The 61,264-nt window shown below is 33.7% G+C and overlaps 3 protein-coding genes, 1 non-coding gene and 1 pseudogene across 4 annotated transcripts; 2 read left to right on the top strand and 3 right to left on the bottom strand.

The window, feature by feature from the left end:
* Positions 1 to 1,980: 1,980 nt before the first annotated feature.
* Positions 1,981 to 2,089, bottom strand: LOC148581602 (small nucleolar RNA R71). The gene has a single exon (XR_015899152.1). It is a non-coding gene; the product is annotated as a small nucleolar RNA R71 (small nucleolar RNA).
* A 21,323-nt stretch (positions 2,090 to 23,412) lies between these two features.
* LOC148581601 (uncharacterized) lies at positions 23,413 to 25,243 on the bottom strand. The gene is made up of 4 exons (XM_088492757.1): positions 24,957 to 25,243; positions 24,430 to 24,716; positions 24,135 to 24,340; positions 23,413 to 23,607 (listed from the first exon to the last, which is right to left on the bottom strand). The coding sequence occupies exons 1-4, from the start codon at positions 25,241 to 25,243 to the stop codon at positions 23,413 to 23,415; spliced, it is 975 nt and encodes a 324-aa protein (XP_088348883.1).
* Positions 25,244 to 35,926: 10,683 nt separating this feature from the next.
* On the top strand, positions 35,927 to 38,306 carry LOC110268241 (aspartic proteinase Asp1-like; annotated as a pseudogene).
* A 211-nt stretch (positions 38,307 to 38,517) lies between these two features.
* LOC107620900 (protein FAR1-RELATED SEQUENCE 5-like) lies at positions 38,518 to 40,372 on the top strand. The gene is made up of 2 exons (XM_016322992.3): positions 38,518 to 38,589; positions 38,969 to 40,372. The coding sequence occupies exons 1-2, from the start codon at positions 38,518 to 38,520 to the stop codon at positions 40,370 to 40,372; spliced, it is 1,476 nt and encodes a 491-aa protein (XP_016178478.3).
* Positions 40,373 to 58,682: 18,310 nt separating this feature from the next.
* LOC148581600 (uncharacterized) lies at positions 58,683 to 60,350 on the bottom strand. The gene has a single exon (XM_088492274.1). It carries the CDS (start codon positions 60,348 to 60,350, stop codon positions 58,839 to 58,841), a length of 1,512 nt encoding a protein of 503 aa, XP_088348400.1. The 3' UTR covers positions 58,683 to 58,838.
* Between the last annotated feature and the right edge of the window lie 914 nt (positions 60,351 to 61,264).

The raw sequence follows: 61,264 nt of genomic DNA, 5'->3' as shown, positions 1-61,264 counted from the left end.
TATCTTTATTTTACTTTTATGCGTTTAAACAACTACACAACTTTTCTATCCACCTGACTAAGATTTACAAGATAACCACTGTTTGATCCAAGCTGACAATCCTCGTGGGATCGACCCTGACTCACCTCAGGTATTACTTGGACGACACAGTCCACTTATTGCTAGTTCAGTTGTGCGAAGTTAAATTTCGCGCACCAATTTTTTGGTACCGTTGCTGGGGATTGTTTGAGTTTAAACAAACTAACAGATTTTTTTATTTCTTAGATTAGGTATTTTTTTATTTTATTTGAGTCTTTTACTTTCTTTTTCGAAAAATATATCAAAAAGTCAAAAATTTTTCAAAAATCTTTTTTTTTCTTTAATAATCTTTATCTTTTGTTTGAGTCTTTTGTTCTTGTTCTTGTTAGAGTTCGAACTTTCTTGAGTCTTTTTCCAAAAATTTTCAAACATAATGTCTTTTGTTTGAGTCTAGGGTCAAATCTTAAGTTTGGTGTCCATTGTGTGTTCTTTAATTGCTTTGAATTTTTCGAATTTTGTTCTTGGTGTTCTTCTTAGTCTTCAAGTTGTTCTTGTTTTTCTTCTTGTTTTGATCTTTAAAATTTTTAAGTTTTGTGTCTTTAGGTGTTTTTCTTTAAGATTGTTGAAACTTAGTGTCTTTAGATATAAAAATTTTAAGTTTGGTGTCATTTAGTTATTTTTCTCTTTCTTCATTAATCCAAAATAATCAAAAATATATTTTTTCTATCTTTTTACTTTAATTTTCGAAAATTACAACAAAATTTTCAAATTTTAATTTCAAAATCATTATCTTATCTTATCTTAATTTCAAATTTTTTCAAAAATCATATCTTTTTTCAAATTACTATTTTATCTTTTTATCTTTCTTTAAAAATTCAAAAAAATCTTATCTTATTCAAATTTCAAATCTTATCTCTTTCAAATCTTTTCAAATTCTTATTTTATCTTTTCTAATTTCAAATTTTAAAATCAAATCTTTTTCAAATCTTTTCAATTTCTATCTTATCTTTTCTAATTTTAAATTTTAAATTCAAATCTTTTCTAATGCTCTATCTTATCTTAATTTCAAATATTTCTTAATTAGTTGCTTGTTTTCTCTTTCTTCTTTTTCAAAACTTCCTAACTAATTCTTCTCTCTCCTCTTTTTTGAAATTCATCATTCAATTTTCAAATCTTTTTAATTAATTAAGCTTCTATTTTTGAATTTAATTAATAAATAAAAATAAAAACAGAAATATTTTAACCCTAGCTTCTTCTTTTTAATTTTCGAAATTCTATCCCTCTCTTTTGGAATTCTTTTTCTCTCTTCTTCTATTTTCATTTTTCTTTTCTTTTCTTCTTCAAATCTCATAGGGAGTCCTCTGTTTTTGAACATAGAGCTCCCATTCTTCTTTCTTTTTTTGCTTTCTTTTATTGTTTATGAGCAGGAACCGGGATAAATAACCTCTCTTAAATCCTGATCCTGAACCTGAGAGGACTCTAAGGAGGCGTTTACAACAAGTTAAAGCACAACACTCCGGAAGATACCTCACAGAGATTTTCGAACAAGAAGTTGAAAACATGGCAGCCGAGCCTAATAATGAAGGAGATGCAAGAAAGATTCTTGGTGACTACACCATACCAACTTCTAATTTTTATGGAAGAAGTATCTCCATACCTGCAATTAGAGCAAACAACTTTGAGTTTAAGCCTCAATTAGTCTCTCTAATGCAACAGAATTGCAAATTTCATGGACTTCCACTGGAAGATCCACATTAGTTTCTATCTAAATTCTTGCAAATCTGTGACATTGTTAAGACCAATGGAGTGAATCTTGAGGTCTACAGACTTATGCTCTTTTCCTTTGCGGTCAGAGACAAAGCTAGGATATGGTTGGACTCTCAACCTAAGGAAAGCCTAGACTCTTGAAAAAATTTGGTCAATGCTTTCTTGGCCAAGTTCTTTCCACCTCAGAAGATGAGTAAAATCAAAGTGGAAGTTCAAATCTTCAGACAAAAAGAAGGTGAATCCCTCTATGAAGCTTGAGAAAGATACAAGAAACTGATCAGGAGATGTCCTTCTGACATGCTCTCAGAATGGTTTATCTTAGGCATCTTCTATGATAGTCTCTCTGAGATGTCCAAAATATCATTGGACAACTCTGTAGGCGGATCACTCCACTTGAAGAAAATGCTTACAGAAAAAAGAGAACTCATTGAGATGGTTGCAAACAACTAATTCATGTACACTTTTGAGAGAATCCTATGAACAATGGGGCAGCTCAGAAGAAACAATGGTTGCAAACAACTAATTCATGTAGACACTCTGAATGCCATATTGGCTTAGAATAAGATCTTGACCCAGCAGGTTAATATGATCTCTCAGTATTTGACTGGAATGCAAGCTGCAGCTGGCAGCACCCAAGAAGCTTCCCCTGAAGTAGAAGCTTATGATCCTGAACAACCCATGATGGAGGAGGTGAATTACATGGGAGAATCCTATGGAAATACCTGCAACCCCTCATGGAAGAATCATCCTAACCTTTCATGGAAGGATCAACAGAAGCCTCAGCAAGGCTTCAATATCCAAGAGAAGAGTAAAAGGCCATCACTACTGAAGCTGAGGCCGAATCTGAAGGGAGTAATCTGGCGTTGAACGCCAATAAGGAGGACCTTATTGGGCGTTCAATGCCCAAACTAGCACGAGATCTGGCATTGAACGCCAGTAAGAAGGACCTTACTGGGCATTCAACGCCCAAATTGGCAGAAAAGCTGGCGTTGAATGCTAGTGAAGATGTTCCCATTAAGCGTTCAACGCCCAAAAAGCCACAAGAGATGGATTTGAACGCCAATAAAGGTATTCCTACTGAGTATTCAACATCAACTAATGAAGTCCCTATCCAAGAATTAAAGGAAGTCAAGGCTCATGTAGAGACTGTAAAGGTTCCCTTGCATGCACTCTTGCAATGCATGAGTTCTGATGAATACTCATCCTCTGATGAGGATGATGACACTAGGGAAGAGTAAGTTGCTCGGTACCTAGGAGCTCTCATAAAGCTAAATGCCAAGCTATTTGGAACAGCGACATTGGAGGAAGAACCTCCAGTGCTTACCAAAGAACTCAATGCTTTAGTTCAGCAGAAGTTGCCTCAAAAGCTTCCGGATCCCAGACGCTTCCTAAATCCTTACACCATAGGCACCATGACCTTTGAGAAGGCTTTGTGTGACCTAGGGTTAAGTATAAACCTCATGCCACTCTCTGTAATGGAGAAGTTAGGAATCTTTGAGGTACAAACTGCAAATATCTCACTGGAGATGGCAGACAAGTCAATGAAAAAAGTATATGGCTTAGTAGAGAATGTCTTGGTGAAGGTTGAAGACCTTTACATCCCTGCAAACTTCATAATCTTAGATACTGGGGAAGATGAGGATGAATCCATTATCCTTGGAAGACCTTTTCTAGCCACTGCCAATGCTATCATTAATGTAGCAAAGGGAGAATTGATTTTACAACTAAGGGAGGAGCACATCTTGTTCAAGATGTCTCACCCCAACTCTCCCTTTGAGAAAAAAGAGATAACTGTGCAACACTAGTGTTTCAACTATCTCTCTCGGTGCAGAGCTTTACTAAGCCCCCAGACACCAATTCTAAGTTTGGTGTTGGGCAGCTATCAACAAGCACTGAGACCAAAGGTACTAAGAAGAAAGTACTTAAAGGATGGAGGGACAAAAAGATCCCCACTGAAGGCCTCTCACCTAGCATGAGAGTTGTCTTCACCAAGAAACCAGTCATAACACATACAGTGAGTCGCATCCTGTCTCTAGAGCGTGTAGAGCTCGTCCATGAGAAGACAAGAAGAAAGTTCACTATAAGGGGCGAAATTATGGGCCCATATCCATCTCCGTAAGGAGCTAATCGTCAAGCTAGTGACATTAAAGAAGCGCTTGTTGGGAGGCAACCCAACCATAGTTATTATTTATGTTTTTCTTTGAATTTGTTTTTCTTAGTTATTTTCTTTAGGTTCATGATCATGTGCATTAGTCAGAACAGAGACAGAAACGTTCAGAAGTGGAAACAGAATACCCTGGAGTACATGTCTTGCTGGCATTGAACACCAGACAAGGCAGGCAGAGTGGGCGTTCAAATGCCCAAGAAGACCAGAGAGTTTGCGTTGAATGCCAGCCAGGGAGTAAAGGCTGGGCGTTCAATACCCAACAGAGACAGAAGACCTGGCGTTGAACGCCAGGAAGGAGGTCCCTCCTGGGCGTTCAATGCCCTGAGTGGAGCAGCAAGCTAGCGTTGAACGCCAACTATGGAACATGAGTTGGGTGTTCATCGCCTATAAGGGGGTAGGGAATTTGAATTCCCTAGTCTCTCAGGACCAATGGGTCCCACAGCATCTTCACCTACCCCCATCTTCTTCTCTCTTTTTTTCACACTTCCCCATACACACTTCCCTATAAACCCTCAACCAATCACATCCATACCTCTTCCCCAAACCATCATAACTCCCACCAACCCCCACCCACTAAAATTCAAATTTTTTGGCCCATATTTTCCACCCATTAATTCGAAACCCTAACCATACCCTCCCTATAAATACCTGGTATGGGAAATCATGATTCACACTTTTCACATCTCTGCACAACTAACCAGCAAGTACACTGGGTCGTCCAAGTAATAAACCTTACGTGAGTAAGGGTCGATCCCACGGAGATTGTCGGCTTGAAGCAAGCTATGGTCATCCTTGTAAATCTCAGTCAAGCAGATTCAAATGGTTATGAGGTTTGATAATTAAAAGATAAATAAAACATAAAATAAAATAAAGTTACTTATGTAATTCATTGGTGGAAATTTCAGATAAGGGTTTGGAGATGCTTTGTTGCTTCTGAACATCTGCTTTCCTATTGCCTTCTTCCAATCGTGCGTTACCTCCTTCCATGGCAAGCTGTAGGATCCTCTCAGTGAAAATGGTCCTCTACGGTTTCTGCACGGCTAAACAACTGTCAGATTTCTCGTCTCGGATGAAAAATACCAGATACAGCTACCGCATGGCTAATCATCTGTCAGTTCCCGCTAGCGTCAGAATAGGATCCATTGATCCTTTTGCACACTGTCACTTGCGCCCAACATTCATAGGTTTGAAGCTCGTCACAGTCATCCCTTCCCAGATCCTACTCGGAATACCACAGACAAGGTTTAGACTTTCCGGATCCCAAGAATGCTGCCAATGATTCTAGCCTATACCACGAAGATACTAATTTCACGGACTCGGTCCGTGTATTAGATATCCAAGAGAATATACTCCGGCTGTCGTCCAATGACTACATTGAACATCATGTAGACCGCTTGTGGTTGTCAGGCACGCGGATCTTGGCTAAGCGAGTAACGAAGATTGAGTGATTGTCACGGGTCACCCCTTCATTCTGACTTAACTGAATTAAGAACAAGAGTATATCTTGGAGAAGAAGTAGGCACGAATTGAATAGAAAAATAATAGTACTTGCATTAATTCATAAAGAACAGCAGAGCTCCACACCTTAATCTATGGGGTGTAGAAACTCCACCGTAGAAAATACATAAGTGAAAAAGGTCTAGGCATGGCCGTGAGGCCAGCCTCTAAACGTGAACAATGATAAGATAGATCAAAGGATAGTGTAAAGATGTAAAATAAATCTCTAAAAATAGTTTTTATACTAAACTAGTAACCTAGGTTTACAGAAAATGAGTAACTAAGTGCAGATAGTACAGAAATCTACTTCTGGGACCCACTTGGTGTGTGTTTGGGCTGAGCATTGAAGTTTTTTCGTGCATAGGCTGTTTCTGGAGTTAAACGCCAGCTTTGGTGCCAGTTTGGGCATTTAACTCCAATTCTGGTGCCAGTTTGGGCGTTTTACGCCAGAAAGTTTTAGGCTGATTTTGGACGCCAGTTTAGACCATCAAATCTCGGGCAAAGTATGGACTATTATATATTTCTGGAAAGCCCATGATGTCTAATTTCCAACGCAATAGATATCGTGCCAATTGGGCTTCTGTGGCTCCAGAAAATCCACTTAGAATGCAAAAGGGTCAGAATCCAATAGCATCTGCAGTCCTTTTTCAGTCTCTGAATCAGATTTTTGCTCAGGTCCCTCAATTTCAGCCAGAAAATGCCTGAAATCACAAAAAAAACACACAAAGTCATAGTAAAGTCCAGAAATATGATTTTTGAATAAAAACTAATAAAAATATAATAAAAAGTAGCTAAATCATACTAAAAACTATGTAAAAACAATGCAAAAAAGGGTATAAATTATCCGCTCATTAATACCCCCTCATTCCACTTATCCCACACACTACTTATACACCTTTAGCCCTCACTTGGCCGAATTGCTCTTCTCCCTCCATCTCCATCTATTTTCTTCTTCTTCTACTCCATTCTTCTCTTTTGTTTATTTTTGCTCAAGGACGAGCAAAGTTTTAAGTTTGGTGTTGGAAAAGCCTTACTTTTTGCTTTCCATTCCTACTTATGGCACCCAAAGTCGGAGAGCCTTCTAGAAAGAGGAAAGAAAAGGTCGTAGCCGCTACCTCTGAATCTTGGGAGATGGAGAGATTCATCACCAAAGCCCACCAAGACCACTTCTATGAAGTAGTGGCAAAGAAAAAGGTGATCCCTGAGGTCCTTTTTAGGCTTAAGAAGAATGAGTATCCAGAAATCCGACATGAAATCCGGAGAAAAGGTTGGGAAGTCCTAACAAATTCCATCCAAGAGATTGGGATCTTAATGGTGCAAGAGTTCTATGCTAATGCATGGGTCACGAAAAACCATGACATTAGTGGGAACCCTCATCCTAAAAATTGGAGCACCATGGTCCGAGGGAGAATCTTAGACTTTAGTCTGAAAAGTGTGAGGTTGGCGTTCAACTTGCCTTTGATGCAAGGAGACCCACATCCTTAGACTAGAAGAGTCAATTTTGATCAAAGGCTAGATCAAGTGCTCTCAGACATCTATGTGGAAGGAGCACAGTGAAAAAGGGATCCAACTAAAAAGGATTGACCTCAAGCCCATAGCTAGAGGATGGTTGGAATTTATCCAACGTTCTATCATCCCTACTAGCAACCAGTCCGAGGTGACCATAGACTGAGCCATCATGATCCATTGCATCATGCTCGGAGAGGAGGTAGAAGTACATGAGGTGATACCTCAAGAGTTGTACAAAGTGGCAGACAAGCCCTCCACCCAAGCAAGGTTAGCTTTCTCTCATCTTATCTATCACCTATGCAATTCAGCTGGGATTGTCATAGAAGGTGACATTCTAATTGAGGAGGACAAGCCCATGACTAAAAGAAGGATGGAGCATACTAGAGAGCCGGCACATGAACCACAACATGAGCATGTGGAGCCACCTCAACATGAGATTCCTGAGATGCCTAAAGGGATGTATTTTCCTCCTTAAAGCTATTGGGATCAATCGCATACTTATGTGAAAAAATTAAGCTCTAACATGAATCAGCTAAGGATGGAGCATCAATAGCATTCCACCATCCTCAATGAAATTAGAGAAAATCAAAGAGCTATGAGAGAAGAACAATAGAGACAAGGGCGTGACATTGAAGACATCAAGCGCTCTATTGGATTCTCTAGAGGGAGTGGTAGCCACCGTCACTAAGGTGGTCCCATTCCATCACCCCTTGCTTTTTATGTCATTTTTCTGTTTTCCATTATGTTTTGTTGTCTGTTCTCGTGTTCTCATTGCATGATCATTTCTATCTATGTCTTAAAGTTATAAAATGTTCCATATATCTCTCACCTTACTTAAAAGAAAATTTTATTTGAAAAAGAAAATTAAGATGCATGAATTTCAAGTTTTACCTTAAAAATAGTTCAATTATCTTGATGTGGTGGCATTGCTTTTATTTTCTGAATGTATGAATGAACAGTACATATTTGAAATTGGAATTGAGAATGTTGGCTCTTGAAAGAATGATGAAAAAGGAGAATTATTATTGGTAATCTAAAAAATCCAAAAATTGATTCTTCGAGCAAGAAAAAGCAACAAAAGCAAAAAAAAAAAAGAAATATGCGAAAAAATTTTATATAGTAGAAAAAAAAAAGAAAAAAAGAATTTTTAAGAAAAAGCCAATAAGCTCTTTAAACCAAAAGGTAAGAGCAAAAAGCCAATAACCCTTTAAACCAAAAGTCAAGGGCAAAAGGATCCAAGGCTTTGAATATTAATGGTTAGGAGGGCCTAGAAGAAACAAAATCTTGGCCTAAGCACTCCAAAGGAACAGTGTCCCTAACTATATGCTTGTGGTGTGAAGGTGTCAAGTAAAAAGCTTGAGACTGAGCAGTTAAAATCGCGATCCAAAGAAAAAAATAGTGTACTTAAGAACTCTGGACACCTCTATCTGGGGATTCTAGCAAAGCTGAATCACAATCCGAAAGGGTTCACCCAGTTAAGTGTCTGTGGCATTTATGTATTCGGTGGTAATACTGGAAAATAAAGTGCTTAGGGCCACAGCCAATACTCTAAAAGCTGTGTTCAAGAATAAAAAAGAACTAAACTAGGAGAGTCAATAATATCACATGGATTCTAAGTTCCTAAGGATGCCAACACTTCTGAGTTTCAATGAATAGTGAGATGCCAAAACTATTCAGAAGCAAAAAGCTACTAAGTCCTACTCATCTAATTAAAACTGAGCTTCATTGAAAAACTCTGAGATTTATTGTATCTTACTCTTCTTTTATCCTACTTTGTTTTTAGTTGCTTGGGGACAAGCAACAGTTTAAGTTTGGTGTTGTGATGAACGGATATTTTATACGCTTTTCGACATCGTTTTCATATAGTTTTTAGCATGTTTTGTTTAAGTTTATTATGTTTTCAAAGGTTTTGGTATAAAATTCACATTTTTAGATTCTACTATGAGTTTTTGTATTTTATGGTGATTTCAGGTATTTTCTGGCTGAAATATGAGAGTTTTGAACAAGTTGATTCAGAGGCAAGGAAAGCGTAGCAGATGCTGTCAGGATCTTACCTCCGTGCATTCAAGCAAGCATTTCTGGAGCTACAAATATCCAAATGGAGAGTTCTCAATGGCTATGGAAAGCTAACATCCAAGACTTTCCAGAAATATATAATAGTCCATACTTGTCTTTAGAGATGAAGGCTCAAAACTGGCGCTCAACACCAGCCATCTACCCCCTTCCTGGCGTTGGACGCCCAAAAGGGAGCAGCTGGCGTCCAACGCCCAAAGGGGAGTCTAAAGAGGGCGTTCAATGCCTAAGAGCCCTACTAGCACGTGGAGACACCCTTAGCTCATCCCAAACACTCACCAAGTGGGCTCCGAAAGTGGAATTTCGCACTACAAGTCTAAGCCTATCATATTTTTGTAATCCTTAGTTATTAGATTAGTATATATAAGAGATCACTCTTGTTTTAGGATCTTCGACCACCACAGAACATTATTTCATATTTCGAGTTTCATTGTATAGTTTGAGCCACTAAACCTCCTAGGTTAAGGTTAGGAGCTCTGCTGAGTTTTATGGATTAATAAAAGCACTGCTGTTCTATTTCAATTCGTGTTTGATTCTCTCCTAAGATGTATCTTCGTTCTTCAACCTTATGAATGAGTTGAACCGTCAAAAGTCATCTCTATTTTACATGGGTTCAGCGAGCATCTTTCATCGGATATCAATGAACCAGTAGCTTGAGGATACGTCTCTTAGACGGCTAATCCAAGACTTTGTAGGGGACGACTTCTCGAGACATCAATTCAGCTGAGGTATGAGGAGATTAATGTCTTTGTGATAAAGGCTAGAATCAAGGCGCAACATTCTCTGATCCAGAGGATTCGACCTTGTCTGTGGAGTTTTGAGTAGGATCACCAAGGGGATTGACTGCAGGAGCTTCACCCTCATTCAGACTGGATACGCACTAAACCTGGTGTTCAGCTTAGAGGAAGATTGGCGGCCTCTCAACCGGCGTTGATCACATACAGCCTGCTATAGAAGAAATCATTCACGGTTGGAGTAGACAGTAAGAAAGTATTGATCCAGAAGAACAAAGCATCTCCGAAGCCTTAACCATCTTCTTATCATTGAATTCACAACCACTGAGTAACGTTATCTTTATTTTACTTTTAAGCGTTTAAACAACTACATAACTTTTCTATCCGCCTGACTAAGATTTACAAGATAACCACTGTTTGATCCACACTGACAATCCTGGTGAGATCGACCCTGACTCACCTCAGGTATTACTTGAACGACCCAGTGCACTTGTTGGTTCAGTTGTGCGAAGTTAAATTCCGCGCACTAGTAACACCATACATAGGCATATCCAAAGCAGGGTAGCGAAGGAGATACTTAAGCACTCTTCTAAACATTCATTATTAACCAAACATTGCGATTTGAAATTCAACAATTAAAGGGTGAGAGGAAAACCTAAAAGTTAAGGGAGAAAGACACAACCCAAACTAGAGAACCAATCAAACTAGAAGCATAAAATACTTGAATAAATACTTGAAGAAAAAAAATCTAAATATACATTGTAAAATCCATACAAAGCAATATTACAAGCGAAAAAATACTTGAAGAAGTAGCACCAAATCATTAGGCATGGGAACAAAAAGCTTTAAACACTTATATTTTTAAACTACAGCTAATTTTGACTATTTCACAAGAAGTATATATACCCCATAAACATACTAATAGTGGGTAACATTCTTAGTAAGCTCATGAGACACTAAACAACATAAGAAGCATAAAATTAAACCAGCACTCAAGTAAAGCAAATTCAAGCTATGATGCCTCCCTGAATAACACCATACAAAGGCATACCAAGTAGAGTTGCAAAGGAGATATTCAAGGCAACTAGCTCCAACAACAACAAGAGAAAAATAGAAAAGGGAGATCAACCAAAGGCTCATATTTCACTATAATTGAAAGAGGCAGAGAACGACAAAATCACCTCTAGATAGGGTGCAGAACTTTTGACTGCTAAGGTGAGTCGTTCTATGCTTGGTGCTTTCTTTTCTTCGAAGCCAGTTGTGCCTAAAGGAAACGATCTTCTCTATGCCATTGAAAGAGGCGCAAATGGAGAAACTTAGGGTTCCCTTTCGGTCTTCATTGTGACACTGGATTTGCCTAGACAATCGTGATTAAAAGATTTTGAGAGTTTCTTTGGCGATTCCACGCGAATGGTGCTGATCCCACTTGAACAACAAAATCACAATGGACAGAGATTATCAAGACCTTGCTCTTCCGAAACAAATTTGCAATCAAACCCAAAATAGTGAAAAAGGAAAGGATTTAGAGAACAAAATTGTTCAAAATAATAGACGAAAGAGGGCTGAGTTCACAAAGCTAAAAAAAGGATTTGTATGTAGAAACTGAATAAGAGTGGCAGGGAATCACGTTGATTTTGTGCGCGAGTGGGTTTTGGTGGCTCAACAAAAGTTCTTTACTTATTTTAAGCCTGCTGCCAAAATTTCACTTCTTTTGTATAAATCTTAATTTAAATTTTTTTATTTTAAATAATTGAAACTTCTAATTCAATCCTAAATTTAACAAGAAAATAAAATTATTAAAAATGCTTGTTGACAGACAATTTTTTAATTAGAATATGAGAATTATTACTTTTTAAATTTTAAATTTTTTTTAATTAAACTAATCAATCTTGTAATTCTAAACATTAAGTTAATTTTAAATCATTACAGAAGTATATATAAAAGATATATACCTTCCTTAATAAAAATATATAAACAATATCTAACTTAACTTTTGAATACAATAGAAGTTACGAAACTCTTTTATGAGGAAACAATAAAAAAAATTACTATTAAAAATAAGCACACCATTCACCCTTAAATCCAAAGATCAACATCAATTTCATGATCACCATCATATACATTATTATCGATCAACATGCATTTTATCTTGTTCTAGTTCATTAACCTCGTCCCTTGCTAATTGAAACTCTATAAAGTTTTCTACTTGTACTCACAAAATGGTATATCCATATTCAAAGATTTACCTAAATCCTTGTCATTCAAAATTTCATATCATATAAATCTCTAAACTTCATGTGACTAATAGAACACCAACCTTTGCAATTGGATCATCAACATAGCATACCATTTTCATATCCATTACAAGAATAAATGACTCATCTGTATCATTATCACCACTGTGAATTAAGTTAAAAAAATTTACATTTGTGATCCCAAATTGATCCATTTTAATTTCCTTGTTAAGTGTAATATCAACCCAGATGCATTTGAATAACAAAACTCTTAACTTGCTAAAGTAGTCTAACTCTGTCATATCTACCACTTTACCGTAGTATATGTTGTCGCTTGCCAGTATAACAGAATTTCTATCATTTGAAACATTATTAGTAATAGCAGACATGTAATAACCAGAAAAAATAAATAAATAAACAAATAAATTAGACGGTGGGACTCATTCTTTGATATTTTTCTTTCTTCTCTAACCTTAGACATACCTCAGTCGTACATACACTCACTCTTGTTTTCACTCACACCCTGAAAGAATATAAAAAAGAAAAGAGAAGCAGAGAGTAAACGAGAAGAGGAAAAGGGGATAACAACACCGACGGAGAGAGGACTGATGAATCCATATTGGATGATAATTTTTGACTTAAAATGAGTAGAATTTATCAATTTATCTTACATTTATTCATTGAAATTGCATGTTGTTGTGAATTCCCTTATACTTGTGCTTAATTGTTAAAAATATATTTTTTATGTTTTAAATTGTCAAATTAATTCTACTCTTATTCCATTCGATGTCTTAATGTGTTTGTTTTAGTGATTTCAAGATTAGAAGGCAATGATGGGTTAAAGAAATGGAAGAAAAGCATGCAAAAGTGGACGAGGCATGAAGAAACAAAGGAAAAGAGAATTTTGGAGTCATGCGTAAGCACACGCTTGTACGTACACACACGTCTGGAGAGCCATATTAGACACCACTCTTGGGGGAGGGGGGGAACACACTCTTTCATAATCACATTTTTACATTTTGGTTTAGGTTTTGTTCATAGTTTTTCTAGAGAGAGAAACTGTAATTTCTCTCTAGGTTTTCTTAGGTTTTACTCAATTGATGCCTTAATTTTAAATCTTAACTTATTTTAATTGTAAGTTGCTCTTAATTTTCTTGTTCTTTACATTATACTTTACTTAGATTTTTTTTGTGGTTAAAGTTATTTTGTTAGTTTATGAACTTATGAATTCTTGAATTTTCATTAATAATTTGATGTTTTGAGTTTTTTATATGGTGTTTGAGTTATTAATATTTATTACTTGCATTGTTTAGTTATAGTTTTCATTAATTTTTGTAATTTACCATGCTTTATTTCCATGTCCACCAAGTGTTTGATGAAATGTTTACCTTGATTATGGAGTAGATTTTCATATCTTGGCTTGGAGATTAAGAAATTAGGCAACCTTAAATCATTAATGTCCAACATAGATTGATAGTTTTGGGTTGTTAGTTGATTTGGTTTCCACTACCACTAATCTTTTACCAAAGTAAATTGGTAAGTTAATTAGGATTTTTAGATTGAGATCAATTATGCCTATTTGACTTTCTCCAATGTTAGGAATTGACTAAGAAAGATTAAATCGTTTTATTTACCACGGTTATGGTTCATGATAAGGATAGGAAACCTTTGAATTTGCAGAAAGAAAGAAGAGGACTTCGCTGCTGGCAAGGGAGAAAACGCGAGCCAGAGAATGAGGAGAAGTTGCCGTCACCATCACCATATTGTACACCGTCGTTGGAGATCACCGCCCTCCTTGCCATTCATCGCAGTAGGAGAGAGAGAGAGAGAGAGAGAGAGAGAGAGAGAGAGAGAGAGAAGAAGAAGAAGAAGAAGAAGAAGAAGAGGAAGAAGAAGAAGAAGAAGAAGAAGAAGAAGAAAAAGAAGAAGTTGATGGTGGTGATGGAGACCATCACTGCTAACGTCACTATTGTCGTTTGGAGGTTGTCGTCGCCACTGGTTATGCATGACCATCTTAGGCACTTTTTATTAGCATTTATTATAGAAAATTTATGACTTTTACTTGATAATTATATGATTTTCAAAGCTATTCTATTAGTAGTTTGATTTTCTTGGTTTCATGATTCTTGTAGGGAAATGTTAGGAAAAGAGAAGCAAAAGCACAAGGAGGAACTAAGAATTGAAGATAAATGCACTTTGAATTCGTGGATGCTGTCAACCCTGACCTCTTTACACTCCAACGTACATAACTTGAGCTACAGAGGTTCAAATGATGCGATTTTACTGGAATTAGAAAGCCATCTTTCTGAATACAATAGTCTATGATTACTCTCTAGACTCATGGTGCTAAATGCCGTAAAAGTGGCGCTAAATGCCAAACCGCGTCCTACTCACCATTCCATACGGGAGTCCCAACGCTAAATGCCAGATGGATAGCAAGGAGATATGAATTTCATCAAAACTGGTGCCAAACGCCACTACCCAAGTGGTGCTAAACGCCAGCAATATGGCTCAGAGCCCAATTTCACGCTAATATAAAAGAAGCAGCGCCGTTTTTTATGAAAGGAACCCCTCTCTCTTCCATTTTTCATTCTTTCATTAGTTTTAGGTTTTACATTAGATTATGATTTGAATTTTCTGCACTATGGGTAACTAAACATTCATTGTTAAAGTTGGGAGCTCTATTTATTTTGATGGATTAATATTGTTTGTTCTTCTACTCTTTGATTAATGCATTAATTTATATTCAAGAATTAGTTTCGTTCTTCATCCTATGGATTAAGGTATATTGGAAAATAACTCTAATCTAAATTGAATCCCTTTGAATCTTAAAAAAGTTACATCATTGGAATTAAAGCTTGAAACCCTTTTCTCATAATTCTTCAATTATCTGGATTTAATTTGATATGTGACATATATCAGATTATTTCTCGGTTCTTTAAAATTGTGTGTCTTAGACCATCTCTAGTAGGGAACTCATTTCAGTCCTTATTTATGGCCCACCTGTCATAAAAAGTAAATCCACATCAACTTTTGCATCATAAACAGTAAATAGGAACTCAAAGTATCTCTCTCTTCTCCATTAGTAGGAACTAACTTTAGTCTCTGTTGTGGTCTTACTTAATTAATTAATTAAAATAATTAAGTTTATTATTTTATGTAAATAAATTTAATTAATTATAATTTAATATAACAACATAAATAATATTTAATATTAATTTAATATAATTATTTATATTAATTATTATTTAAATAATTAATATGCATTCTTAATATAAATTATTACTTAAATAGAAGAATAATTATTTAATATAATTAATTATTATAATTATCAAATAACTTAAATTTAATTTAATTATTTAAATTATTATTTTTACAAATTTTATTAGCTACATGTCAAACATTTGTTGAAAGATCCAAGTCCCTCTTCTTTAGAGGGACTCATTCTTCTCGATCCAAGAGAAGGAACTCCTTCTCATTTCACTTCAACGGCTAGTTCCTTTCTTTTTCTGACACACACAATAATAGGGGATCCAAAATGTAACCGTTGGAGTTTCTCTTATAAATCAGAATTTGGACTTAACCTTTTGACATGATTAATTGATCAAGGAATTGGCGGTTGATTAGGTTAGAAGAGATTGAATTACCAAGGAATTTGGAATTCAATCACCTAGGATTTGCTATGAATTAAATATTTGCATGATCAAAGTAGATGACAATAATTATTAATTCGGAAATATAAACATCTCTAAAGCCTTAACTCTCTTCTTATATTATTTTCTCACATATTTACTATCTGCATTCTTTAATATTTGATATTCAAAACTCTCAATTTCACTTGTCTAACTATAATAATAAGTGAATCATTGCTTGCTTAATTCATTAATCCTCGTAAAAATGATAACCCACTCACTGGTGGTATTACTTGATACAATCTGGTGCACTTGCTTGTAGTTTGTGATTTGTAAAATCTGCATCAAGTTTTTAGCACCGTTGCCAGAGATTAATTATGATTAATGAAGAAAATCTCATGCCCTAAGCTGTTCAAGCTGTGATGTTGATGGTTTGATGAACCAGAAGGGATTAAGAGAGGGAGAGAAATAAGTTCTTCTCATTGTTGGAGAGAATGAAAAATTCCCTTAGAAAAATATTTGTTGAGTTATTACACCTTATATACTATGTACTTTTTATGTACTCTCACTAAAAAATAATTACAATGGTAAACCTATTATTGATAAAGAAATAATCTAGGTAACACCCTCCCGCAAGCTAGAATTGTGTAAATCTAACAATCCTAGCTTGGAAACATTAGCAAGAAAAGGACCCGATGGCAGAGCTTTGGTAAGAAAATCAGTAAGTTGATCCTTGGAACGAACTGGCATAAGATGAATGAGACCAGACAAATGCTTTTCACGAACAATATGGCAGTCCACTTCAATGTGTTTAGTTCTTTCATGAGAGATGGGATTATTGGCAATGTGAATGGCTGACTGGTTGTCACAGAATAGAGTGATAGACTTTTGAAGCGGCAAGCCAATGAAATCCATTAAGAAAGATAACCAACTAGCTTCACAAGTGGTAACAGCAAGAGACCTATATTCAGCTTATGCAGAGGACTTGGCAACTGTGGTTTGCTTCTTACTCTTCCAACTAATGAGCGAGTTCCCAAGCATGAAGCAATAACCAGAAACGGAGCGATGAGTATCGGCACAGGTAGCCCAGTCAGCGTCGGCAAATCCAGTGAGATGCAAATTAGAAGTAGAGGAGAAGAAGAGACCAGTTGCAGGTCGGTCTTTTAAATATCGGAGTACACGAAAAGCAGCCTGTAGGTGAGAAGTGGTTGCACAGTCCAAAAATTGGCTCAAACGTCCCACAGCATAAGAGATATCGGATCTAGTGTTTGTGAGGTAAAGGAGTCGGCCGATGAGCTGTCTGTAAATAGTGTTGTCTGTTAAAATGGTACCTGATTCCTTTGAGAGTTTCTGACTATAATCAAATGGAGTAGAGAGAGGCTTGCAATCTAGATAACCAAAATCTCTGAGAAGGTCCATAGTGTACTTCCGCTGATAAATGTGAATTCCAGAGTTAGAGCGTGCTACTTCCATTCTCAAGAAGTATTTGAGATCACCAAGATCCTTTATTTTGAATTTGTCATCCAAATCTTGCTTGATGGAATTAATTTCACCAATGTCATTCCCGGTTAAAACCAAGTCATCAACATATACTAGAATGGCAGTGAAGCTTTCAGATTGTTTCTTGATGAAGAGTGAATGATCATCAAAAAACTGCTTATAACCAGCATCCACAAGAGTCTGAGTGAGCTTAATGTTCCATTGCCTGCTTGCTTGCTTAAGCCCATATAGAGATTTTTGCAATTTACAAACCAAACCTAGTTGTGACACAGCCAAACCGGGTGGTATCTTCATATAAACTTCCTTATCCAAATCTCCATGAAGGAAGGCAGTGTTGACGTCTAGCTATTTCAAATGCCATTTCTTTGCCGCTGCTAATGCTAACATTACTCGTAGGGTAGTCATTTTGACAACTGGACTAAAAGTATCACCATAATTGACTCCTTGCACTTGAGTGAATCCTTTTGCAACTAGCATCGCTTTGTGCCTCTCTATGGTGCCATCAGGATTGAATTTTACCCGAAAAACCCATTTGTAACCCACAGCCTTCTTGTCTTTTGGGAGTTCAGTGAGACACCAAGTTCTGTTCTGATCTAGAGCTGTCAATTCAACTTGTATTGCCTTTCTCCAACATTCATGTGCAGCCGCTTCCTTATAAGTGCTAGGTTCTTGATTTGAGGTGATGGCTAGAGAAAGTGACTTATATTTTGGGGTTAGTTTATCATATGACAAGTGTTGTGAGATAGGATATAAAGAGTTAGAGTTGGCAACGTTGCTAGAGTGAGCTGTGTGGGTTGTCATACAATGATAGTCCTTCAAATAAGCAGGCGGTTTCTTGACTCTTTCATACTTTCTAGTAATGCAGTCATGTGTGATGTCAGAGTATTGTGATGCAGGTGCATTGTTAGTGTGTGGTGTGGTAATGGGTGCAATGGTGTGTGAGAAAATTGGTGAGTGCATTAAACTTGAGAAATGTTCATTTGAATCTATGAGTGTAGTATGTGTGGGTGATTGCAAATGATGTGTGGATGGTGTATCATATTGAAAAAGATCAATGCATTGTGGAGTACGAATGGGTACCACAGAAATGTCAGTGCTAGTGGAATGTAAAAATGGAAAATGAGTTTCATAAAAAAATTACATTTCTGGATATGAAAATTTCCTTTGATTTTAAATCAATAAGTCAAAAACCCTTTATTCCTAATTTAAAACCAAGAAAGCTGTTTTTCTGGCTCTTGGGTCTAATTTTGTTCTTGAATTTGTTAATGTGGAGGCATATGCAAGAGAACCAAATACTCTTAAATATGAAAGGTCAGGTAAGTTACCATACAAAAGCTTATAAGGACTAGCATTATCCAGGTTAGTGCTGGGCAGCATATTAATTAGATGAATGGCGTGAGCAACTGCGTATTGTCAAAAACAATGTGGAATTCCTGATTGAAATAGCAGTGCTCTAGCAACACCTAAAATATGCTAGTATTTTCTCTCTACAATTCCGTTTTGCTCTGGTGTTTCTACACAAGAAGTTTGGTGTAAAATTTCAGTTGATGCAAAAAAGGATTTGAGTGAACTCTGGCCCATTGTCAGTCCTTATACACTTAACTTATTTTTCAAATTGTACTCTGACAAAATTCACAAAATTAATAACCAATTGTAATGCTTCAGATTTAGTTTTCATAAAAAAAATCCAAGTGAATTTGCTCTTGCCATCCACCATAGTCAAAAAATACCTATGTCCTTCATTGGAAGGGACAGAAATAGGACCCCAGATATCCATATGAACTAAGTCAAAATAATCTTTTATTTTAGTTGTACTAAGATTAAAAGATAATTTCTTTTGTTTTGCAAAATGACATGAATCACAAGGAAATTTTGAAGCAATACAATCTATAAAAGGATAATACTTCTTCAGAAAAATCAATTTATACATAGGTATGTGTCCTAATTTAAGATGCCAAATGTTGTTGTGCTCACTGTGTGAAGGTGTAGTGGAATGAGTAGTAGTTGTAGTTTCCGCCAATGAAGCTTGCTTTGTTGGAAGAGGGGGAAAGTGAGAGAATTCTGGTTCTCTACTCATTGTATATAACCCTTCTATACACTCAGCAATGCCAATCATTTTTTATGTGGATCTATCTTGTATCTCACAACACTTATCATTGATTAACAGTTGACAATGTAAGTTTGAGGTTAACTTTGACACAGATATCAGTTTGAAATCAAAAGAAGGAATGTATAAAATATTTTTGAAAAAAAAATTTAGAGAATGTGATTGTGCCAATGATGGTGCTAACAGTTTTGGTCCCATTTGGCAATATCACATTGATTGGATCAATATTTTGAAAACTTACAAAATCTTTTAAGTCAAAAGTCACATGATCTGTTGCACCGGAATCAATGACCCATAGTGCAGATTTTGGAGTGATAATGCTCATAATTCTTGCATTAAAATGTAATGCAATGGTTTTACCTGGAGTGGAAGTTTGAATGGAATTAGTCAAAATTTGATTTGCATTATGAGGTTGTTGCTGCACACTTTTGTCTTTGATCAACTCTAACAAGGCAAATCTTTGCTCTGGAGTGAATCCAGATCTTGATATTCCAGTGTTCTCTTGGAGACAATTGAGCTGGAATTGTTTATCACTGAGTATATCATCATGCCCCTCAGTGATCACGTGATTGATGGTAGTGTTATGTTGCTGCCATTGATAGAAATGGGAGGAGTACCCATGCTTCTTATAGCATACATCTTCTGTGTGGCCTTGCTTGTTGTAATGAGAGCAAGCACCTCCACGACCTCTGCAATGGGAGGATGTGTTTGCCATGTTTGCCATTTTGAGAAATCAATGAATCACAGAGTAATAGGGATTCAGATCTTTTTCCTTCCAACTCGTTGATCGGAACAACTATGTTCACCAAGAAAGAATCTTGCAAAATAGCCTCTCATCAAACTCTATTGGATGAGTTTGAAGGAAGAGGTAAGAATGGGAGTAAGAAAATGTCGAAAGAAAAATTAGGGATAAAAAGAAAATGGCAAAATTGGATTGATCTCAATTCACAACCTCTTTTTTTTTTAATAATTTGATTCACAGCTTGGTTGCTCTCCATGCTCACCACACCATGAAGAAAATCTCATGCCCTAAGCTGTTCAAGCCGTGATGTTGATGGTTTGATGAACCAGAAGGGATTAAGAGAGGGAGATAAATAAGTTCTTCTCATTGTTAGAGAAAATAAAAAATCTCCTTAAAAAAATATTTGTTGAGTTATTACACCTTATATACTATGTACTTTTTATGTACTCTCACTAAAAAATAATTACAATGGTAAACCTATTATTGATAAAGAAATAATCTAGGTAACAATTAACAAACTATCAGTTAATTAATTACCTATACTAGACATTTTTTTTCTTTTTTTTGTTTCTCTTCTATTTCAAAAAATTAAGAAAAAAATAAAGTTAAAAAAATATTTCTTTCTTCTTTTCCTCTCTTTTTACTACATAGTGCGTTTGATTAGTTATGTTTATATATCTATTTAAAAATGAAATGCATGTACCATAACAATGTGAAAAAATAATATTTGCAGTATGATTTGCATCAATTAAAAAAATAAAATTGATATAACTTTTTATTATTTAAATTATATCAGTCTAATTTTATTTTTCAATCTAGGTCAATTTATTTTAGATGATTGTTATATATCGATTTGAATATATTTTTTAATTTAATTCAATTTAAATTATTATGAGATAGATTGGACTGGTTTATTTAGTTTTGTTAAGAAAATTAACAATTTAAATTTTTAAATTATAAAATTTTAATTTAAAATTTAGCTATATATAATTATAAAATGTTAAAAATTTAAAACTTAAGTACTAGAATAAAAAAAAGTTGAACATGGAAAATATGGTGCAATGTGCAATGTGAAAAGCTGAATATGAAAAATTGAAGGAGATAGAAATTACTTGTGAGTGGGTGCACAATAGTAGAAAAAGTAGTTATTAATGATTATGACGTTAGTTTTTTGTGTTTAAATTTGAAGTTGGAGTAATAATTTATAAAAAAATAAAATATTTTTTAAAAGAAATTTTTAAATATTTTCTCAATTAATAGATAATATAATTTAAACAAACAAATACACCTTAAATAAAAGAACGAAAATAATTAAGAAGGGTTACAGTTATTTTTTTAGGGAGAAAAATCCAAAATAATTTTTGATAATTACTTCAAAAGACTATGAGGTTTTTAACAAAAAAAAAAAAATTCAATTCGACCCTGACAATTACCTCGAAATGACAATGAGATTCCTGTGCCAAAAAAAAGTCAATGTTATTTTTTTTGGCACAGGACTAATCAGTTCCAAAAAAAATTAAGAATTGGATTGGGTTTTTTTTTTGGAGGTCTTGTTGTCCTTTCGAAATAATTATCAGAATCGGGTGGAGTATTCACTCTTTTTTATGAACTAGATTATTTTTTTTCGTTTATTACAATAGCATTAACTTCTCACTAAATTTTAAATTATTTTTTAATTTAAATTATATTATATCTAAATTTTAATAGTAAATCAATCTAATTCGATTGAGATAGTAATAAATTATATCAAATTTTACTTTGTGAATTAATTCAAATCATATCTTAAATACTTTTTTTTATTTTGAGGGATTAAATTGTTTATACCTCCGAATACTCATAATTGATTTACAGTGTAATATACAAATATTTTGTTTACTATATAAATAAAATATGATCAATTAAAATTTTTACATATATATCATTTGCATCCAAAATATAACTTAAAAAAGAATTAATTTATTTCATTTATAATATAAATAAAATATTTGTATATTTATCTTATTTATAATATAAATAAAATAAATAATATAATACAATTAGTAAATATTCTTTAAATTACGTATTTAAATGAATAAAATATTTAATTAATTTATTTAAAAAATATCTATAAAGTCCAAATAATTGCAACATAAAATATACAAACATAATTAAAATAAACTATATATGTAAAAGTGTTATATATATATATATAATGGTAGAGTCCAACCCAGAGGTAGTAGATTAATTTAAATGGTAGATAAAAGAGAAGCGAGAATCAAATAAGATGATGGGATTACTATATTATATTGATTCACGCATGACATGTATTAAAATTGGGGAGAAATTTAATCTCATTGAGCGCATAAACATGGTTATAGATTTACATGCTTGGGAAATTTTTTGAAGGTATATATTCAAAGTTCAATGATGACTCTGAAAGGACAATATAATACAAGATACGTCACCGTACGAATTTTCAAATTTTATAAAACAGGAGAATACATATATATAAAATATAAAATATTAAAAAAATATTTTATTAATATTAAAATATAAATTAAATTTTTTAATTATTTTTAATATTTTATTTTAATTATATAAAGTATTTATTTTTTTATTTTAATAAATAATAATATATTATTTTTAAATTTATTTTAAAAATATATGTTAATAATAAGATTAGATATGCTGATATGTAATAGTATTTAGGTATTGTTAGAAAAATTTTTTTTTTTGAATCAATAAGAACTCAACACACACGTGGAGCGTTTAAGACATAAAACAATAAAAATAAAATGCCTATAAAAACTACCTACATTTCACAAACCGATACATATCCCCATGTCATCTCTGGCATTGCCATCAACAACAAAAGGGATCGTCGCTCCTCCACTCCTTGTAGCTAAGCGTAGTCATGTGGATGATCTCTTCAACACGTTTTTCTGTATTCTGAAATAATCTCCTATTCCTTTCCAGCCAGACGTTCCAAATTACTGCAAAGAAACTTATGAACCACTTCTTACTTTCCTCCTTCCTCGTTGTAACACCTGTCTAACTTTGAAAGTGTTCCTTTAAAGTACCCAGAAGGGACCATTGCTTGCCAAATTCAGATAACCACGCGCACCATACCTGCCATGTAAATTCACAACCAAGAAATAGGTGGCAGACATATTCAACATCCTTATTACATAGAACACACACATTATCACCCTGATTGACAATTCCTAGTTGACACAGTCTTTCTTTGTATTCACTCTACCTATCAAACCAAACCAAATAAATATCTTAACTCTTGGAGGGACTAAGCCTTTCCAAATAGACTTGGTAAAGCTATCGCTAGTTACGTCCTCCGGAAGCGTCTCCCCCTATAATACCTGCACAAAGAAGTTAGTAGAAAATACACCTTGCCTGTCAAACTTTCAGACAACTCTATCCTCTTTGTCCCAGGCTAGTTTAACCGGCCTCAAGGTTTCGTGTAATTGATTCAGAAGTTCCAACTCTCATTGGAGTAGCTGACGCCTTCATTAGAAGTTCCAACTCTCTGTCCCTATGACAAAGCCTTTTTGGGTTGAAACCGAGAATAGTCGTGGAAACCTCTCCTTCAGAGAACCGCAACTTAACCAAACATATTCCCAAAAGTGAGTCCTCCTGCCATCACCAATCTCCATTGCCAAGCCAGTTATCATCTTATCTCTTATAGATTGCTCCTTTATCTGTATCTGATAAATGTCCTTCCATGGCCCCTCTAGTAGGTAACTCCTGGATTGATAAGAGCTGGTTAGGGGAGAGATTATTACAAGAGCAAACTACTTTCTTCCACAACGGACACTCCTCTTTAGAGAACCTCCACCACCACTTAAACAACAAGGCTGTATTGCGGATCATCGCATCACTGACTCCTAGCCCGCCTAGCCTCTTCGGAGCTTGGACCACTTCCCATCTAACCAAAGCCATGCCATTCCCCCCATCCTCCTTTCCCCGAAAAATCTCCTTTGTAATGAAATTAGTTTCTCCGCAACAGCCTTCGACATCTTATATAGGCTTAAATAATACACTGGCAAACTATTTAAAACAGACTTAATGAGTACTAGCTTTCCTGCTTTATTAAGTACCTTAGATTTTCATAGGCTTAGCTTCTCCTCCAGTTTGTCTATTATTAGCTTCCAAGTCTTGACCAGTCTCGGATTCGCATCTAGAGGGATCCCCAGGTATTTAACCGAAAGAGCAGCTTTCTTACACCCCAGCAAACTACACATGCTCTGTACCCAAAGTTGATCACAATTGATAGGTATCAAACTGGATTTCTCAAAATTGATACTTAACCCCGACATCAGTTCGAAGCAGCGAAGAAGCCTTTTGTAGTTCTTAATGGACTCCTCCTCTAGCAGACAGAACAACACAGTGTCATCAGCGAACTGAAGATGTGACAGTTCTATGTTGTCTCTCCCAACGAATAAAGGAGATATGAACCATTTCTGACAGCCTCCCCAATCATCCTATGTAGGATATCAACAACAAGTACAAACAGGAAAGGAGAAAGAGAATCACCTTGTCTCAAACCTCTATCCATCTTGAACGGCTTAGTTGGTGATCCATTTATCAACACTGACATAGTAGATGTGCCAACACACTCCATAACCCACTCCCTCCACCTGCGCCCAAAACCCATCTTCTGTAGGACAATGTCTACAAACTGCCATTTGACCTTATCATATGCCTTTTGAAAATCCAACTTGATTATAGCCGCTTCCTTCTTCCTCGATTTGAGCCAATGCACAGTTTCACAAGCAATAACGCACTCTGAGTCTCGCTAACCAGACCTGGCATAACTAATCTCATCCTCCTAACCAAAATCTTAGAAATCACTTTATACACACAACCAACCATGCTAATTGGTCGCAGGTCCTTGATCTCCTTGGCCCCAACAAACTTTGGCGCCAAAGCTACCCATGTGAGATTAATTCGAGTTTTTCGGTAGTCTAGATGTCTGAAAGAACCCTAACACAACTGTCATGAATTCAGCTCCAATTTCATCCCAACACTTCTTGATGAAGTTCATGTTGTACTCGTCACTACCTGGTGCCCTAGAAGGTTCACAGTCCCACACAACTTCTTTAATCTCCTCAGACGACGGTAATACCTCCAGAGCTGCCACATCTTCTTCAGCTATTAAATTCACCAGTCCATCTCTAAAACTCACGAAAGGAGACTCCTCCTGATGATACAAATTCTTGTAGAACTCTCTGATAGTAATTTTTATTCTTGCTTGATTTCTGACTAACATTCCATTAATTACCAATGTATCAATCCTGTTATTCCTCCTTCTTGTTGAAGCTATATTGTGAAAATACCTGGTATATTAATTTCTTAATTTATTTGTGGGTAATACATATATTAATTATAATCACAAATTACGCTATTTCAAATTAAATGACTTATATAACGGTGATCTCATTTATTGTTATAAATGTTAAATTGAATAAGTCATAATTACTTTTGATTTGGAATTAAATGAGAATAAAATCAGATATTATCTTTTGTTCTTTAGATAATTATCTTTTAGATTTTAGATATATTATCTTTTGAACTTTAGATACTATTTTATTTAGGTTTTAGGGTTTAATGGGTGTCATGCTCAAATATAAATAGTGCATTCAGGGTTTTGGTCCCCAACATACCAAAGTCATCTTTATCGCTTTTTTCCCATCAAAAGAGTTGCAATTCAGCTGCCTAGGGATACCGAAGGCTTTGGTTGAGGAAGATAGAAAGAACCACAAGATTGAGACAATTCTTCCATCAATTTCTGATCTCTAATTCCTAATTTCTATGAGTAAAGTACGCTTTTGCATTATAATATTTTTTGGTGATTCAATATAGATGATCTGAGTTATTGAAATAATTTATTCTAACATGTAGTATCAGAGCCATCATAATTTAATTATAAAAAATATTTGATTTTATTTTATTAGATAAATATATACATATGCATTGTTTACATTACATATAAAATTGCTGCACGCTTCGTGAAATTATATATATATATATAATTTAATTATATATATATATATATATATATATATATATATATATATATATATATATATATATATATATATATGTTTACTGATGTATCATGAATTTTTTATATGTGTGTATAGACATATTAATATGTATGTATGTTGATAAACATTATCATTGTTTGATTATACATTAAAGTATATTTATATCGATTTGGCATTTAATTTATATAATGATTAATTTTAATTTTAATGAATCAAAAAAATTTTTTGGCACATGAATTCAGTTATAATTATATTTTTTTTAAGGTCTGAAAAGACATCATTAAAATTTAAATTTTTTTTACAATTTAAATATTTTTTTAAATTGTTACCTAAAAAAATTAGTAACAATTTGGATTATTATACCCACTTATTTTATAAAGATTTGGTTTTGAAATAAATTGATTGAACATTATGCTACCAAAGTAGCCTCTTTTGTGAAAATTGATTTATTTAAAACATTAGGAATATGGTGATATGTAATTCATGTGAATATTAGTCAGTCCAAAGGAAGGTCCATATTTGGCAGAACTATATACACATATTGATGGTAAATACATGTTTGGGTAACTAATTAAGAATAAAGTAATGCTTATTATTTATGAGAACAATAATCGGTTCAAAGGAAATTTATTATTTGGCCAAATAATAAGCATTGCACACTTTTGTTTATTTTTTTATTAATTATGCGATCAATAATCGGCCCAAAGGAAGGTTGTTGTTTGGCCAATTAATAAAAAATATATGTGATAATAAATAGGTTGTGAAGTTTAAGTTTCCATGTGCGCGTTTAGTCGGTCCAAAGAAAGGCTTAATGTGTGACAGGAATTTTTGACAATATTTGATTATTGCAATGAGAGTATCACTTACAGTTAATTTTTCTATCCAAAGATTGAAAATTAATGTTGTTCTAGATATCTCAATATGGATTTTTTTTCATTATTTAACTAATATTTACTGCATGTTCTTTTGTTCTAATCCAGAAACTATGCCTTTAACTACCAATGTTTCTACATAAATTAGCAGTATTCCTATGCTGAATAGTTCAAACTTTAAAGTTTGGAAGGATACCATGGAGATTGTCCTCGGTTGTATGGATCTGGATATAGTTCTTCGAGAGGAGAAATCCACTTCCACACCAGAAAATTTTAATGAGGTTAAAATAGAGAAGTGGGAGAGATCCAATCGAATGAGCATTATGATTATGAAACGCTCAATTCCTGAGGCGTTTCGGGGCTCAATTACTGAGGATAAAGATGCCAAACAGTTCCTAAAAGATGTTAAAAAATTCTTTGCTAAGAATGAAAAGGTGGAGGCAAGTAGCCTTTTGAGCAAACTTGTCTCCATGAGGTATAAAAGTAAAGGGAACATAAGGGAGTACATTATGGAAATGTCTCATCTTGCTTCAAAATTGAAAGCACTAAAGTTAGAATTGTCTGAAGATTTACTCGTGTATTTCATTTTGATCTCCCTTCCTGCACACTTTGGGCAATTCAAAGTGAGTTATAACACTCTGAAGGACACTTGGTCATTAAATGAGCTTATATCTCACTGTGTGCAAGAAGAAGAGAGGCTACAGCAAGATAAGACTGAAAGTGCTTACATGGCTTCATCTTCTCAGTATAAAAGAAAGCGTGATACTACTGCGGATGTGCCTTCTCAGTAGAAAAGGGCTAAGAAACAGGATCAAGTTTCAACCTATTTCTTCTGTAAGAAGGTGGGACATATGAAGAAGGATTGTACCAAATATTTTATTTGGCGTGTAAAAAAGGGTATAATTCTTACTTTCGCTTGTTTTGAGGCTAGCTTAAGTTATGCACCTGTTGATACTTAGTGGGTAGATTCTGCTGCTACTACTCATGTAAGTATTACTATGTAGGATTGCCTGTGGAGCCGGCCGCCAAGTGATGCTGAAAGATACATTTATGTGGCAGATGGCAATATAGTTGCAGTCGAAGCTATAAGAACCTTTAGATTATGTTTCACGAGTGGATTTTACTTAGATTTATTAGAGACATCTTATGTACCGTCATTTAGATGGAATTTGGTTTCTATTTCTCGTTTGGACAAATCAAGTTATTTTTATTCATTCGGAGACAATAAAGTCAGCCTCTTTTATAATTCGAATAATACTTGCTCTGGTCATTTGGTGGATAATCTATATAGGCTTGACTTAAATTCCTATAATAATGAAATACTACAAACGGGTACAAAACAAAAACTAAATGAGAATTCGGCATCATTATGGCACAAATGCCTAGATCACATATCTAAACAGAGAATTCAGAGGCTCATGTCGGATGAAATTCTTGGACCCCTAAAATTGGCGGACTTTGAAGTCTGCATTGAGTGCATAAAGGGAAAAAGGACAAACGAAAGGAAATTAGGTACTGAGAGAGCTAAAGATGTCTTAGAACTGATACATACCAATATATGTGGCTCATTCCCTACTGCCTCTTGGAATGGACAACGGTACTTTATTACGTTCATAGATGATTACTCTCATTAGGGGTATCTATATTTAATTCATGGAAAGTCCCAAGTCTTGCATGTTTTCAAGTCTTTCAAAGCTGAAGTTGAACTTCAACTTTGAAAGAAAATTAAAGCTATCAAATCTGATCGTGATGGTGAATACTACGGAAGATATGACGGTTTAGGTGAGCAACGTCCCGGGCCTTTTACTCTTTTCCTAGAGGAGTGTGGTATTGTTCTGTAATACACCATGCCAGGCAAACCTAGCATGAATGGTGTTGCAGAGCGAAGGAACCGAACTCTTAAGGACATGGTGAGAAGTATGATTAGTCATTCTTCCTTGTCTGAATCACTCTGGGGAGAAGCTTTAAAGACCGCAGTGTACATCCTTAATAGGGTGCCAAGCAAAGCAGTTAACAAAACCCCATATGAAATTTAGACTGGAAAAAGTCCCAGTATAAGGCATTTGCATATTTGGAGATGCCTAGTTGAGGTGCGACCTTATAGACTGCATGAAAAAAAAATGGATTTAAGGACAATTAGTTGCTAATTTGTTGGTTACGCTGAGCATTCACGGGAGTACAAGTTTTACAATCCTGCATCAAGGTCTATTTTGAAACGGAAAATGCGAGATTTCTTGAGGATGTTGAGTTTGGGGGGAAGAAAATATTAGGAATATTGCTTTTAATGAGGATTCTATAACTGATAATGATAAGGTCTTTGTGCCTATTATTGTTTAAGATACAGTTATAGTATAAGAGTAAAATGAGAATCCTACTATAAATTCAGTTACAGTACAAGTACAAGAGAACAATGAAAATATTGTTGTTACTCAAGATATTGCTACAGCACAGGAAAATAATGAGAATCCTCCTCAACCCCAATCCATATAGCAAGCTCAACAATCTCAAGAAGTACCATTAAGGAGATCCAACAGAAAAAAAGAGAGAATCAATCTATGATCTCAAACAAGCTTCCCGTCAATGGTATCACAAGTTTAAGGCATTACCTCATATGGTTTTGAGGTAAATATTATAGATAAATGTGTATACCACAAGTTCAGTGGGAGTAAATACATATTTTTTGTCTTATATGTTGATGATATTCTACTTGCCAGTAATGATATAGGCTTGTCGCATGAAACTAAGAAATTTCTATCGAACAAATTCGAAATGAAAGATCTTGGTGATGCCTCTTTTGTATTAGGAATCTAGATACTAAGAGATCACTCTCAAGGTATTCTTGGATTATCACAAAAGAACTATATCAAAAAAGATTTTAAGTAGATATGTCATAAAAAGTTGTAGACCAATGGACACACCCGTACCTAAAGGAGACAAGTTTAGTCTCAAGCAATGCCCCAAAATGATATTGAGAAGACAACAATGCATGATAAACTTTATGCATCAGTACTAGGAATTTAATGTATGTTCAAGTCTGCATACATCCCGATATATCATTTATAGTGAAAATGTTGGGTAGATACTTGAGCAATCCGGGCAGGATCATTGGATAGTTGTTAAACGCGTAATGCGTTATCTGAAGAGAACAAAGGATTACATGCTTATTTATCGGAGATTAGAAATTTTGGAGATCATTGAGTACTCTGTTTTCAATTTCATGGCATATGGTTGCGAAACTTTGTCACTAAGTTTTATATAGTAGATGACATTGAAAGACCATTAAAGATATTTTATGACAATAAGTCAGCAGTACTATACTCCAATAACAATAAGAGCTTGACAAAATCGAAGCATATAGACATCAAGCTCTTAGTTGTCAAGGAGAAAGGTTAAGAAAAACATATTTTCATAGAACATATAAGAACAGAGTATATGCTAGCAGACTCACTAACCAATGGATTGATCCCTAAAGTCTTTCATGAGCACACTGCTCGGGTGGGGGTCAATATTTATGATGCCTTGGTTTAGTGGGAGTTTATTTTATGCTATATGTCCTATGACAGATAATTTAATTATTTTTCTGCAGAATTAAGTTGATGGTTTATTTCATGTTATGTGAAATGTTCATTTTGCAACATTTGTTTTGTGTTTGATCTCAATAAAATTTTAAAGTTGGACCAGCTGGAAATAGACATACATGAGATCACTTGGCATGTAATTTCCATATTACTCATCCAAATTTGATCTATGTCATTAAGTATATTAAGATGGTGATTGTCATGGTTTAGTCACGACATTAATGTGATAAAAGTTGCGTTGATTCCATATCTAATATATGAGACGGATCAGATTGTTAAAGTAATTAGGGAAATAGTATTAAGATGCGCACATAAGTTTATAAGATGTCATTATGTTAAGAAAAAAAATATATGTATAGCCCAAGTGGGAGATTGTTAGGAAATTATTTAATTTTCTAATTTATTCGTGGGCAATACATATATTAATTATAATCACAAATTACACTATTTCAAATTAAATGACTTATATAATGGTGATCTCATTTATTGTTATAAATGTTAAATTGCATAAGTCATAATTACTTTTGATTTGAAATTAAACGAGAATAAAATCAGATATTATCTTTTGTTCTTTAGATAATTATCTTTTGAATTATATATATATATATATATTATCTTTTGGACTTTAGATACTATTTTATTTAGGTTTTAGGGTTAATTAGGTGCCATGTCAAATATAAATAGTGCCTTCAGGGTTTCGGTCCCCAACATACCAAAACTGCCTTTGTCGCTCTTTTTCCATCAAAAGAGTTGCAATTCAGCCGCCTAGAAATATAGAAGGCTTTGGTTGAAAAAGATCGAAAGAACCACAAAATTGAAACAATTCTTCCTTCAATCTCTGATCTCTAATTCCTGATTTCTATGAGTAAAAGTACGCTTCTGTATTATAATATTTTTGGTGATTCAATATAGATGATCTGAGTTATTGAAATAATTTATTCCAACAGGTGTGTCCAACCTATAAGAAAAAATTGTAGGAATAGCCGGAGCGTAGCTCTATCGGAACTTACCTCAGCGACTTTAACTTCCTATCGGCTTCGGACCCAACCTCCAATTTGAGGTTGAGCACAAGAAAAAGCAAAAAAGAAGTAACTCCTTGAGCGCTAGGAGAGGGCCTGTCGAGCCTCTTCGACGACACTAGCCTAGGCCTTCTTCCCACTAGACATGACTCCAACCGTATGAAAAAAATTTATTTTTATTAAAATAGAATTAAATATGACAGACACATGTATCAGATGAATATTTATGAGTGTGATATTTAAAATGTATATGACAGGTAGACATATCAATTTAGTAAAATTTCCATCATTTAAGAAAGGAAAGTTACATCGAGATATCTACATATTATAAAAAAGTACAATAAGTGAAACTGTTGTTGTTCTATTCTTTAAGAGGAATGAAAATATTACTTATTTTAGGGTAAAGTTTAATTTGAAAATATTACTTATTTTATTGGAACAAGATATGAAATATATACTATTATTTTAGGGTAAGCACATCAACATCCGATCCTTATTACTATTCAATGCATGAAATAATTAACAATATATAATGACGTGTTGCGAGTTAGAAATAATTGACAAAATAATAATTTGTAGTACTAATACTTTAAGAAATATATATAATGAGATATACTAGTAACATAATAATAAAAAAAAAAAAGTATGAGTGAAAAGAAAATTGTAGGAGCCAACGAGTTATAGTTCAAATAGCATAGTCTCTTTATACTCATTTAAAAATTACGGATTTAAATTTTTCTATTTTTGATAAAAATAAATAAAAAAAGAAATTGTAGGTGTAAGTTAATTATCAAAAACAGAGCAGTTACTAATTATATACGACTAATAATTTTTTTTTGTCAATATTTGATCAATTTTAAATAAGATAAAATACTCAAACAAACCGACTTCATATTAAAATTACATAAATCACTTAAAATAAAAAAAATGTTACATAAATATTTTAAAATATTTAATTATATAAGTCGAATTAAATAAATTCTATTCTTACATTATAGTAGTAAATCAAATTGGGTAGTTTCTAATATGTAAAAATAGTGTTAATTATATAAATTGAATCGGATATAATCGATTTATATGAAGCAACAATAAAATGAGACTAATTCGATTTATTATTAGACTAGTAAATCGATAGAAGCAACTTCGATTTATATAGTAACTCTTGCAGTAGCCCCAATAGTCCCACCAATAATGCAAAACATTGTGGATGTGTAACTTGCATTCTTGATGGAACATAGCGTGCAGGAAGAACATTATTATTATTATTATTATTATTATTATTATTATTATTATTATTATTATTATTATTATTATTGTCCAAGAAAAAAAACTAAACATGAGAGAAAGAATAGTTACTTTTTAAAATTATCTTGATAATATTTAAATTTAAAATTAATAAATAAATATAAACTGCAGTTAAATAAATTAAAATGTGTAATTAATTATTATTTCATTATCCCAATTAAATTTTTAATGTACAATTATATTTATATATTTTTTTATAAATTTAATTTTAATGTTCTGTTAATATAAAATAATTTACATGAACATTCAATTATATATTGTTGCGTCAGTAAAACTAATTATTTTTTTATTAATCGTGTAAATGATCATCTAAAAAAGATATAATTAAATAATTATATAAAATTTTTTATATTATCAATATAATAAAATTAAATTCAATTTTTATTAATAAGTCTTTCTTGTAATATATATTTCACAAACATAAAATATTAAAAAAAAATATTTCATCATCATGTCTTTCTTTTATTTTTATATTAATTATTAACTAATGATTAGTCAATTTTCTTGATAATATTCGTAACTTTAATTTTTTATTTTTATTCAATTTATTAAGTTACGTTATTATTAGTTTAAATATTTTTGTTATTTTTGTAAAAATTTAAATTCAACGTATTATTAGAAATTTTCTCATGGTTTCTAAATTAAATTTTAATTCAATTTGTTAAGTTAAATTATTATATAAATCACCACAATTTTTTATCAGCGCGTGTAAAATTTAAATTCAAAATTTTATTAGAAATCTTATCATGGTTTTTAAATCAAAATTTAAATTCACTTTATTAAATTAAATTATTAGTTAAATCATCGTAAATTTATTATTAGCGTTCCTTAATTCTTGGACAATAATAATAATAATAATAATAATAATAATAATAATAATAATAATAATAATAATAATAATAATAATAATAATAATAATTTATTATTATTATTATTATTATTATTATTATTATTATTATTATTATTATTATTATGTTTTTCCAGGATGCTATGTTTCATAAAAAATGAAAAGAATTATTTTTCACGTACATGCATTTTTTTATATAAGTCTTTACAAGTTATTTATATTCACGGGCTTTGTACTGTTACTGTACGTTCTTCTTCTTCGTTATCGTCGTCATCAACACCACCTCTTCCTCTTCCTCCTTTTTTCGTTGGAATTTTTTCTCCTTTTTTTTTTCTCTTTCTCCACCATCATCAATTATCTCATTGTTGAAGATAATGAATAATTTAGGTCTAGATTGTCAATTGAACCAGAATGAAATTGATTATTGTTTTGAATCCAATCAAGTGGATGAAGTGTGATTGAATTCAGAAGAAAAAAATTGTAGCATTAGAGGAAATATTTTTCTGTATTTGCAACAAATTTGAGTGTAATACGAAGATATTTGGGTGTATTTTTATTCTGATAAGTTCTACATAATTCAAAACTCATCCTCTTCCTCCTCCTCACCTTCTCCTGCTTCTTCTTATTTTTTTCATCATCATCATCATCACCATATTCTTCTTCTTCTTCTTCTTTTTTTATTTATCTTTTCCTTTTTGTTTTACCTTCTCAAGTTTCTTCTTGTTTTACTCTCTTAACAAGAATAAAAAAATCAAACAAAGAAGAAGAAGAAACATATAATACTGTAAAAATTACTTAGAAGAAGATAAATTTACATTCATTTAACTAAAAGAAAGAAAGAAATAAGGAAAAAAAGAAAAAATGCAGCATTAGAGGAAATATTTTTCTGTATTTGTAGCAAATTTGGGTATAACACGAAGATATTTGGGTGTATTTTTAAGAATTTTGGGTGTATTTTTATTCTAATAAATTCTACATAATTCAAAACTCTTTCTCTTTCTCCTCCTCATCTTCTACTACTTCTTTTGTTTTTTCATCATCATCATCATCTTTTTTTTTCTTATTCATCTTTTTCTTTTTGTTTTACCTTCTCAAGTTTCTTCTTGTTTTACTCTTTTAACAAGAATAAAAACAAAAAAATCAAACAAAGAAGAAGAAGAAGAAACACATAATGGTACAAAATTACTTGAAAGAGGATGAACTTACATTCATTTAACTAAAAGAAAGAAAGAAATAAGAAAAAAAGAAGAAAAAAATGCAGCATTAGAGGAAACATTTTTATGTATTTGCAGCAAATTTGAGTGTAACACGAATATTTTTTCGTGTAACACGAATATATTTGAGTGTATTTTTAAGAATTTTAGGTGTATTTTTATTCTGATAGGTTCTGCATAATTCAAAACTCTTCATCTTCCTCCTCTTCGTCTTCTACTGCTTCTTTTTCCTCATCTTCTTATTTCATTTTCTTATAATTCTTCTTGGGAAAAAAAATCAAATAAACACTACAAGAAACAGTGTAATTATCGACGCCAAAAATCAACGGTCAAATTTTCCGTTGATATTTTTCGACGGCTTGTCGTCAATAAAATGAAAAAGAGATAATTAGAAATAAAATATTAAAATCGTCTATTTTTCTAGCAACCTTCTATCATTTTGATATTCTTGTCACAATATGGATGAAGCAGTGGTTGAAAATTTTTTTTCTCTAAAATCGACGAACTGGGTATTTTAATAATTAAAATATCGATAGCTTTTGTCGTCGATAAATTTAGACAATGAAGATTTCTTTTTTGAATTAAGTGAACGGTATAGATTTATTATATAAAATAGACAGCTAAAAGTGTTGATTTTTATTTTAACTAAAATCAACAAAAAGGCCGTCAATATTTAACAACAAAAAATCACTCCCGCTTCTCTCGTTTCACTCATTTCCCAAAAAATTAACCCCAAACCTTCGGAAAATCAGAGTTTAGAGTGAGTCTTCTTCTTCTCTTCCAACACCTGAGAGTAGAGACCAGAGTTTAGAGTAAGTCACGATTATGGAGAGAGGCAGATAGCAGAGCTTCTTCTTCTTCTTCTTCTTCTCCTCTGCCGAGCTCGCCGTCGCGCCATCCTCTTCATGTAAGTTCACCTCTCTCTCTCTCTCTCTCTCTCTCTCTCTCTCTCTCTCTCTCTCTCTATCACATTGTGATTTGTGAATCTGCATGTAAGTTCTTCTTCTTCCACAGATTCGTCGTTGCAACGTCTTTGCCGGGAGCTGTCGCTGTGAGCCTGTCGCCAGAGCATGTCGCCGTCGCAGCTTCTTGTAAGTTCCTTTCTGTCTCTCTCTTATTATTATATTTATTTTTGTAATTCTTGTATCTACTATTTTCATCATGAAATTCTGAATTTGCATTGTTAAACCTAATTAGCAATAGCATAATCAATTCATCACATTACTTCAGTTCAACTAGTTTGACACATTAATTTTACAATGTGATTAGATAAAACAAAATTTTAAAGAAGAAAAGAAAAACACTTGCTTGCTTAGTATTAGGAAAAGGTAGAATACTAACTTCAGATTCAGTTACAGATTTCAAGTAAGTAAAGAAAGTATTGTGTATTATATAATTAATCTTTATGAATATTGCTCATAATATTAATTGCTCTGTTTATTTTGATTTACTTATTGAATTTTCATCTTTTCTGCTAGTTTTACCATGAAGTTGAGTATGCAAATCATTACTCTTCCCTTGGTGTTCTTGTGAATGATGTGTACCTTCTGAACTTCACAAATGGAATCCAACTGAGAGTTAGAATGACACTTGGATGTGGATATGATCATCTATTTCAAGAGCATTCATACCATCCATTGGATGGAATGCTTGGTCTTGGAAGGGGAAGATCAAGCTTGGTTTCACAGCTTAATAGTCAGGGTTTGGTTAGAAATGTAGTTGGACACTGCTTGAGTTCAGAAGGGGGAGGCTATATCTATTTTGGTCATGTTTTTTACTCTTTTAGACTTACTTGGATTATTTAGAAATGTAAGATTATTTACTTATTAACATGGTTCTTTTGTTGAATTTCAATTGTATAGTTAAATAAGGAGTTAGCTTGGAAGCCTTTAAAAGAAGCACATGATGATCACACTCTCCCTCAATGTTGGCATGGTAGAAGACCTTTCAGAAGCATACATAAAGTTAGAAAATACTTCAAGCCTATGGCACTTTCTTTTGCTGGCGGCGGCCGAAGTAAAGCTCAGTTTGAAATCCCTCCTGAGGCACACCTCATAATATCAGTGAGTCACCACAACTAACTAATGAATTCTTTCTGTGTTTAAGTATGTCACTTGTGCTAATGTTCATGAATTGTTGTTAACAGAACATGGGAAATGTTTGCTTGGGAATCTTAAATGGATCTGAAGATCTAAACCTAATTGGAGGTAACGAAGGTTATTACTATTTTCATTCTTTTGTTTTTTATCTCAGTTTTTTTTTTTATTATTTTAAAAGATAAGAATAATGGTCGTGTTCATGCTATTTGATGTTATTTTAGTTTCATTTAAGCCAAATCTTTTAATGAGAGTTCTATTCATGTTAAACTGATTCATGTTTGGGTGCTAAATACTATCCTTACCTTCATATTTATGATCTACCCCTAAATAGGTACTTCTATAGTTCAAATGAGCTCTGTTTGTTAATTTATTACAAGCATTTTCGATTGCCAAAATTGTATTTTGATAAAGACAAAGTGAACCATTCAAAGGTTATCCGCAACCAAAAGATAATTTTAATCTTCAAATCTTATTAGGTATAGGTAGACTTCTCTTACTGTGCAAGTAAACTAGGATCAGCCACGTTAGTTATGACAGTTAAGTTGGTTACAAGATATAGCAAGGTGAAAACCCTGACTTAGTTACAAGAGTGTTAGTAAGTGAAGTTAGTTAGCTAAAGGTACTATATAAGCAACACTTCTCCCTTTTGAAATGTGTGGTTCACCATTGTAAAGCTGATGCTAAATCTCACCTTTCTCTTCTCCCTAAAACTCTCTATTCTCTCAACTCTCTTTATCTCCTCTTCACTTTTTGTTTTCTGGTTTTGAGTCACAAATCCCGAGGTTTAGGGTCCATTTCTTAACCTGGATAGGTTCAGTTGGTTTAAACTGAAAAATATGTATAGACCTAATCTATTATCGCATACAAGGCATAAAATTACATCTGTTCTATTCTTGTGTTAATTACTTAATTTCTAAAGGTTGGTTCATGTTAAACTGATTCATGACACCCCACATCAATTTGTGAAAGTAGTAGAAAAGCTAAAAAATTTATCAATATAGAATGAAAGGAGTATTTGTATTTGCATTGGTTTATTGAGGAATTGGTTACTCATTGTGTTAGTTACTTTTGTTGTCTTAAGGTGAGGTAATTGGTAAGGAGGTTTGATGAGCCACAGAAATACAAGCCATTTGTGAGTAGGTGTGTGGCGAAGGGGAACCTTGAGATTGGGAGTTTAAGAGAAGTTGATGTTAAGTCACGGCTACCTGCCACTACCAGCACTGAGAGATTGGAGATTCTTGATGACAATCAGCATATTCTTAGTGTAAGGATCATTGGTGGTGATCACAGACTCAGGGTATGTAACTATGAACTATATGTTCAAGGTGGCATTTACGTTGGTCCCTCTTAATGTTTGTCTAACACAATTATATTTTTTTTTTTTGCAAAAACACCCTTAGTCAATTATTATAACATCAGAACTATATCTCTTATTTATTACAAGAATAACCCAATATTAATCATTTACCATCATATCCCTATTTCTTTATTGAGCCAATTAAAATTATATTAATGACTAATTTAACAAAACACCAAAAAATCTGAAACCTTTTAGGGTTCATATGGAGCACGCACCTGATAATGGAGGCAGCAATGGCGGTTTCGACAGTGGCACAAGAGAAGTGCGACCACCGGTAAGTCCTCTCTATTGCATGAATATTGTATTTTATCACATAGTTTCTTCTTCCTTCCACATTAATGGTTCCCTGTTCATTTTTTCATAAATTTAAATCCGTTTCTTGTACATATTTGTTGATATTTCCTGCTTGGACACTGATGTTTTTTCTTCCTTTTGTTTGTTTAATCGATATTGAGTTTGATAGCATAAGGGAGATTGTTTTCTACATTTTCAACGCTTTCTTCTATTTTTACTTATTTTAGAATTTAATAAGTTAAAAAAAATATAGAACCAGAACAGTGCTATTATTTTCATGTTAGTGGTCTCTGCACTTTGATTTATTAGAATACTATGTGTTTTATATTTTTCCGGTTGCAAATAAAATTGCTAAGTAGGATCTTGAAGTGGATGATAAAATGGAAGAAAGAGTATTCTTTGATGAGATGATAGAAGAGTCAGATGATACAGAGGAGGAATTTCAAGGAATGTATCAAGATGAAATTGAGCAGGAAGCTGTGAATTCTGAGGATTTAGGGGAGCAAGAATTTCAAGCAATGTTTGATGGGAACGATTTTTCACATGGGGTGGATGAATTATATCGAATAGAAGATATTGAAAATATTGCCATGGTTGATTTTCTGAACATAGGTGCTCATGAGATGGAATGTTTTCATTTTCCTAATCTTCAGATTGCATTTGATTTCTATAACCATTATGCGAAATCTGTTGGTTTTGGTGCTAGAAAAAGTAAGACTTGGAAAAATAGCAAAGGAGAATATGTGAAGCAATTGTTTGTGTGCTCTTGTGAGGGATTTAGACCAGAGAAATATTATAATATGGAAAACAGAAAAAGGGAGCCAAAATCTGAGACTCGTTGTGGTTGCCTGGCTAGGTTTGTAGTTCGTTTTGTGGCTTACACTGGAAGATGGCATGTGGCTTTGTTTGTTGAATCGCACAATCATGATTGCCTTGATCCTAGGTTAGTTGGTTTCCTTCCTACACATAGAAAAATAGCAGAAGCTGATGCTAGTCAAATGAACAACATGAAGGATGCAGGCATTAGCACACCCCATATATATGCTATGTTAGCTAATCAAGCAGGTGGTTATGAAAATGTTAATTATACCTTAAGGGATATGTATAATGAGATTGCTAGGCGAAGGTGTCATGTCCTGGGTGATGCTAGAGCGGCATTGCGATACCTCAAAAACCAGAAAGCTGAAGATACAAACCTCTATTATGAGCACATAGTTGATGCTAAAGGGGTATTGCGAGCTCTATTTTGGTGTGATGGAAGAAGCAAATTAGATTATGAAGTATTTGGAGATGTGCTTGCCTTTGATGCGACATACAAAAAGAACAAGTACTTATGTCTAGTAGTAGTATTTTCCGGTGTGAATCATCACAACCAAACAGTGGTATTTGGAAGTGCTCTAGTTACCGATGAGAGTAAGGAGGTCTACGTGTGGTTATTACAGCAATTATTGGCAACCATGAAGGGAAAATCACCTGTATCTATGATTAAAGATGGTGCTCCATCAATGAGGTTTGCAATTGAGACGGTATTCCCAAATGCCTATCATAGATTATGTGCTTGGCACCTCATTCGGAACGCCACAAGTAATGTTAGAAACCCAAAATTTACATCTATGTTTAAGAAGTGCATGCTAGGAGATTATGAGATTAGTGTGTTTGAGCAGAAGTGGTTTGGAATGGTTGAGGAGTTTGGTGTAGCTGAAAAGAATTGGATTATTGACATGTACGAGAAAAGGCATATATGGGCCACTACACATATTTGAGGCAAGTTTTTTGCAGGATTTAGGACACCTTCTCGATGCGAAGGTTTGCACTCTATTATTGCAAAATATGTTAAATCTTAATACAATTTGGTTGATTTCATAAAGCATTTTAAGCGGTGTCTTACCTTCCTAAGATATAAGGAGGTTGAAGCTGACTATGTTTCCATATCTGGTCTTCCGATACTTAAAACAGCATTAGAACCTCTGGAAAGGTGTACATCAAATTTTTATACACGAGAGATATTTTTTATATTTCGACCAATGCTTGTTAGGGCTGCAAGAATGAAGGTTGTGCAAGATGTGGCATTTGATTCATTTGTACTTTATACAATATCTAAATATGGAAGTCTAAATAGTTCATGGGAGGTGTCTGTAGATAACGAAAGGATGAAATTTAATTGTTCATGCTTAAGGATGGATTCTTTTGGAATTCCGTGTGAGCATATAGTTTGTGTGCTAGTGTTTCTTAACATCCTTGAGCTGCCAAAGTCTCTTGTGTTGACAAGATGGTCGAAGAATGCCAAGACAAGCACTTTCGATTCAAGTGGCGTTACTTGGGAGTCTATAATATTGAGTCAATATGGATGCTTGATGGATTGGTGTCGGCAGTTGTCCTATGTCGCTAGTCGAAGGCAAGAGAGATTCTACCTTGTTCAAGATACTGTTATGAGCCTAATCGAAGATTTTAAGATTGAAGATGAACAAGAAAAGCAAGTTGGTGCTGAAGCTGATGATTCATATGGTATTTTTCCTAAGAATCCACAAAATTGTAGGTCTAAGTGTCGTCCTGGTGAGAAGGTAAAACGAAAACCACAATGATGTAGTATTTGTCGCATGGAAGGGCACAATAAAAAATCTTGTCCATTGGCAAAGGACATTCAGCAGCAGACCAATGCAACTTCTTATGGTATAAATAGGAACCATGTTGAGGAAGGTTTGGATGCAGATGCAGAAATGGTAATACTTGCTATAATGATTTGCGTACCACAACATATTAATTATATAATTTTCATTAATAAGAGTGGAGATTGATCAATATTTTATTTGATATTGCAGGAATTTTGGGCATCTGATCTTGAAGAAGATTATGAAGAACAAGAGTTTTGGGCAGGAGATTTTGATGCAAGTGCCGACATGGAACTTAGTAAAGAGTTCTCGATGTAGTATTATATAAATTATTATTATGTGATATTTGAATAAAACTTGAGTAATTGAACTTTGTGTATGAATTTTCATGATGAACTTGGTGTTATTTGCTTAATTGCTATGAAAAAAGTGAGATTTGAGACAAGATTGGTATATTTACAATAATGAGTACATTTTGAGTTACGGCTTACAAGAGACGGTTTTGTGATCCTGTAATTGTAAGATGCAGAACTCAGCAAGAAGAGTCTTATTATGATTAGTTAAGGCGTGAAAGATTGTAAAAGAAGTGCAGTTGGGTTAATTGTGAAGAAGGTTCAATACGGTTTGAGGACCCTCCAAAAAGGTTGTTGCTTGCGCTTTTGTATACTGACATTACTCTCTGTTCTTCTTAGCTTTTGTATGAATTTTATTGAGGAATATGTGCATGAAAGTAGATAGCTTATATTTAATGTATGGTTGCAGTAACAGTTACTCAAGGTTTGTGTTGTACTCATCATGGTCTTTGCACTTATCTTCATTATGGTACAGCTTAAACAACATCACCTTGAGTGATCTCTCTATGTTGCCAGAAGTCTTGGTTAGTTCTTCCATAGACTTCTTTAGCTCTCCTAGCTCCTTCACATCTCTCCTCAAGTCCTGTAAATAAACAGCACCAAGGTCTACGTTAATGGCTAATCAAGTCGGAAGTGGAGACTTATTTAAATGATTTTATTCCTTTGGATTATTGGATTAATATAATCTAATGGCTAACATACTTCAATTGCACGAAATAACTCATCTATAGAAACATTCTGCAGTTGCGGCGATGTCGGGTCTTGTGTAGGGGTTGCACTCGTTGCAACAAATTCCACACCATTTATATGCATAAAAGGGTCAGCTTCAAACTTGCAACCAAATATTAGAAACATTTACTGTCACGTAAATATTGAAATTGATAAAAAGTAAATTTATTTACTTGGAATTTGAGACCGAATCAGGTGCAACTGCAGTGACATTCTCTGCAGTGGCCATTAAAATTGTAAAACGTACTGCCGACAAGGTTAGGTTAGTTGACAACAAATAAGGTTTACAACTGGCTGGCCGTTATGGATTTTATAAAGGAACAATTACAGGAAACAAATCGAGTGAAATTAATTGAGATATCCCGAGATTTTATTACATTTAATTCAAAAAACATTTAATTCAATATCAAATACAGAAACTTGCTATCACATTAATGAGCATTCAATTTTTTAAAATACCTGGATGTTACTCTAATTGTTAAATTTTATACTTTAAATTTTAAATTTTAATATGTCCAATTTCAAAATTCAAATTTAGAAAACTAAAAAAAGGGTGGTTACAGAAGTTGCAGTATAAATTCAACTCACATATATAAAAAAAATTTACTTTAATCTCAAGTATAAATTCAACGGTTGTGGCAGCGTTTTCCAAGGTAGGAGAAGAGCAACAGAAGGCAGCAGAAGAAGCTCGAGAGAATCTCAAGAGGCTTGAAGTTGGACTTGAGGGAAAACGCTTCTTTGGAGGTGATAACATTGGCTTTGCCGACATTGCTATGGCTGGCTTTCATATTGGATTGGAATAGCTGAGGAAGTTGTGGCCATCAACCTTATTGATGCAGAGTCAATGCCTAAGCTTAACTCATGGTTCCATGCTTTTATTGACATTCCAATTATCAAAGAACTCATGCCTCCTCGGTGTTGGATTTTCGGGCTCCCTTCCTATGTGGAGAAAAAGGCCAAATGCTAGTATCCAAGCCCATAAATAGTTGAAGTGGCTGAGGTGAGTTAGGATTGGATGTGAGAGAGGTCATTTTGCAAGAGAACACCAAACACTAGAGAGAAGAGAAGAGAGAAAGTTATTTTTGCACAAATACAAAGCTGTCTCTATAAATTGGTCGCTGCAGATTCGTTAACCGTTGGATCAAGCTCAAATTTGGACCGTGTGTTCTACACATCTGGTTCTTTGATTTTACCGTTCGGATTTTCAATTCGACATCTGTATCTGGAGATATTAGCCATGCACAGTAGCTCTATTTTTGTGGTATTTTCATCTTCTTGCTCTTGTTTTGTAAGCTTTGAAGCTTGGGTTGTTTGGCTTGTTGTATGTACGTTTTGTATAGTAATTTGTGACTCTCTTGTATCCTATTTTTCATCATAGTAAAACTATTTCTTGGTCTTGGTGACTCGTAGTTTTTACTTCTCTCATTGAGGAGGTTTTCCACGTTAAAAATCTTGGTGTGTTAGCTTGTCTCTAATTTTTGGTTTATGTGATTTTTCTGCTGCTATTGGGTATTATTGTGCTGGTGTTAATACTTGTTGTGAGTGGATATTGTTGCTCCTTTGATTCTTGCAAGTAGGAAATTGTGTGTTTTATTCCTATCAATTGGCATCAGAGCTCAGTTTTGGGTATTTGGTTATAACTTGCTTGAAAAATAGAGGTAAATAATTCTACTAGAATGATAAGTTTGAATGGCACTAATTACCATCTATGGAAGGGAAAAATGAAAGATTTGTTGTTTGTCAAAAATCTACATTTACCCGTATTTTCTACACAAAAACCAGAATCTAAAACAGATGAAGAATGGGAGTTTGAACACCAACAAATTTGTAGTTTTATTAGGCAATGGATGGATGATAATGTTTATAATCACATTGCTAATGAGATTCATGCTAGGACTTTGTGGAATCAAATTGAATCCTTGTATGCTTCCAAGTCTGGCAATAATAAATTGTACTTGTTGAATATGTTGATGAATTTGAGATACAAGGAGGGGTCACAAGTATTAGATCACTTGAATGAATTTCAAGGGGTTCTGGATCAATTGTTAAGCATGAGAATCAAGTTTGAAGATGAGGTTCAAAGATTGTGGTTGCTAAATACTCTACCAGATTCTTGGGAGATATTTCGTATCTCTCTTACTAATTCTGCTCCGAATGGTAAAGTGAGCATGCAACTTGTTAAAGGTGGCATTTTAAATGAAGAGATGAGAAGGAAGACGCAGAATTCTTCGTCACACTCTGAAATGTTAGTCACTGAAACCAGGGAAAGAAATCAGAATAGAGTTCAAAAGGGTAGAGGTAAAAGCAGGAGCAAATCCAAGGGAAGATACAAGAATGTTGAGTGTCACTACTGTCACAAAATGGGTCACGTTAAAAAATATTGCTATCTTTGGAAAAAGGAAAACAAAGGTAAGCAAGAAAAGAAGGATGATAGTGGTAATGATCGTGTATCTTCTATTTCAGATGATCTTCTTTCTGTTGATATTGCTGATTATGAGTACAAGGTCAATCTTGTTTCTGATGATGAGTTCAGCTGGATAATTGATAGTGGCGCCTCAATACATGTTATACCGAAGAAGGAGTTCTTCACTTCTTATACTCCAGGTAATTTTGGAGTACTTAAGATGGGTAATGATGGCTTGGCCAAGGTTATTGGTGTAGGAGATGTTTGTCTTGAGACCAATATGGGAATGAAGCTACTACTCAAAGATGTTAGACACGCTCCAGATGTTCGCTTGAATTTGGTTTCAGTTAAAAGGCTTGATAATGAAGGCTTTGTAAACACTTTCGGCTTTGGACAATAGAAGCTTACTAAAGGCAACTTAGTGGTGGCTCGAGAAAAAGGTACTTCAAGTTTGTATGTGATGCATGCCATGATTGCAAAAGGTAGTGTGAATGCGATTGAAAGTAAAGAAGTTTGTAGCTTGTGGCACAGAAGACTTGGTCATATTAGTGAAAAAGGACTTAGCTATTTGGCTCGAAAGGATGCTCTTTCAGGTTTGAAGAATGCAGAGTTGGAGAAATATTCTCATTGCATGGCTGGCAAACAAAGAAGATTATCCTTCAAGAAGCATCAACCTTCAAGAAAATTAGACTTCTTGGAATTTGTGCACTCCGATATTTGTGGTCCTTTGAAGGTACGATCTTTTAGTGGAGCTATTTACTTTATTACTTTTATTGATGATCATTCAAGAAAGCTTTGGACTTATGCTTTGAAACCAAAGAACCAAGCTTTGGAAAAGTTCAAACAATTCCAAGCTTTAATTGAGAGGCAAACAGGTAAAAAGCTTAAATGTATTCGCACTGATAATGGTGGTAAGTGTTGTGGACCATTTGATGTGTATTGCAAGCAGCAAGGCATTAGGCATGAAAAGATACCTCATAAAACACCTCAGTTGAATGGTTTGGCAGAAAGGATGAATAGAACACTGATTGAAAGAGTTAGGTGTATGCTTACTGAAGCTAAGCTACCTAAAGTCTTTTGGGGTGAAGCGCTACTTACAGCGGCTCATGTGATTAATCTGAGTCCTACAATTGTTTTGGATAATGATGTTCTGGATCATGTTTGGTCGGGCAAAGATGTCTCGTATGGTCACTTGAGAGTCTTTGGATGCAAAGCATTTGTTCATGTTCTAAAGGATGAGAGGTCCAAGTTGGATGTGAAGACAAGGCAGTGCATTTTTATTGGATATGGTCAAGATGAGTTTTGTTACAGGCTTTATGATCCAGTTAAGAAGAAGCTTGTAAGAAGCCGTGATGTAGAGTTTGTTGAAGACCAGACCATTGAAGATATTGATAAGGTAGAGAAGAGTCAATCACAAGAGAGTAGTGACTTGACTGATGTAGATCCAGTTCAGCCGCCTCCTTCGTCAGAACACATAGATAACCAAGATCAGGAGCATATGCAGCAAAATGAGCCTTTGGTTCCTAATGACCAGGAGATGGGAGATCCAATTGATGCTCCAGTTGATGATGATGCTGATAATCAACCTGAGCTACCTGAAGATCCACCATGTTTCCATCCTAGGAGGTCTACTAGAGAGCGACGACCTTCAACGAGGTATCCTTCTAGTGAGTATGTAACATTTACTGATGGATATGTGACCTTGACTGATGGGGGAGAACCTGAATGTTATGCGGAAGCTACGGAAGGTGACGACAATAAAAAATGGTTTGATGCAATGCAAGTTGAAATGAAATCCTTGTATGATAATCAAACATTTGAGCTTGTGAAGTTGCCAAAAGGGAAGAAAGCTTTGCAAAATAGGTGGGTTTATAGGTTGAAGCATGAAGAAAATTCTCAGTGTCCAAGGTACAAGGCTAGATTGGTGGTCAAGGGCTACAAGCAGAAAAAGGGAGTTGACTATAATGAAATTTTTTCACTGGTTGTGAGAAGATCTTCTATTAGGACTGTTTTGAGTTTGGCTACAAGTCTTGATTTAGAGATAGGCAGATGGATGTCAAAAATGCTTTTCTTCATGGCGATCTTAATGATGAAATTTACATGGAACAACCTAAAGGTTTCATGGTAAAAGGCAAAGAAGATCATGTTTACAAACTGAAGAAGAGCTTGTATGGCTTGAATCAAGCTCCAAGACAATGGTACAAGAAGTTCGAGTCTGTTATGGCAGAACAAGGCTACAAGAAGACTACTTCTGATCATTGTGTATTTGTTAAACAGTTTGCTAGTAATGATTTTATTATCCTTTTGATATATGTTGATAGCATGCTTATTGTTGGTCAGAATGCTTCTAGGATTGATATGTTGAAGAAGCAACTTGCAATGTCATTTGCAATGAAGGACCTTGCGCCAGTAAAGGAGATTCTTGGCATAAGAATCGAGCGTGATAGAAAGGAGAAGAAACTTTGGTTGTTACAGGAGAAATACATAGAGACAATGTTGCATATGTTTCAAATGGAGAAAGCAAAGGTTGTTAGTACTCCTCTTGCTACACACTTCAAATTGAGTTGCAAGCAAAGTCCATCAAGTGATGAAGAGAAGAAAGACATGAAAAAAGTTCCATATGCATCAGCCGCGGGTAGTTTAATATATGCTATGGTGTGCACAAGACCGGATATAGCTCATGCTGTTGGTTGTGTTAGCCGTTTTGTTTCAAACCCAGGAAGAGAGCATTGGAATGCTGTAAAATGGATAATGAGATATCTTCGTGGTATTTCTAACATGAAGTTGTGTTATGGAAGTGATAAGCCTATTCTAGTTGGTTACACTGATTCAAACATGGCAGGAGATATTGACTCTAGAAGATCCATTTCAAGCTTCTTGATCAACTTTGCGGGTGGAGCTGTGTCTTGGCAATCAAGATTACAAAAATGTGTTGTTTTGTCTACTACTGAGGCCGAGTTTATTGCCATTACCGAAGTTTGCAAGGAGATACTTTGGATGAATAAATTCTTGAAGGAACTCGGGTCTACTCAAGAGAGGTATGTGTTGTTTTGTGATAGTCAAAGTGCTATATATACATCTTGGTAAAAATTCTACTTTTTATTCTCGATCCAAACATATTGATGTGAGGTATCATTGGATACGTGATGTTTTAGATGCTGAGTTGTTGGAACTTGAAAAGGTTCATACTGATGAGAATGGTTCTGATATGATGACCAAGGCATTACCAAGATGGAAGTTTAAAGTTTGTTGCTTAATCGCCGAATTGGCGGTTACCTCCACATAGTCGTGAGGGGGAGATTTGTTGGGTTTTTGGGCTCCCTTCCTATGTGGAGAAAAAGCCCAAATGCTAGTATCCAAACCCATGAATAGTTGAAGTGGCTAAGGTGAGTTAGGGTTGGATGTGAGGGAGGTCATTTTGCAAGAGAACACCAAACACTCGAGAGAAGAGAAGAGAGAAAGTTATTTTCGCACAAACACAAAGCTGTCTCTGTAAATTGGTCACTGCAGATTCGTTAACCGTTGGATCAAGCTCAAATTTAGACAATATGTTCTACACATCTGGTTCTTTAATTTTACCGTTCGGATCTTCAATTCGATATCTGTAGCTAGAGATATTAGCCACGCACAGTAGCTCTATTTTTGTGATATTTTCATCTTCTTGCTCTTGTTTTGTAAGCTTTGAAGCTTGGGTTGTTTGGCTTGTTGTATGCACGTTTTATGCAGTAATTTGTGACTCTCTTGTACCCTATTTTTCATCATAGTGAAGCTATTTCCTGGTCTTGGTGACTCGTGGTTTTTACTTCTCTCATTGAGGAGGTTTTCCACGTTAAAAATCTTGGTGTGTTAGCTTGTCTCTAATTTATGGTTTATGTGATTTTTTCGCTGCTATTGGGTATTATTGTGCTGGTGTTAATACTTGTTGTGAGTGGATATTGTTGCTCCTTTGATTCTTGCAAGTAGAGAATTGTGTGTTTTATTCTTATCACTTGGCATAAATTGCTCCATCTCACACCAAGGCATCACATATATAAAAAAAATTTTAACTTTAATCTCAAGTATAAATTCAACACAACACACTAAATTTATGAATATTTTAACTTCTTTTTTCTACTTTAATCTCAAGTATAAATTTAACTCACATATGTAAAAAATATTTTACTCTACTATAAAATATAAAACTACTTTAACATATTTATTCTAATAAGTTTAGCTAACTCATAAGTTTAATTTAATGGAACTGCCTCCGTAAGCTCCTTTGATCTAAACTCATTAATAGTTTAAGAAATTGGATCCATATATTAGTAAGTGGAATTTGAATAAATACTTATTTAATCGGTTGGCTCATAACTTAACTTAATGTATATATGCATGTGTATTACTTATTTGAGCTAATATATGTTATCTTCATCATATTTGAACCATTTCTTAAGTTTAAACCAACTCTATATTTTTTATAAGCTAAATTTTAAAACAATCAGGGATATTTCTAGGACTTTTTATGAAGACATGAATTAACTATTAAAATCAACCCAGTTACCATATAAGAAAACACCCTTCACTCATAAATAAGGAGATTTGATTCTTCTCATTAATGAACTCTTTAGAAAGAACTCTAACAGTTTCCTTATTATACAAGCACATGTTATATTTATCACAACTATCTCTAGAGGCATTCAAATTTTTAAAAGAAATTTTCTCACTCAATTCTAGTAAAACCAATTCTAATAAAATCACTTTTTTTTATTGTTGTCCTAACCATAGTACTAACATTATTTTCTATGTGGTATGAACATATTTTGAGCTATAAATAGTCTTCCTAGAATTCTATTTGCTTGATTTTTTTCATTAGTTTCACAATCATTTTCTCCGTAAGCATACAAACAATATCTATGAGTGAATACAAGCTATTCGATGCATAAAATAGGATAATATATGCCATACTTGACATTAAATTGAGTAAAAATTGACATCATACATATTTACCCTGTTAAATAAGTTCAATTATTATCATTAAGTAATTCTTTTTAAAGAGATATGAGTATTTTCATGAATGTATTTTTAACACCAATTAGCTATTAAAAAAATTCATCAACAATCCTTCACTCACTCCCTCCAATTAACAAAGTTCAATTATGTCCTTCTCAACCATAAGTTTCAACAACATTAAGAAAAATGCAAGATTATTTACTGACCTTTTTTGTTCCATGGCTAGATTTATTCTATTAGCTTATAGTTGGTCTCATGCATGTCTTTTCATTGATCTTTTGTGCGGCACACCATCAATTTCAGATTTCTAAGCATCTTATGAACCCAAACAGCCACAGCTATAGATATGTTGATGAATAAGGTTAAAAAATTAAAGAAATTACAATAAAATATTTTTTTATGTTATTCTAAAAAATATAAAAATAAAAACGTTGTAAGAAAAAAAGAAAAAGAAAAAATGAAAACCTTATTTGGGGAAGTAAGGAACGACTCTGATGCTTGACAAATGGTTGGAAGTCGTGGGTCTCCTTCGAGGCCATTCTCTTCGGCAAACATTTTATTCCTTTTTTTTTTCATGCTTCTTCTTTTTTGGGTCTCTGTGTATGTATGTGAGGCAGCTTCGATGAAAAATACCTCCTCCTCGAAAAATACCACACGACGTCGATGACCATACAGACGAGAAGAACATCACAAATTTTAGTGGCGGGGTGAGCAGGGGTGCGGAATAATGTCGATCCAGGATCTGACACTTGCATGCGTTCGTGGGTAGTCTCGATCCAGACCTTGGTAGTTGCTGTTAGTGCCGGGGTTCATTGCAGTGGTGAAGAAGGGTTCATTGCAATGGTGAATAAGAAGAAGAGGAAGAAAATCAGAAGAGAAAGAGACCCCATCTACAAAACAAATAATAAGAGGAAGACAAATCTAGACCCTGGTAGTTGCTGTTAGTGTCGGGGTTCATTGCAGTGGTGAAGAAGGGGTTCATTGCAATGGTGAATAAGAAGAAGAAGAGACCCATCTGTAAAAAAAATAATAAGAGAAAGATGAAAAGGTTTATTTGTAAAAATATTAAATATTAGGGAGTATTTAATAAAATTAAATATATAAATTTATATTTAATCTACACCATTAGATATAATATTAAAATGATCTAACAGTTTAAATTAAAAATTAGACTAAAGGACTAACGTTAGTCTTAAAGATAGTTGGGACCAACAAATCAGCTCCCTATGTTCAATATCAAGCTCCTTGCTTGCAACATATTTACTTTGTTTTGAATATTTTGTATTAGTGGAGTTTAGTTATTTTGTCTTAAATCTTTAAGTTAGAGAATTATTTATTATTATTTTGATAAGTATATAAATTCATTATCTAATGTTTATTATAAATTTTATTTTTGTATTTAAGAGTTTATTTGTCTCATTATTTAATATTTAATTATCTATTATTTTCAAATGATAAAAAAATATACCTATTAAAATTGACGACGATATTGTCTCTTTTTAAATTCAAAATAGACAAAAGAAAACAAAAAATAGACAGAAAACTTGTCAGTATTTTTCATATTATCGACAGTTTCTTTATCCATTTTAATAAATCCAAAATTAACAGTTGATTTGTCAATTTTATTTAATATTATCAACGGCAAGTGTGTCGCTTTTACTAAATATGGAAAAATCTTAACCTCATATTATCGACGAAAAGATTGTCAATTTTATTTAAAATTTATCGACCGTATGACACGCCATCGATTTTATTAGATTTTTGAAAAATCGACAAACTTAAAAGCGACATGTTGCGCTGTCGATTTTCAACTATTTTAACGGTATTTCTTGTAGCAAAAGAAGGAAAAAAAAATACATAATGTTACAAAATCAATAGAAAGAGGAGGAAGAAAAAGATGCAGCAACAATAACAACAATAAAAAACGACAATAAAGATGAAACACATGAAGAAGAAGAATGAGGAGAAAGGCAAAGAAGAAGGAAGAGGAGAAGGAAAAGGAGGAACGCGAAGTGCGCTATGGAAACCGTTGAGTCAGTGACGAATCCAGAAAATTTTATTAGTGGGGGCAAAATATATATATATAATAATTTTTATAATAAAAATATTATGTGTACATAAAAATTAGTTATCAAATTATTTAATAATCATTATGTATTTGTATATAAATATATGTATTATTTAATTTATTTTTAATGTGTATTTTTTATTTCAATATATATACACAGGTAGTTATTTTCGATGTAAATATAACATGATTAGTTTTTATAATATCTAATTTTATAAATTAAAACACTAAAATAATCATTTATAAATAGGGTAAAGTATATTTTTTGTCCTTAAAGTTTAACAAAAGTTTTAAAAATATCCCTAAGTTTTATTTTGTTTCAATTTTGTCCCATAAGTTTTCGATTTGCATCAAATATACCCTTGAACGGCTAATTTTTTAGAAAATTTAAGATCGATTCAACAACAATTTCATAAGAACAACTCATCAACACAAGCAAATCAAGTATAATTTTCATGCATTATTGTTATATTGATCTTAAATTTTTTGAAAATTTAGCCTCCGAGGATATATTTGATGCAAATCGAAAACTTTTGGGACAAAATTGAAACAAAATAAAACTTAGGGGTATTTTTAAAACTTTTGCCAAATTTCAGGGACAAAAAATATATTTTACCCTTATAAATATCTGTCTTTTTATATAGGATAATGCTACATATTCATATTTTTTTGTTAACCAAGTCCAATCAAATTTGTCTAAGACAACAAAAATCAGTTATGACTAATATTATTTTAAGTTTTATTGTTTAACTTGGTTAGATTTAACTCATAACAAGACTTGGATGTGTAGTATTTCTTTTACATATATATAAGTAAATACTTATTTAGAAATTTACTTCTTATACAATTAGAAGTCAATTCATAATTGAAAAAGTTTTTTCAATTAATGTAGTTATAGAAAAAAATTAAAACTAATATAAAAAAAGATAAATAACACTCTTTCAAATTAATTTCTAAGAAAAAGCACAAATTTCATTTAAATTGAGAATTGATCATTCTAATGACATCTAATATGAAACTTTTAAATTGACTATGAAGTACCAAAAGTTGAGTAAAAACTTATTATAGGGTCAAATTTAATAATTTAGTGAGGGCAAATAAATATTATTATTATATACTACTTAAAAAAATTTCAAATCGTAGCCGGGACGATTCCCCCCCCCCCACTCATATACATACATTCGTCCCTGCGTTGAGTAGCACGAGTGTTAACACATTCGTATAGGTGAGCATACTTTTTGTTGGATTTGTCCCAATTTATATAACTTGTATGTGTAACACTCCTTAAATAAAAATTATATATATTCACAATGTTGTATTAGCATTATTGGTGGAGCCATTGGAGCCATTACAAGTTATTATATAAATCAAAATTGCCGCTTTTGATTTACAAATCTAATAGTAAATCGAATTAGTTAGCCTTGTTTTATTGTTACTTCATATAAATTGACTATATCCGATTCGATTTATATAATTAACACAATATTCTTATGCAAATCGAAATTATCCAATTTGATTTATTACTATAGTATGAAACTAGAATTTGCTTAATTTGATTTATATAATTAGATGCTTTGAGACATTTATGTAAGTTTTTTATTTTGAGTGATTTACGTAATTTTAACACGAGGTTGATTTATTTAAGTATTTTATCTTTTTAAATATTAAAAACTAAATTTTAAAACTTATATTCTATATTCTGATAATATAAAAAAATTAACATAATCAATAAAAAGTTAATTAATATTAATAAAATGTATTGAATATAAGATTTAATTAATATATACTTTAAAGACATATAATAAAATTATTATTAATAAAATATTTTAAATATTTTTTTTAATAAATACAAAACTAATATTTTAAAAATTATTTTTTTATAATCTTAATATATATCTTTAATAGATAATATTTGTGGACAACACCAATAATTAAAAAAAAAAAAACAAGCAAGAGTACGGGTAATTAATAATTATTATTTATTAATAAATAAACAAGTAAATATGTTGGTGGGGTTTTTGCAATTTCTCTTTCTTCAGTAACCCCAGTTCTGAGCTGAAGTAGCGACTCCAATTCTAATTACATAATATTATGTGCGTGTTTAGATTGTAGTTTGTCGAATTGGAGTTTGAATAAAAGTAATTTTAATACAAGTAATTTTATAGAATTGATTTTAGGTATAAGTAAATTTGTGTTAATATGATTTATGTTTGGCAATTTTATACTAAAATTGATTTTGATAAAATAAATATTATTCAGATAATATTAGTTAAAATAGATAGATAATTACTAAAAAAATATGACATTAAACTATAATGTTATTTTGTTATACATGTTTATTTTTTATACTTTTTTCTAATATATTTTTTATATAGTATATTTTTAATATTCTTAATACTCTTTTTTAGTAGGCCATAATTTTTTTTATTATTATTATTTATGGTTAATTTTTTTGTTTAATTATTACTACTGAAAAGGATATAAATTTAAATAATTACTTTATATTATCTTATAATTTTATTTTAGATATTTAAATGAATTTTAATACTATTTTGTTTAGTATTCTCAGTACTCTTTAGTACTCTAATAGAATTAATAGAATTATAATACAAAAAAAATATTTCATACAAAAAAATTACAGGTAAAAATTTCATATAAATAAAAAATAATAAAAATTCTATAAAAAAAACAATAATATGTATGAGAGAGCATTAGAAAAAAATATTATAAAAAAAGTAACAAAATTAATCATATGAATAATAAAAAATAAAATTAGTAGATAAAAAATAAAATTTAATCTAATATAAAAAAGTGAACACAAAAATTATAATTTTTAAGTTTAGATAAATTTGTGTTGAATAGTAGAATCATATTTGTTTTTAGAAAAAAAAAATAGCTAAACAAAAAATAGCACTTAAAAAAACTAAACGTAAGTTTTTTTTTTTTGGTGACTGAAATAAATTAAACAAAGAAAAACAAAAAAAAAAACAAAACAAGGAACTGCTTAAATAGAGGGACAGTCTCGTTTAAGACTACTCTTAAACTCCTCCCAAGGTGAAAGAAGCTCCACATGCGAAAGTTGTAACTTCATCGCCATCTTTGCCATAGTATCTGCCACCGTGTTTGCATCTCTCATAATCAAACGAAAGTCAACACGCCAATTCCAATGCATGATATCTCTTATTTTGAGCACCAGTGGATCAATAAACCCAAAACCATCTTGAGTAACAAGATTAAATGCTTCCACACAATCTGTCTCACAAATAACATCTCGTTGACCCACATCCCAAGCTAAGAGATATCCTCTCCAAATAGCAAACAATTCTCCTTGAAGAATACTATTACTCTCAATCATTCCCAAACACCCCCTTTGCCAGCTCCCATTACAATCTCTAATAACACAAGCAAAACCAACACTATCACCCGAACCAAAATAACTAGCATCACAATTAATCTTAAAAGTACCAATGGATGGGGGATTCCAAAAACCATTTAGAGTAGAGGGAAGGGACATACGTTGTAATTCAAAAATATTTCTAAGCTCCTTTTCTGAAGTTAATGCCAAACAAATGACTTTTTCCGGAGGCCAAGTTTCATGGGGATTAAAGATGTCGTTATTCCTTGCTCGCCATATCCACCAAAGTCCCGAAAAGAACTTGAACGGGTGCTCTCTGCTATGATACAAGAACCAGTTCTTCAAATCCAAAGGATGACAAGGAATATCCAACCTTTGCCAGACAAGCTGAGCTTTTGGACAATCCCGAATACAATGTATAACCGATTCCTGGCTAGAAAGACATCTTGGACACCTATCCGATGACGACATCCCTCTTCTAAAGCGAAAAATTGCAGTAGGAAGAGCCTCCTTAAGACACAACCAAGCCAAAAATTTATGCTTTTCCGGAACAAGCTGACGCCAAAGCCAAAGCCAATTCTCCCTCTCCTCCCAACCAAACAGCTGCTTACACAACCACAAGTAACCATTGCGTGAGTCATAGACTTTGGCAGCAGACCCACTCCAATACCAACCCACTTCCGGACCTGCTTGTTCATCTGGATTGTAAGAGAGAATATTATCTTTCAGATTTTGAGATAAAGGAGAATAAAGAGTATCCAAATGCCACCTACCAACCGACCAAATATCCTGTATCCGGAGATTCGAATCAGAAATGTGGACATAATCCATCTCATTAGATAACCGTCCTTCTCTCCTCCAGCTAGAAAACCAAAAATTCTGGTTCAAATCTCCAATACACCAAGCAAACCCATCCTTCAACACTTTCAAAGCCTTGCAAAGACACCTCCAAATGGGAGAGTCCTTGTTCTTAGGATAACTAAAACAGTCATATAGAGATGATCGGTATTTGGCATCCAATAATTGGACCCATAGCTTGTTTGGCTGCTGGAAAAAAGTCCAAACTAGCTTCCCAAGAAGAGCAATATTTACACAATAAGGATCTCTAATCCCCAAACCTCCATATTTTTTTGGAGTAACCAGTACCTTCCAACTAACAAGATTCAATCCTCTTCCATCAACTTGTCCTTTCCAAAGAAAATTCCTCATCATAGACTCCAATTTACTAATGATTCCTTTGGGAAAAATAGAGACCTGCATCTGGTACGTGGGAATAGCAGCGGCAACAGAATTAACCAAGCAGAGTCTACCAGCCCGATTGAGTAAACTCCCTTTCCAGCTTGCTAGCCTACTCCGAATCTTATCCAGGACACCATTGAAAGCTGAACGAGTCACCTTAGAATGGCTAAGGGTAACTCCAAGATACTTGCCCAAATCCTGGACAAATCTGATAGAGGATACCCCAGTGAAAACCTCTTTCCTTGTTGCAGAGACATTCTTGGAGCAAAGCGCTTTAGACTTCTCCACATTAATCTTCATCCCAGATGCTTTGCAAAAACTCTCTAAAACCAACATCACATTTTGCACTTGTCTCTTTGTAGCTTTACAGAATAGAAGCAAGTCATCCGCAAACATTAAATGGGATATTCTTGGTCCCCCTCTAGAAATAGCAACCGGCTCCCACAAGCCCAAATCAACCTGATGACTAATAAAGCATGCCAGTCGCTCCATACACAACACAAAAAGATAGGGTGACATAGGATCTCCTTGTCTAAGACCTCGGCTAGGAGTAAAGCCATTCAGACGACTCCCATTCCAAAGAATAGATAAGGAAGAAGCAGTGACACAATTCATAATCAAATTAAGTGTAGGAATAGGAAAACCAAAGCTCTTAAGGGTATGAGCTAAAAACCTCCAGTCAACTCTGTCATAAGCTTTCTCCAGATCAATCTTAAAGGCCAGTGTGCCTTTCTTTGATTTAGTCTTCTTCATAAAGTGGAGGACTTCTTGAGCAATAATGATGTTGTCAGGAGTTCCTCATCCCGGAATAAATCCTCCTTGAAGCGGGCCAACAATCTCCGCAAGATGAGGACGAAGCCTATTAACAAGGACCTTCGTGATGATCTTGTAAACTACATTGCAGAGACTAATCGGCCTGAAATCTTTCATAGATACCGGTAATTCAACCTTTGGAATGAGAACCAGTAAAGTCTCCAACATTCTCGGATCAAGAGTAACACCGGAGAATGCCTGCTTAACCATCTTCCAAACATCAAAACCAATGATCTCCCAATATTCTTTGAAGAAGAAAGCTTGAAACCCATCCGGACCTGGAGCTTTAAAAGAGTTCATGTGAAAAACAGCTGTTTTAACTTCCTCCATAGTAACTGGTGCTGTAAGATTATTGCAAGCTTCCTCATTCAGAGAAGGAAGAGGCACATCACCAAGGCAACCCAAATCAACATCATCCAAATGACAGAATAAGCTTTTATAGAAAGACTCTGCTTCTTGACTCAGAACCTCTGGATCAGTTTCCCACACTCCATCCTTGAGAAAAAGGCCATGAATCTTATTATGCTTCCTTCGCGCAAGAGTTTGAATATGAAAGAATCTTGTATTCCTATCGCCGAACCTTACCCACTGCTCTCTGGACTTTTGGAACCATAGGAGCTCTTCTTGCACTAGAGTATTATTATAATCATCAAGCAACTGTTGCTCTTTCTGACGCAAATAAATACTATCCACCACTTCCAAACGCTTTTGTAAATAATTAATCTGCTGCTCTAAATCACATTTCTTAACAAAAATGTTACCAAATACCTTCGAGTTAAACTCTAGTGAATTCTTCTGTACTTCTGAAAGCTTGCCATGAATTCCTCTATTATCAGACCACCATGACTGGTTCACAATATCTTTATACCCAGGATGAGTAGCCCAAGCAGCAACAAATCGGAAAGGTCGATTCCCTTTAGGCTGAGGACGACCTTTACAACGCACCAGAATAGGGCAATGATCAGACTGAAGCCTATTTAAAACTTCTGCATAAGCCTCTGGAAAGATAGATAACCAACTACTATTTATACATACTCGATCAAGCTTTTTTGCCACGTCAACATAATTTTTCACCCTCCTGTACCAAGAAAACTGCCTCCCGATAGTCTTCAGATCAAACAAACCACTATCCCCTAATGAAGTAGCAAACATGTCTGCTCTTTGATGAGAAAATTGACAGCCCTTAGATTCATGAGAAAATTTGACTTCATTAAAATCACCAAGAACAATCCAAGGTCCTTGAAAAACCATGGATTGTGCAACAAGATAATCCCAAAGGAGAACCCTTTTATTAAATTGAGAACTGCCATAAATACCACTACACCTCCAAATTAAATTATCAAAGTGAACCTCAACAGTAACACCCTGATCAAAAGCATCAATGAACTTACAACAAACACCCTTCATAGAGGATAGAAACCAAATACCTCCCTTATGCCCCTTTGCCTCTACTATACCAACAGAGTGATACCCCAACCTTTCCCAAAATAATTTTAAATGCTGAAAAGGGGAGTGAGTTTCAACCACAATAAAGAAAACAGGTCTAAATTTCCTAACAAGTTCCTTACAATGCACCCGGGCTAACTTATTAGAAGCACCCCTAATATTCCAAACAATCATATTTAAACTATCCATAAATAATAGGGACAGAATAAATAAGAACATAAACTCTAAACAGAATCACCAACCTCAATAGGTGGTTTGTCCTGCGGTACTGGCACACTCTGATCCTCAATAATTGCCACCTTTGGACCCCCTGACACTGCACTTGCCATGCTTCCATCTACTAAGGTTTCCTCCGTTGTGCCACCATTTTTATCAACTGGCGAGTTCTGCAAGGAGGAAGGCCGAGGACGCTTCCGTAAAGAAATTCCACGACGTGCAGGAGTTCTGCGCGATGGAGATGGCGCAATTTCATGTTTTTCTTGCTTCCCCATCCTAATGCCAGTTGATTTGCCTCCATCACCATGCAAATTGGGCCTTGGAACCCTTCTCGAACCAAACTTGTGCTGCTTTCCATCTTGGTCCTTCAAACCTGATGACTGGCCCATTGTAAATTTTTTCTTATGCAGCACTTGTTGCCAGCCCTCTCCATCATCCATGCATGCCTCATTAACAAGACCATCAGGCACGTGAGGAGCCAATGATTCCGTAACCACATCCTTCCCTTTAACAACTCCTAATTTCTCACCCAAATCACGAGCTTCTGATTCAGCCTCTTTTTGAATCTCATGATTGTTGTGTGGCACTAGTGTTGGGGCTTCATTATTTTTTCCATCACCAAAGGAATTTATGTTTCCTTCCAAGGACTCCTTCTCCATGCACAACGATTTATCATGCCCATACCGTGCACAAGTAGCACAAATCAACTGTAAACTCTCGTACTCCACTTCATAAGTCACACCCTCCACTATAATATGTTTAATTACAGGCAACTCAAGATTAATTTGAACACAAGCTCGGGCATATTTTCCTCTTTCTGCAAGCTTAGTAGCCAAATCTACTTTCACCGGAATCCCAATTGCAGAAGCAATTCGCAGCATTGCTTGTTCCTGGTAGCACCAAATTGGAAGTCCCGAGACTCGAATCCATACCAGCGTTGATCCAAAGGATTTTTCGCATGGCCTAAAATCCACATCCCATGGCTTTACTGCAACATAGTGACCGTCTATCAACCACGGGCCACCAAGAATGACTTTCTCACGATCCCCAGCAATATCAAATTTAACCAAAAAATATCCAAATCCCACATCCAACAAATCAAACCCTCCTTTGATGCGCCATACTATCCGGAGCTTATGCATGAGAGCCGTGTAGCCATAATACTTATCCAGCACCTTGATCACGATGGCTTCTTTATAAGGTTCAGCTAGACAGCTCTTTGCCTCCTTGGTAAAACTGACACTTGGTGGACGAGAATCACCCTGCTTACCTGTCACCGTCGCGATACCATCCCCAGATAAAGACCCTACTAATGCAAAGGCCTTAGACTTTTCTGCACCAATAACTTTATCTCTAAAAGAGACCTTGGTTGGCTTTCCTAACCCCTCTCGAGAAGAACCCTCCTTAACACCGGATGCACACCCACCCACGCTCTCCCCCTTATCTCTTCCGATGGCATGGCCATCTTCCTCACCGTGTTTCACCCTCAACCGCTCGTCCCCGCTTTCTCCTTCTCTCATTCTCTTTGAGTACGGAGTACGTACTCTTTCTCTGCTAAAACTAAACGTAAGTTTGATCCATGAAGTTTGATTACATAAGTAAGAAAGAAATTAAATATTATACTTATTACTTAGTAGGAAAAGAAAAAAAAAAAGGCCTAAAGAGTTGCAAAAAGAAAAGATGATATATTGTGCATGAAATTGCAACAGAAATAGTTTCTTTTTTTTTTTTTATCAAAACAAAAGGCATTATGCCTAATAATGCATTTAGAAGAAGATATTTTATTATTTTGGTTTCAATATCATTATGAACTTGTTATAAGGGTTAAAATTAAATTATTCAAAAAAAATTATTTTAAATTTTCTTTTAAAAGATTTTATTTATAAAATTAGTCCTTTAAAAATTACAAATTATTATTTTTGTTCTTCTATCGCTCTATTAATAATTTCCGTCAATGATTAATTATGTAAAATGTTAACTCAGCCTCAAATTTTTGAAAATTAATTAATAAGTTGTTTATGATTTATTATATTTATTTAAAATTATATTTTAGAGGTTTTTTATATATAAAAACCGGAGAAATTTCTTATTTATAAATTAGAGCTTTAATAATTCAAAAAATAATGAGAATTTTATGTACATTAATTTTAAATATTAAGTTTTTGAACCTTATTTTTTAAATAAAGGAGAATTAATTTAATCATCTCCAATTTTTATTAAATTAGTATTTATTTAAAAATAAATTTATAAATTGATTATTAAATAGTTTTTTTATAAATATTTGTGTGGATTAAAATTAATTTTTTTAATTTACTCTATTACCCTTAATTTTATTAAAATTATATAAACTACTCAAAAATCCCCAAATTAAACCCACTAACCCTTAGCCACCGTTTCACCCACCGCTACACCTCCCCTTTTCTCAAATATACAC

The sequence above is a fragment of the Arachis ipaensis genome, chromosome B10 (assembly GCF_059453495.1).
Source record: "Arachis ipaensis isolate K30076 ecotype BB chromosome B10, ASM5945349v1, whole genome shotgun sequence".
Classification (NCBI taxonomy): domain Eukaryota; kingdom Viridiplantae; phylum Streptophyta; class Magnoliopsida; order Fabales; family Fabaceae; genus Arachis; species Arachis ipaensis.
Note: the sequence above shows the minus strand (reverse complement) of the source record. Positions and strands in the feature narration are given on the sequence as shown.

Excerpts from the sequence above, each read along its gene's own strand:
- LOC148581601 (XM_088492757.1), bottom strand. The coding sequence starts at position 25,243 with ATGTTAGTCAGAAATCAAGCAAGAATAAAAATTACTATCAGAGAGTTC. Across the intron at positions 24,341-24,429 it reads TGGGGAGGCTGTCAGAAATG|AGGAGGAGTCCATTAAGAAC; the intron begins GTTCATATCTCC and ends TCTGTCTGCTAG. Across the intron at positions 23,608-24,134 it reads TAGATGCGAATCCGAGACTG|GAGGACTCACTTTTGGGAAT; the intron begins GTCAAGACTTGG and ends TGGTGATGGCAG.
- LOC107620900 (XM_016322992.3), top strand. The coding sequence starts at position 38,518 with ATGGAGCACGCACCTGATAATGGAGGCAGCAATGGCGGTTTCGACAGT. Across the intron at positions 38,590-38,968 it reads CAAGAGAAGTGCGACCACCG|GATCTTGAAGTGGATGATAA; the intron begins GTAAGTCCTCTC and ends ATTGCTAAGTAG.
- LOC148581600 (XM_088492274.1), bottom strand. The coding sequence starts at position 60,350 with ATGAGAGAAGGAGAAAGCGGGGACGAGCGGTTGAGGGTGAAACACGGT.